The sequence below is a fragment of the Phaethon aethereus genome, assembly GCF_964289735.1.
Source record: "Phaethon aethereus genome assembly, chromosome: 20".
Taxonomy (NCBI): domain Eukaryota; kingdom Metazoa; phylum Chordata; class Aves; order Phaethontiformes; family Phaethontidae; genus Phaethon; species Phaethon aethereus.
Genome location: NC_138596.1, coordinates 10,675,135 through 10,745,019, shown reverse-complemented (window position 1 = coordinate 10,745,019; position 69,885 = coordinate 10,675,135). Strand labels below are relative to the sequence as shown.

The 69,885-nt window shown below is 52.3% G+C and overlaps 4 protein-coding genes across 5 annotated transcripts in view; 2 read left to right on the top strand and 2 right to left on the bottom strand.

Annotated features, from left to right (window-relative positions):
* The window catches only part of MORN5 (MORN repeat containing 5), a gene marked incomplete at both ends in the record, with an annotated part of 13,655 nt that extends 9,604 nt beyond the window's left edge, over positions 1–4,051 (bottom strand). The window contains 4 exons of the mRNA XM_082008887.1: positions 2,274–2,405; positions 3,332–3,443; positions 3,790–3,937; positions 4,005–4,051. Of these exons, the coding sequence (XP_081865013.1) occupies positions 2,274–2,405; positions 3,332–3,443; positions 3,790–3,937; positions 4,005–4,051 (439 nt within the window). The remainder of the gene's footprint in view (positions 1–2,273; positions 2,406–3,331; positions 3,444–3,789; positions 3,938–4,004) is intronic.
* A 186-nt stretch (positions 4,052–4,237) lies between these two features.
* Positions 4,238–6,385, top strand: NDUFA8 (NADH:ubiquinone oxidoreductase subunit A8; the record flags this gene model as incomplete). Of its 2 annotated transcripts, none has more annotated exons than XM_082008827.1 (4): positions 4,238–4,288; positions 4,390–4,532; positions 5,548–5,713; positions 6,190–6,385. In XM_082008827.1, 4 exons carry the CDS (start codon positions 4,238–4,240, stop codon positions 6,325–6,327), a joined length of 498 nt encoding a protein of 165 aa, XP_081864953.1. In that variant the 3' UTR covers positions 6,328–6,385. The 2 variants fall into 2 exon arrangements, with proteins under 2 accessions (XP_081864953.1, XP_081864952.1); XM_082008826.1 differs by having other exon boundaries at positions 4,390–4,553.
* Positions 6,386–24,298: 17,913 nt separating this feature from the next.
* On the bottom strand, positions 24,299–60,594 carry LOC309412219 (carboxyl-terminal PDZ ligand of neuronal nitric oxide synthase protein-like; the record flags this gene model as incomplete). The annotated part of the gene is made up of 11 exons (XM_082009085.1): positions 24,299–24,788; positions 25,236–25,593; positions 25,981–26,146; positions 27,090–27,257; positions 28,904–29,064; positions 29,488–29,629; positions 30,038–30,146; positions 31,553–31,611; positions 32,308–32,400; positions 56,519–56,590; positions 60,490–60,594. 11 exons carry the CDS (start codon positions 60,592–60,594, stop codon positions 24,299–24,301), a joined length of 1,923 nt encoding a protein of 640 aa, XP_081865211.1.
* Positions 60,595–69,745: 9,151 nt separating this feature from the next.
* The window catches only part of TTLL11 (tubulin tyrosine ligase like 11), a gene marked incomplete at both ends in the record, with an annotated part of 51,453 nt that continues 51,313 nt past the window's right edge, over positions 69,746–69,885 (top strand). Inside the window, one exon of the mRNA XM_082009084.1 lies at positions 69,746–69,885. This exon is cut by the window's right edge and continues 223 nt beyond it. Coding sequence (XP_081865210.1) covers positions 69,746–69,885 — 140 coding nt within the window.

Genomic DNA, 69,885 nt, shown 5'->3' with positions numbered 1-69,885 from the left:
GGAGAATCAAGAGAAATTTGAGCATCCCTGAGGAAGCAGAGGTTTAGGGATGGAGTAATAACTGCAAGACTGTAATGAGAATTTGGAAAACTTTGTTAGATAAAACCGTATAACAAAACTGTTGCTGTCATTTCATTCCCTGGGCCTGATTATGTTTTCATGATGGGCCTTTGCACTGCTTTAACAGTAAGAGCTCTTTAAGTAAATGAGTATCAGACCTCCACGCTAGTGAAATGCAAGGCTTGCCAAATTTAACGGGAGTCTCCGCGGTACTCTACATGCGCTCATCTTGACAAAGAAGTGGTGGAAACAAACTCAGTAGTTTCAACCAGTGTCTGTTCTCTTCTGGAATGGTACCTGGATGCTGCCAGTTTGAAGGCAAGTCAGTGCCAAGGCTCTATGCTTCCTTGCTCTCTTTCACAAACAGCCGAGAAACAATCAGAAATTGCTTCATATAGGGCCAGGGTGAAAGGTGAGAACTGGAGCATTCTGAAAGCCTGCTGCCAGACCTGAGGAAGATAGTGTCATTTTGGTAAACCTGTCAAGCTGTTGTAAGAACTTCCTGAAAGCTTCCTACCATCTGCTTTTGATGCTTTCAAGACTTGGCTGGAAGCCTGGAGGTTTTCCTGCTCCTTCCTGCCCAGCCTATAATGGAGTAATTCTGGATCTGTTCCCTGTCATCCCAGCCTCTTCCTCAGTTTCTTTTGCTTACAGCTGGGGTTTTTTATTTTTTTTTTCTTTACTGCAGTGGCCTTGTGCCCTGAATCATCTCTCCTGGGGCGGTAAGAGTTCCTCTGATGTTGAACAAGTGCCGGGTTTTTCAATTGTGTTCATGTTCTTGAGAGGAAGGGTCTGGCCTACATGACACATTCCTTCTTCACACTCACATCAACAAGTTTAACTTTGTGTACAGGGCTCTCAATGGAACGGCCGCACAAAGCACATCTCCAACGACTCCGTCAGACTGCATGCTGCGCTGCTCTGGTTAGTGAATATTGATTGATATAATTTGTAGGGTTTGAGATAAATGTCATAAAGGACAATGAGTTCAAAGAACAGATTAAAAAACAATAAATTGAATTCCAAGGCGTTCCCTCCTGTACTAATCTGTGTAGGTTCCTGTGTTTTTGGAAAGCATGTTGCTTATCTTCCTCATCAGTAGGCCCACTGCATTCCAGTATTTTGGATCAATGCCATTTGTAATAATCTAGATCAGTTTTTATTCAACGTTTATAAAATAGGCCATGTATCATAGGGTATATTTTATAGCAGATGGTATCTCCAATTCATTTAACCCCCCCTTTGCTTCCCCCCTCCAATATCACAGTGCATACTTATAACAGCTCTTGAAAGTAGAGCTGAGCAGATTTTTTTTCAACAAATAGTAAATTTGCTGAAAAATGGAGTTTCCAAGCAACAAAACTGTTAAACTGTGGCACACTGAAAACGAAATGTTCTGTCTTCTAGAAAAACCAGGTCTTGCAATTTGGACATTGGGGGGAAAAAAGTGGGGTGGGTGGTTGCTTTCAGAAATCATTTTAATTTAAAAAAATTCTGCACTAAAAAGACGATAAACGTGAAGGTTAAATAGCCAGAATACAAAGCATTTGTTTCAGGTCAGATTACATTTTTGAGTTATTCCAATGTCAACTGTTTGGGAATCTTCTGTGTGTTTTTAATTTGAAGTTTCTCTTTTGGCTTGATGAGAACTGATTTTCCCCAAGGCTTATTGATTTGGGGACTTACCCACGAGACCCAGTATTTGCCAGACTCTACTCAAAACACAGCTCTCCAAGGTGTCAAGGAAGTTTCCTCTTCAGCAAGGTATTTAAACACAGCCCTAAGACTCATTTCAATAAAACGGACTATTCTAACATGTAGAGATTAAGCACATGCTTAAGCACTTTGCTGGTTCACAACACAGAGTTTATTAGCTTTCAGGATCAATGATGTACACCTTACAACCACTCCCTCGCTTGAGATCATAATGGAAGAGATTGAAGATTTTCCTGAGATTAACATACCAAATGGTAATAAAATATACTTATTCATATCTGCTTGGGAATACTTCATTGTAATTTTGCAAAAGATGATTTATACAACTCTGGGGATACATAAATCGCTGATAAAAATAAATAAGTAACAGATATTTTAACTCAGTGGTAACAGAACCAAATCATGGACTTCTTTATGTTTTAGCTTTAATCACACCTCCGAGAAGATATGACAAACAAACTCATCCTAGTTTACCTTGCAGAAGAAGTTAATCATACCTGCGTTTCTCAGAAACTGGAGTTTGTAGTCAACGATAACTCTGGTTTCAGGATTATAGAATCCATCACCACAGTCGTAACAACCTTCTGGGATTTTTCTGGGAGGATCCAGATTTGTAAGCTGAGAAATGCCTGAAGAAAAAAAACCAAAGGGTTTGTTTTATTTTGCCTTGGTTTTTTTTTTTTGCATTTGTGCCTTTGATCAAGATGACTAAGAAATATTACATTTCCATGGCATTTGCAAGAAAAACAATTGTTACCTTGCAATAAATTTTATAAAACATTTTGCAGATTTTGCAGATGGAGAAAATGAAAATGGAAAAATCCATACACAAAAAGTGTGTGATAAAAAGATATCAAAATAAAAAGATTTCCTCATTCACGGTCCTGTGATTCAGCCCGCTAAGCTAACATTACAAACATGACCCCAAACTCCAAAATGGGGCCGGGAGATTCTTGCTGGCCTCACAGAACAGCTGCATGTCATCCTTAAAATATTCTATATATAAAGAAGGATATTTTATTTATTGCATTACATATTTTACTCACTTCTTCCTTACAAATCTTTTCACCTTTTGACTACAGACAAATAGTAATATTATAAAAGTCTTTAGCAAAAGCATAGACTGGACACAAATGTTTATTTTGGTATCTACTAAAAAGCTACACGGGACAGATTCATTCAAGCTTTATTTGATGTACTGGATGTAAATTAATTGCTTTTGCTCAACTTTTCTATATTAAAAGCACATGGATAATGCAGGAAAGGTGAAATTATGAGAGGGTTAATCAGGATATCAAAAGCTGTAGATAACAAAGCCCCGTCCTGTGGATCATGACTGCAGAAGGGACCACGCTATGGGTGTAACGCTGCGTCCTGCGCTGAGCGGGTGGAAGGTGGTGTCAGCATTCTTCTGGCAGCGTCGGATGATCAGGTCCTGAAATTAGCCAGAGCATTTCTGCTCCATGTTACTCATGTAGCCAAATTAATCTTTCTTAAGCAAAGTTGTTAGTTTAATTCCTTCCAGACTCTAAGGATCGCAAACACAATTCAGTACCTGCTGGTTTAAGACCAGAACAGATTTCTGTATAAAATCTTCTGTCGTAGCCGTCACAGTAATGCCATTTTTTATCTTTGTATTCGAGACCATCTGCAAAAATGTATTTCCCCTGCAAAATACGTTCAAGCGCAGACTTAATAAACATGATGGATGGATGGAGTACGAACAAGGCTGGTGTTCCCACTGCCAAAACCGCGCATTAGCTGAGCTGAGCGAGCGCACGGGTCAGCCCGGGCTTAAACGGCATTGGGCACCGCGTCTGCGGGATGCCCGGCCGCGAGCGGCCTCGCCCTCACGCCTTCGGTTGCGTGGTGCCGCTGAGAGGACGAAAAATTGGCTTGGCTCGTAAATCTGCTTATTTCACCCCAAAACCTTCCCCGCGGCGTGGCCTCCAGGCGGGGGCCACTCCCTGGCGGGGCGGCCCCTCGGGGTGAGGCCCCTCCCGCCCGGGATACCTGCGTGGGCACCCCGCGGTGCCAGACCGCCCGGTATCTGCCGCCGTTGGGGAACAGCAGCTCTCCCTCGCCGTCAAACATCCCGTCCCTCAGCGCTCCCCGGTACTCGGTGCCCGTCGGCAGCGTGTAGGAGCCCTGCCCCTCCAGCCTGGAAGAGACAGCGCTGTTGGGGGGGAGGGGGCGGCCCCGCGCCCCCCGCGCCCCGCCGGGCCCACCTGCCGCGCACGGTGCCCCCGCTGTAACGGCCGCCCGACACCTCCATGGCGGCCCGGCCCGACGGCGCGGCGACGTCGCCATGGCAACGCCGCCGCTGCCGGGGCGCCGCGGGGCCAGGAAGCTCCACCCCCCCGTCGCCGCCGCGCAGGCGCGCTCCCCGCCCCCCGTCGGCGGCGCATGCGCCGTGGCGGGCGGGCGCTGAGGGGAGCTCAAGGAGAGCGGCGCCGCCGCCATGCCCGGCTCCCTGCAGGTGCCCTCCCTGGAGGAGCTCGACGTGCAGGAGGTGAGTGAGCGCCCGCCGTCGCCGGGCCCTTCCCCCGCGGGGCAGCGCGGCGGGCCGGCGCCGAGGCGGGCTGCCCCCATTGCCGCTCTGCCCCGCTGCAGGTGACAGTCAGCTCGGCCGTGCTGAAGGCCGCGGCCCACCACTACGGCGCGCAGTGCGACCGCCCCAACAAGGAGTTCATGCTGTGCCGCTGGGAGGAGAAGGACCCGCGGAAGTGTCTGCGGGAGGGCCGCCAGGTCAACCAGTGCGCCCTCGACTTCTTCAGGTGAGCGGGGCCTCCAGCCAGTCTCCCCCGGCGGCCGCCCGCCTCCCGGCGCCCCGCAGGCGCTCGTCTGCCTGAAGGTGAAGGTGTTTCGGGGCATCTCCCGGTGTAGTGCGCCCTTGACGAGCTTTGTTATTCCAGCGCTGGGAAGTCACTGGCTTTAATTAAAGTAATGTTACCACCACGGCCTTCAGAGTCTTTATTGTTGCTTCTTAAACTTTAACTCTTGAGAATAGAGGCCGTGCCCTTTTTTGTTTTGTTTATTTATTTATACCTTAATTTATCCTTTCATATGAAGTTCAGTGGCCTCTGCTCTAGAGTAGGTGGCTCAGGTTTTTGTTAGCTTAGCAAAGGAATGCTGGGGGGTGGTGAAAGGCCTGCTCCTTCTGCATCTGTAGTATGAAATCCTGGAACCCGACCTCTGCTTTGCATTGTCTCCCCTCCGTGTTTCACAGGTGTACTACTGCCAAAGCTCAAGTAGACACACAATTTACCTCTTGTGACCAAAAATGTAGAACAAGGCATGAGCTGGTGGCATGTTCTTAAGTTGCTAGAAAAAGGCCTAGTTTAATTAGCTCAGAGCATGTCCACTTCCAGTATAGCAGCTAGTAATGAGAAACCTCTGCCTGAAGCATGTCGTCTTGAGCTTGAGATGCCAAATTAACTCGGAAGCATTAGAGCATTGTATAATGTACGCTAACTTACTTGGCAAAACAGGGATCCCATATGGAGGAGCTATGTACATCTACCTAGCAGGAATACCTTCCACGTATTGCTATCCCTACTTGTAGCTACAATGATAGAAACTTTACTGATATTGGTATCAAGTTCTGTTTAATGATGCTTCAAATACTGACTTCTCTGAAGACTTTAAACGTTTCCGAGAACTTAAAACTACAAAACCACTTTATCACAAGTTGAGGTTTGAACGTGTAAGAGAGAAAAACATTACATTTACAACACTTGCTAATGATTTTCTTTCTGTGATCTCTTACAGGAAGATTAAGATGCACTGTGCAGAGCCATTTACTGAGTACTGGACGTGCATTGACTATACCAACTTGCAGGAGCTCCGTCGATGCCGAAAGCAGCAGGCAGTATTTGATAACTGTGTGCTGGAGAAGTTGGGCTGGGTGAGACCTGATCTGGGAGAGCTCTCTAAGGTACCTTCATCCCTTTTTGATCTGATAGCCAGATTATTCTCTCCCTTCTTATGGACGTTTTGTCCAGACCAGGTCTCAAACTCCTCTCCTGGCCGGAAGGTGATTCATGAACTCAAGACTGGAAGCTTGTGGGCTTTACTAGAAGTCAAGGCTCTGTCAGCGTTCTCCAGGGTTGCTTTCCCAGAAAACTTGCACTTTTCTTAGAAAAAGCCACTTACTTCTATGTTTTCGCTTTTCCTAGCGCAGAGGCCTTTCCTTTAGGAGCAAAGCTCACACACATGTGGAACTATCCTGTAGTTATGAGTGAAATGTCCCTTCCTTTTTTTAGAAGTACTCTGGAGATAGGAACTCTCATCAGATCAACAGTGTGTCCTTAGTGTCATTTGTTACTTCTTTGTAGTTCTTTAAGTTCTGACTCAATCTAGCTTTTCTGTTAAATGCTGCGAAAAGTCGTATCATTTCTTCTTTCTTTCCAGGTCACAAAAGTGAAGACAGACCGTCCTATGCCTGAGAATGCCTATCACTCTAGACCTAGACCAGAGCCAAATCCACCCATTGAAGGAGAGCTGAAGCCTTCTCCATTTGGCAGTAGGCTCTTTTTCTGGTCCTGGTAAAGTGGGCAGACTGTGCTGTAACTGAAGCATGAAGATGTATTGCTTGCAAATGTAAATTGTCTGGTATGCGTTGGGTATAACTTCAATGATTAAAGAACCCCAAACTGTTACATGGCTTATAGACTTCTTTAAACATGCTCACACATTGTAGCAACTAAAAAAATGTATTACCCTGTTTTGCAGTCATATAGCTGTTAGGACCATCTTAATACTAGTAGTAACAGTTGCCTGATAGTGGCTACCAGGCTTGTTCAAAATGTGTATAAATGTAGCCTGAGCTTTTGACTACTACTTCAAACAATCAAAAACTGGTGCGAGACTTTATTTACTTATTGAGAACACTCCCACTTGGATCAAGGAAACTTTGAGAACAAACAAGTCATTAATGTCTTCCATTGGTCTTGCAATTGATAATTGTGGATTTTTTTTCCAAGGGACTACTCCACTATAGGTTTAACTTGAAATCTGTCTTGGAGCAAGGATTTAGTCTGAATCTGTGGATGTTGCTAGGTATGAGGTCAGTATTGTTTCTGATGTAAAGATCATTGTTCTACTTACCAGCTGCTCATTCCTTGTGCAGCTAGGGTAGTGGCTTCCTTTTTTTTTTAATTGGGGGACCACAAGCTACTTCATCAGAAAGATCACACTAAGCTTTCAACACCTTTAAGGAAAAATTATCTCCTCCAGGATCTTCCTGTCCCATTAAGTAGTGTAAGGAGGTAGCCTGTCTTCTGTCTCAGGGCCCTGACTTGAGGGGTTTGGGGCAGATTCTTATTATTATTTCACTGTGATACTTTTTGATAGAGGAGTAAGTCAGCTTTCTTTGAGATATTGTAGAAAAAATAAAGTCCTGTGTTTCATAGGAAGTAGACCTAGTCTTTCCTCCACTCCACCCAATAGCAAGAACCTTATTACAAAGGTCAGAAAAAATTAAATGAACTTGTTTTCATGAAGCCACGTGCAGTTGAGCTTGCTCTGGGCCAGATTGTGTAGCCTGAACCATAGCAAAGACTTGAGTAGTGCTTTGCTCCTGGAGTAGCCTAGCCATTATTAGGAGCTGAAGATTTACCATCTCCTTGTTTGGGGTAGAATTAAACTGTAATGGGTCTGTAGCTGCAGCATATGTTTCCGATCCCTGGAGCTGGAGGGAAAATTGTGTAACATTTATCTAAAAATACCTCATGCACTGTGTAGCTTATGGGTTCTTGCTACTTCCTGCTTGGCTGTGTTGACTGAAACTCCAAGCAGGTGCTATGGCATACATGTTTGCATTTTAATGTATGTATTGTGCTGTCTTAGCAGCTCTTTGTCTAAATCTGTGAGATGGTGTGCACCTCTGCAGTTGCTTCCTTCCAAATCACTATCAGTGTTTCAGAGCAGCCACGTATTACTGAAAGAGGATAACCTCTGTTCTGCAGAGACTGAAATTAGGACAAGCTTGAGGTCTAATGACATTCAGCTGAGTGAGTGAAATGAGGTTTGGGCAAGTGGAGGATAAATTGTTCTGGGATGTTAATGTGTCACATCTGATCTTTTGTGCTGACCCACTCCAATAGTTAGGCAACCTTGCAGAAAGACTTTTTAGATATTACTTACTATGTTTTGCTAATAACTTATTATTGTCAGCATAATGTATGAAACATTGCCCTGTGGAACATCTGCTTTTGAATAAACAGGCATGGGCATTCCAGTAGTCAGCCCCTAATCATAATTAAAGAGTATTTTTCCCATTACCTTTTTTCTGAAACGAATGACATGCATAAATAGGGGGGCAGTTACTTTTAAACAGCCTTTTACGAACCCCACCCTTAAGTGAGCTAGTACTGTAAGCAGGAAAAAAATAGTGATTTATGCTGCAGCCTCAAATGTTTAAGATTGCTCATATGTTTCATGACAGCTGAATCTACTACCTCTTGGGTCAGAGGCGGTTGATCGAGTAATGATGCACTGACCACATTTAAAAGTCAGAATCAACTATCTCCTTGCCTAGATTATCACTTCACTTTCAAGCAGGAGTGGGCAGGTGAATGTACGAAAGAACAGCAGGGGAGGACAAAGAAGTGAGAAAGTCAAGTAGAATTCAGCTGTACTGTGAGCACTTCTTTCATTAAGCTTTTTGAGATAATTGCTTCTTGTCTTTATCTCTTGGCTGAATCTCTGTGAAAAGTGTTGCCAGAGGTCTGTTTCTTGGCGCTTCGGACGGCGCCTGTATGTAGCTCTTTCTGTTCAAAATTGTTGTGTGACTTTACTCCAACATAGATGCCCCCTTTGGAGCTGTAATGTTTTCTTGGAAACTTTAGAACAAGTGGATGTCAAGATTGAGTAAAGACCATAAAAATATTTTTGAAGAATGTATCTTGACATTTTTTTGGCAGGTGGAGAGCAGATGCGTACAGATTCAACACCGGTATTTTACTGGCAATATGTGAGAAGTGATATTTGTTATGTCGTAGGCTCTTAGCTCTGCCAGAGCTTCTAATCGCATGTCAAATTAATGAAATGTTAAGCCAGTGTCGTGGTAGCTTGCCATACCATGGGTTAGATTAGGCAGAGCCTGCTCCATTCTTTCTGATTATGGATGGGAAGAGTAAAATCCTAGTGTAATTTCTAATCTCAGTAAGGTAGGGGTGTGTGTTTCTGGTGCAGTGGAGTTGGGTGGCACTAACACAGCAGTATCCTTCTGAAGAGGAAGTCCCCCTCCAGGACACCTGGCAGTATGGCATACCCTGATCTCAAATGGTTCTGCTAAACTGCCAAGGCGAAAGGGTTGGAGAAGGTGTACTGTTAGACAAAAAGGCCAGGAGCCCAACAGGAACTCACACTGCTTACAGCCACCAAATCTGAGCAAGTGGTGGGAAGTAATTGCTTTTATTTAACTCTCTTGCAAGTTTCATAGTTCTGTGGCATGTCATATTACCCATATTAGCATCCCTGCTAAAAAAAGAGACTCCTAGGAATCATTTTGGGTGGAACTAGCCTTGCAAGCAGTTTTAAGCTGAGATTGGTTAGGGCAAAAAACCATTCACGTACTCTTATTCCTCTGCCTTGAATTGCAGTATGGTTCTAGAATGGAAAAAGAAGGTAATTACTCCCACCCCCCTGAAAAGAAAAACCTCCATCTTTATACTAAGGAATCATAATTTTAAAGAACCTTTACCTTCAGAACAAGGGTACTCCTATAAAGCCAGAAAAGAAATCTGGAGCTCAGGATAACTTTGTGAAAGTCTTTCGAAAGCTTGCTGTGTACTCTTGCACTAGAAGCGTTTTGAAACTAAAATCCATCTGGATATTAATAGGAGATTTAAGACTCCCTCTTGTGGCTGCATTAAGCTGATCTTGGGCATCTGTGTGAAGATTTTGCCATCATGCAAGTCCGAAGGCTACTTCAATGTTGCTAATAGAAAGTTGATTAGGTCTTTTGTCTCTGCTACAAAATTGACTTGAACATTGTCTCAACTTGATTTTTCCCTACATACAAAAACTAATTCTGTATGAAAGGAGAAGAGGAAGAAAAATGGTTTGAATATGTGAATATGTTCTGATCACCTCAATAACATTTGATGCAACTTAAGGAAGTTAAAGCAGAGCCAAAGTAGATGAAGGTGGTTGGGAAATCCCAGTATAGGTTATATTTGCTTCTCTGAACCCAGGAAGGGTTTGTCTGGTGCTGCAGAGAACAGGGTGATTCTGAACCTGCACAGCCAGTGCTAGCAGTGTGACAGGCACACATGGGAAGCAGGTTAATCGCAATATTTAACTTCATGCAAAAGCACATTATTTCTTATTATTAGGAATAGACATGGCCTCACTGAATGGTCTCAATAATGCAGCCTTGCCCTTCTGTTAGTAGTTTTATGTTTTTTTGTGTGAGCCCTTCTAGCTGGGGACTTGATCTGAGTCTGTTCTAAGACACCTTTCTGCATGGCTGAGTGTGGTACAAATAGTACTTTGGCAAAGGAGGAGACTGAGAAAATACAGAACAGCAAACTAGAAGCAAAAAGTCTGTAGTGTTATTTTGGATATTAAGGCAGTAAATCAGCCCAGCAAGCAAAAGCAGATGCTGAAAGCGGGGTGGTTCCCAGACCCCAAAGGCAGGTCAGCAGCACAGCTCATCGCTGGTGCAGGGCTTATTCCTGGTTTTGGTTTCTTTCTGCTTCAACGACAAGCTTCTCCGCTCCCTTACACATGTTGCAAAAGCTTTGGCAAGCCTAGCATATGCATGGGTGCATGTTCCTCTTGCGTGTGATCTCTGTGCTTGGTGAGAGCAGGCAGCGAGGAGAGCTGCATTGCCTGTGCGCTCCGGGTCTGCCTGGCTGGTTGGGAGCTGCTCCGGGCTACCACCGGGCTGGGACAGAAGCGGAAGCTGTTGGGACATGAAGAGCTTTGCTCTACCTGACTGGATCCAGGAATAAGGGCTCGAAGGAAAGAAATGAGACCACTTATTAAGGTAAAAGCTCTTCTGTCTTGCCTGCATCCCAAGCATCTCCCCATCGCTGCTGCCCTCACTGCCTGTGAAATAGCTTAGATCATGTTCGTCTGCATTTGTCTGTTGCAGATGCCTGGACAAAAGGATTCCAACCTGCGTGTTCCTGTGCTCTTGGCTGGGCTGGCAAATGCGGATGGTTCAAGTGAGTGTTTCGTTCACGCTGTGTTCTGCAGCACAAAACAGAGAACGGCTTTTGCTGTTTTGATAGGGTTTAAATTAATTTCTCCCTTCTCACCAGGGGAAATGAGGGCTGGGAAGAACGGCCATGCCTGTTGCTTTGTTAAGCTCGGCTTTGGCTCCAATTCTGGCACCAAGAATGGAAATAAAATACAGGGAAGGGGAGCTTTATAAAAGAGCTACGGGTCTGCTCCCAAGTTGATAGGTTAAACCGTACAAAACACTGACTCTGAGGCATTGCTCTAATATTCGTAAAATCAGCATGGCAGCTCTGTTAAGGGCTATGAGTCACCCTGAGGGTGGTTCAGCTCTTTATAAGTAGTAGCACAGCCTTCCGCTTCCACGCAAACGGGAGCGAGAATTTTAATGGAGTCAGAATTACCCCTTTGCTTAGAGCACCGTCTGACCTCTGCTTTGTTCTCGCTGCCTCCCGTGTACAGCTGTGCGGAGAGTGGAACCTGACCCATCTTTGTCCGGGAGAAAAGGGCTGGATGGAGCCCTGACGCGTGAATCACATCAGCTGTAACCGTCTCCCCCGCCGCCTCCCCTCCTGCCCCCGGCCCGCAGCTCTCCCCAGGCTCCGGCGTCGGAGCTCTGCCCGGCTGCTCCTGCGGGACGCGGTCAGGTGTGGCCCGACTTGGCTTTCGTTTTCAGGAAGCCGCTGACAGCGGGCCTGACCCTGGCCATGTGCACGCAGCGGGAGGCTCTGCCTGTCCCCAGGCGCAGCCTCAGGCGCTCGTGGCAAGCCTGCGCTCCAGGCTAAACAGAGGAAGGTGAGGGTCAGCGGCAGAGAGCTCTGCCCAAGACTCAGGAAGCACATTTTGGCAGAGGAAAGAAATACAATACAAGCAGGGAGGGAAACTCAGCTTCCATCCAACCCCCTCCAAGAAGCTTTTGGCTCCCTACAGCTGCTGGAGTCTTTACTGTCAGTTACTGGGCTCTTTATTGTTACAGGCTTTCATGTGTTTGTTTTCTGTCTTTTACACCAGCGTGTTGCAGAGGGGAAGGAACCGAGCAATACGGGAGCAGCACGGACCGGAGGGTAGAGCCCTGCACTGGGGGACAGGCAAACCGGCTTCCCTTTCCTGCCTGTCACTGTCTCATTGTGTGGCCTTGGGGCATGTCACTTCCCTCTCTGCCCTGGCGATGGGGTGGTTCCACCCAACGGAGCACTCGCTGCTTGTTTACTCGTCTTCGTCCTTGTGAAGTGCCTTAGAGGAGTCTCAGGGGAAGCTCTGCGAGGCCACGGTGGGCACAGACCCGTGGCTCGAGGGGGGCCGCAGCCGAGCCCTGTTCTCCTGCCCCAGAGCAAGCAGCGGGAGCCACGCACGGCGAGGGCGTGCGGGTGGGGAGGGAGTGGCGGGCCCGTCGCCCTGCGCTCGTGGCTCAGTCCGGCAGCTGCCTGCTCTTTGAAAGGCTTTCCTCCACGGGCTCTGCCCGTTCCGCCTGCTCTAAGCACGCCGGCAGGCAGACAGCTCTGTCCTCGGGAAGGCAGTTGCGGATCTCGCTGTCTGAGGGATGGAAGATGAGGAGTGTCGCTCTGAGCAGTCTTGGAAGGGTATTTCCCAATTCTGAACGCCTGCCCCTTCGTAGGGGCAACACCTGCTTTCAGCTCCGAGCCGCTCTTTGCGGCGGTGGCAGTGCGATGTGTGGAAATGGCAAGGAGCGAGGGAGGTGGTTACAGGAGGAAAAGCCCCCCAAAACCCATGTAGCACCAGTGCACAGTGCTTGTCCTTGCAAATCCCGCTCTGCTCCCATCATCACTTGCTCAAAGCCTTTGTTTCTCCCAACCATGAGTGAAACCAGTTGTGGGATGTTGTGTTTGGGGTATGACATAATCCGAGCCTGAGACTCCACGGGAGGAATCCTTTTGAAGATTTACTAGTCTGGCTAATTACAACAAAACTAAGAAGGTGCTGCACTCTAAATGATTAACAGGTAATATGTGAAGGTTTCTGCTTTCTTGTGCTTTTTGCTAGGGAAAAAAACCCAGAGCAATTCTGGCTACATCAGTGGCATTTTCTTTTAGGAAGGAGGTCTGTCAGAGGCATGCTAACACATTTTCACAAAGCCACTGTCCATCTCTGTGTTGCTGGTAGAAGATAATTTGATTAAAAATATAAGTCTCTTTCTTGCTCCTTTTGCTGCATGTTGCCTTTCTGCCTGTCTTCAAGCTTGAGCAGTGATGACAGCCTGCAGGATTTATTTGCTGTTTTTTGACATTTTCACTTTCTGATGTGCATCCTTACCTTACCCTGTAGAGTTCAGCTTGTGTCAACCGCAGGGATGGTTTGAAGAAAAGCAGCATTAGTTGGAAACGCCCCTTCCACTCTCGTTCGCCCCCAAAAATGCCCACATTGACAATGCACTTACAAATTCCAAATTTTAATATCTACTTCCGTATATAGTTCCGTTTAGCTGTTACGGTCTTTAAAGTATTTATTTGCTATCCATTCCAGCGTCTTTATCATATTTTTCGGAGGATGTCATCTGTAGTAAAGCCCGCAGGGCCTCATTCTCTGCTGCGTACGGGTCTGCTACGCCTCGGTGTTCCTGCCCGCCTGTGCGCCGCCATCTCGTCTCCTGTTGGTGTGCAAGGGCTCCCTGGAGTCGTAGCCGGGGTCTCGCAGGTTGGTATCACACCAATAGCTTTAGCACCCACCGTTCGCAGGTGTGAAATTCTGCGTGCCTAAAGAGAAGCCGCGAGGGGTGAACGTATAGACGTGGGAAGGTGATGAGGGAGGGTTCTGGGCTAAGCTGAAAGCTGGTGGGTAGAGGTAGCAGCGTGAGACCCTCAAGACTCTGAAGCTGTCGACAACCTCGGTAACTTCAAGCCCTATCTTGGGGTTTCTTTCAGCCGTCGCAGGCCAACTGCCCCATGGATCTGTGCGGGAGAAGGGCCAAGCCCCAGGAGCGCTGCTGGAGCCCCACGTCCACCTGTCTCCGATATTTCCAGAGTACCGGCAGCTCCTGAGGAGCAACCAGAGCTACCGGGTGCTGGCCCTGGGCCGAGCCCGTTGGTGGGATGTGGGTGGCTGGGCCCTGGTGTGGCAGGCAAAGTGCTCTCGGAACAAACCTGAATTGAAGTGATTCTTTTCCTCTCCCTTTGGCCTGCGAGGAAATCTTTTTCCATTTACTATAAAACATGGTCCTTAATAGTGCTGAAGTGTTCTACGTATTTTAAATAAACATGAGTGGATTTGAGCCCAGGAGGACATGAAAGAATGCAGCATTTGCGGGGTACCGGCCCGGCACACATGTCAGCAATTTGGCTGCCTTGTGTACTTTGGCTTTTAAAAAAGCATTTAAAAGTAAACAAATGAAGGAAAATCTGGCAGCTGGATTTCAAAGTAAATTGCTTTCAGCTGATATACCCCGTTTCCAGCTTGCTTGGGTAGTATCAAGCCATACACATCCAGCAAGAAGAGCGAGCGGCCAAGGAGAAGAGCGGGGGTGGGAGGGAGAACAAAAGCAGGGAAGTTCTGTGCATTTAATTCTTCCATTTCCTTCCTTTGCCCCAAACACTCCCTGCCTGTCACTGCCCTCGTGTCAGACAGGCAGGTTAATGCTTCAGACAGCAAACTATGCTCCATCTCCCCTCGGCGCCTCTTCTGCCAGGCTCTGCCTCCCTTCCGTCAGGGATGGGATGGGATGGGATGGGATGGGATGGGGTAGCATCCATGGGACAGCATTAATTGGCGAAGAGCTGAGCCTTACGCTCAGCTGCGACCTGGAGCAGTGCTTGAGCTGCTCCATCAAACCCTCGTCCCTATTCCTGCCCCTCCCAGTGCCCCAAACCCCCCAGACCAGCAGGATGAATCCGTCCCTGGAGGGGTCCGCGCAGGCATGGGCCCGGGCGCTGCTCCGGGGGGACTGCCAGCCCGGGGAGGGCATCACCCCTCCGCCGGCGGAGGGAAGCGGAGCTGGAAACGACAGAGATAACAGAGTCATTAGAGGAGCGCGGGCTTTGGCGAGGCCCCGCTCCTCCGGAAGGGCCTGGTGTGTCCCCCGAAGGAGGAGACTCCGCAAATGCTGACAGATAATAACGAGGTCCCAGGCTGGACAAAGAGGGGAGGTTGCTGAGGTCATGCTTTGGCTCAGCTTTGGGCTCCTTCTGCTTTGACTCATGTTTCCTCAAGTTTATAAAACTTTCTGTGGGTTGGTTCAGTGGAAAGGGCAGAGGAAACTGGTGGGTCTTAAATCCTGGCAGCGTGGGGCCGGGGCAGGGCTGCTCCGAGCCCTCCGGCAGACCCTGCACGCACAGAAAATGTGCCGGGGGCCGCGAGCCCGGGGGGAGGGCTGCAGCGGTCAAATGTCCCTTAGGGGTTTCCAGTGGTGACATGAGTTCCTGCTGCGGCGCGGGAGCGCCCGGGGCGCGATGCTGCAGGCAGGGCCGCGCTGGCCTCGGCCCCCCTGCAGCGCCCGCCGGCCCTCAGCAGAGCAGGGAAAGCCCTGAGGCGGTGTCAGGGCGAGCGCGGTGGCTCGTGGCCCCACGGGCTGGTGCGGGTAGCCGGTGGGACCCGCGTGCCTGCCTGCCCGGGGAGCCGCGGCGTTCGTCGGTTTCTTGGGAACCGAGGCTGCGCTGCAGGCGATGCCACGCTCGCAGCGTGCCGCCGTGCCGCCCCGGTGCTGCGGTGCCCCTCGAGCCCCCGCGAGCCGGGTGCAGCCATGGGACGGCATCAGCCGGCGAAGAGCTGAGGGAGGCGGGAGGCAGCGTCGCTGCGCGGCCCTCGGGTCCCTGTACCTTTCTCCGCTCCCCAGCCATGCTTGCGGCTGCGGACGCGGCTCTGTGCGATGCTCGGTGCAAGGGAGCAACGGAATAGAATGACCCGCTCTAACGGCTTTTCTCCTCCCTGTAACTCAGTACATGATCTCCCGTTCCTGGCCCGGGACTAAACCTCTCGGCTCCTGGCAGCGCAGAGGTGCTGCCAGCTGTACCCTGCGAACCTTCTGGGTGTGCGACGCGGAAGGCAGAAGGCAGCCGGGGCTCAGCCAGCGTCCTCGGCACGTGCTGCCGCGATCAAAGCCAGCGGGGCTGGCTGCGCCCACGCGCCGGCACAGGGCTCATTATCCCTTGGCACAGGAGGCCGCTGGCACTGGCGTCGGGAGCTGGCAGCTCCCGCACGCACCTGCCGGCACCAACAAGCTCACCGGCAATTTCTTGGCTCTCATTAATGTGATGGAAAGTCATTTTTTGGGCCCTTTCCCCTCGGCCACCCACACGAGCTCCAGCACCCTGCCCTGGCTGGTGGGTGTGCTGCGGGAGGCTTCTCCCTTCCAGCAGCAGCCTGGCTCCCCAGCCCCGCAAAGCACGTGCAGGGAAGAGACCGCAGGACATAATGCACAAGAATCTTCCAATTTCTTCTTTTTTTTTTTTTTTTTTAAGAAAGGCAGCTGGCTCCTGGCTGGTCCCTGCGGGTAGCAGACAGGGCAGCTGAGCTTTGCTCCAGGTTGGGAGGCATGTCTGCACCCCCCTCTGGGTCCCACCAGCTTTTAATCACTCCCTGGAGACCGAAGCAGCCGAGCGGGGCCCCCACCCCGTCTCCCATGAGCCCCAGGGTACAGGGTCTCCTCCACACTGGGATCAGCCACCGGGCGGCTGCACGGGCTCTGGGAATCTCGGTGCCCCTGCGGCACGTACTCCCGGGGACCGCTTTTGCCTCCTCCACACGGGGTTTGTGCTCTCCCTGCCTGGCTTTTGCTGCCAGCTCGAGCTGAAGCGAAGCGCGGAGGAAACCACCTTTGCATCCTCCACGCTGGAGGGTTGTGTTTGGTCCCAAAGTGCCGATGGGCACAGACAGCTGTGGGGGTGGATGGAGGAAATTGGGGACTGAAACCCCTGAGGTGGCGCTGGTGTAAGTGTGGGCATCTCCAGTTGATCCGACTGCTCCGGGTCCTTCACTGATGAGAGAGGTCAGACAAACGGCTCCGGAGCAGCTGAGGGTTTGCATTTTCTCCTCCTGAAGGGCTTTTACCCGGGAGCTGGTAGAAGCGTTGGATCTGGCTGAGCTGCCCCACCACTGCCTGAAGGTGCCAGCATGCGGGGGGGAGCGGGACCCCAGGGCCAAACAAGAGGAGCTGCGCCGGGGGGTTCCTGCTGGCTCCCACCGCTGGCCGACCCCAGTGGGGCTGGGGACAGCCCCGCGCCGGCCACGGCGTTTGCGGAAAGCGGCCGCAATGATGGAGGACTCTGGATGCCGGCAGCTGCCCACGGCACCGGGGCGCACGCTGCCTGCGTCGGGCACCTCGTGCGGGCAGGGAGCTGGGGAGGCTGCCGGGGGTTCCGGGGAGCGGGCGACGCAGAGGACTCGCTCCGCATCGGGGAGCGGCTGCAGGTACGAGGTGCGGAACGCTGCAGCCTCCTTTGGCAAAATGGAAACAGCCCCCCGTAAAGACAGTTGCTCTGGATGTCCCTGTGATTAACGGGAAGAATATGTAAATGTATATGGCCGTTGCCATAGCTACGGCAGGAATCGCGGCTGGTGCTGGGGAAGGCAGAGCCCCCGGCCCAGCCTGGGTCGGGATTTGCATTCCCGGCGCAGCGGCACCCCACGAACCCCACGGCGCTGGCGCGGGAGCAGCCGGGCTGTGCCAAGCCCCGTGCCACTGCCGCGTCCCCGGGGGGACGGTGCCCCAGCACACCGTCCCACCACTCACCGTCCTGCAGCCGCTCGCCAAGACGGGTGCACCCCCAGCCTGGTCACGGGGTCCCCAGGGAGAAAACACCCCCACGGGAGGGCTGTCCCTCAGGTCCCATGGTCAAGGTCTTGTCACACAGCAGCAGAAAGCTGGGTGCATCGGGGGTGGGGATGCCCACCGTGCCCATGGACCCCCTGCTCCAGGTGCACCAAACCCCCAGGACCACCCAGCCCACCTCAAGAAGCCCTTCCCAGCAGCTTGTTTCTGGCTGATTCTATAAAGCTGAGAGGGAAAAAGGGCTTCTCCTGCACTCCTCCAGGGTGGAGCCCCTCTGCCTGCCTGCCTGCCTGCCTGCCTGCCTGCCTGCCTGCCTGCCTGCCTGCCTGCCTGCGGCTCCAGTGAGTGCTGCGGGTTCGGGGTGGCAGCGGGATGGGCTGTGCCACTCACCAGTGTGGCTGTCACGAGCCCTGGCACGGGCCCTTGCCTGCCGGCGGGCATCGTGCGTGCTGCTGGCAAGCACTTGTGCCCGTGCACGAGCCCCGTCCCCGGGGACGTGCCCGGTGGCTGCAGCCAGAGGGTGAGGATGAAACCCGCTGGTGTTCAAGCACCCAAACCCCAAAAAATCCTGGTTACCTGTTGTTTGTGCATCTCCTTCCCCCTGAGGGATGAGTGAAGGGGTTTTAAAACTCTGCAGAACAGACCAGTTACTCTATAAACTGAGAAACGTGGGAGGGGTACGGGCTGAGCCTGCACCCCGCGTAACTCGCGCTGCTGACGGCGTTGCCGGACCGCGGCCCTTCTGGTGGCGAGGGGCTGCTGAGGGATGGGTTTCATGCCGAAAGCTTCGTTTTCGTATTTATTCTCAAGCTATTTTGCAAACCTGACTTGAAGCAAGACCGTGGATTGCCGCTCCTGAGCCAGAGCCCCTCCGGACCTGGCGAGGTGGGGCCGGGCAGGGACCCTGTGGTGCCGGCGTAGCCCATGGGTGTCCCCAAACCGGCTGCAGCCCCCCCGGCTCTGGAGGGCCGCGGGGACCCCCAGGGGCGCCGGGACCGCCGGCCCCGGGTTTCTCCGCTGTCCGAGGGCTCGGCCGTTACCAACGGCAGGCGTGCACCGCCGGGCTCTCTGCCTGCTATTTCCGTATAATTTAAGAGCCTTCCTCACATTAGTCTTTTTATTTTTATTTTGACAAATGTATGTTTCCAGGAAGTTGCTGAGGTCAAAGCAGCATCTGTTGCTCATTATTTTGGGGGATGCAGAGGGTCTTTGTGAGAGTTTCCAAAGCAACAAGGAATTAAGTGGTTTGTAAAGCAGAGAGCAAGAATGAGGAGCGGGCTGGGGCTTCCTGAAAGGCGGCTGAAGATGCTGATGAAAATCAGATCGGCTCGCCTCTATTTTCTTGGAAACTTGATCTATTTTTCTTGTATGACTGTCAGCCTGACTCCCGTATTTCAAGTGCTTGGCCACTGCAAGCTCCACGTTTCAGCGCTGGGATTAGCGTGGCCCCGGTCAGACTCGCTTTCCCCAGGCCCGCGCCGGGCCGTGCCGTGCCGGCAGGGAGGACACGGGCTCCGTGGGATGGGAGCGGAGCGAAGCTTTTGGGAGCAGCAGTGCAGGTCCCCTGGTGTGGCTCTGGCTGACGACAGGGGCCAGAGACCCCCGGGACGGGCACCAGCCCCCCTCCCCCTGCCCCAGGGGTGTCCCTCGTGCCCCCAAATCACACCGTGAATTGCCCAGCGCACCCCGCGGGGACCAGCGGCAAAAGCTGCTTTTTCTTTCAAAACAGCCCGAGGAGGGTCTGGTGCCAAGGCGAGGGCTGCGAGGAGCCCGGGAGATTTATCGCTGAGGAAATACTTTCTCCAGCGAGGGCTGACGGCCGCAGCAGGAACAATGGGAGATTCGCAACGTGAACAAAGCTGATTTCGTTCTTCTTTTTATCAATGCGTTTTCCTTGCGGAGCCTCCCTTCCTGGAAGTGGGAGATGCAGCTTCCCCCGCGCGCCGGCCGTGTAATCAGCAGGAATGGCCATATCCTGGCTGGGAAGCGAGCTGTGAAACGCTGTCGCCCGCCGTGATTTATGAGCCTGTGGCAGCGGCCAGCGGCAGGGCTGGCCCAGGGACGAGGTGCCAGGGCGCGTGCAATATCCACGTATTCTTTCTCCTCCTCGCTGGGTCCCCGGGGAGCTGCCAGAGGAAGTTAATGGATTAGACACACACGTTCCACTTGATTTTTATTTTTTTATTGCCGTGTCTCTCCAAACGCCTTTAGCAGACGCGCAAGCACAATGGGGTCGGGCGGCGAGCATCCCGGGCGGGCAGCGGGGCAGCAGCCTGCCTGGAAAGGTCAATACGGAGCGTGTTTGCTCTGGGATGCGGGGACAGCCTGTCCTGAGCGGGCGTCGTCCCTCCCCGCCGGGGAGGGCTCGCAGAGGCCGTGCTCGGCACCGGCTCACGGCCGCCGAGGGGCAGAGTTAAGGTGACTCCGGCTCCTCGGCGGCCGGCGCTGACCAGCGACCTCGGGGCGTCGCAGCCCCTCGCCCAGGGGTTACGGGCGCCCGTCGGGGCAGCCGGCGCCGGACCGGTCTCTCGCTGTGCCCGGAGCCGTAACGTCCTTCCCGGGGGGCTCAAGGGTGTGAGAGCGGCCGGTTTCGCCCCCGGGCCTGCGCTCCTGCCGCACCGCGTTACGCAATCCCCACCCGGTACCGGGAATATGAAATAATTATTCCAAGTGATCAGATTTTAATTATGCAACACAGAGGATGATTATTGTACGCCAAATTGGTGCCGAGTGCTTAGTTATGTATATGCCAAATTTAGTCTATACTATTATACCCAGTGGGTGGCCGTAGACAATCAGGAAGTAATTAGTTTTGCTGGAGGTTGTTCGCCCGCCTGGTTCGCTGCGCTGTCTGGGGAGCGTCTTGCTGCGCTCCGTGAATACCGCGGGCTTTGAGTTCAATACCGTCTTTTTGTGACAAGCTAATAAGCTGTCTGCATGGCGGCCTGTAATTAGCGCTGTCGATATTCATTTGGAAACGGAGACCGCGCTGAGCGGCTCCGCCGACGGCGCTTCCCTTTGTCGAGGCTCTCGGCCGGTCCCACCTCGCCTCCGGGGAGCGGCGCTGGGCACGGAGGGCTGGGGATGAGGACGGGTGCAGGGCGCGGTCACGCGTGTGCGGCACCCTCAGGTCCCCACTGAGGAAAGCACCCGGCCATGAGGGGGTTGAGCCCCTGAGACCGAAACCGGCCCCCCGCCCGCCCCCCGGCCAGCCTGGCCCCGTCCCTCGTGGGGGAGCTGCTGTCGGCCCCGGGCGTGGGGCGTCCCCCGGTGCGCCGTCCTGCGGCGCTGGCCGGGCAGGCTGAGCGGGCGTGGGGCGTGCGGCGGGGGGAGATGGGGATGTGCAGGGGGCTTTGGCTGGGGTGGCCGTCCCCTCCCCAGAGCCATGGGTTGCTCTCCCTGGGGAGCCCCGGACAATGCCGGGGGGTGCCGGGGTGCTGCGGGGTCCCACCTTCCCAAGGCCGCCTGATCCTGCGGGGTCCGGGCTCCTCTGTCGGGGTCTCGCACGTGGAACCGCTGGGGGCCTGGGGCTGCGCGGGCTGGGGGTCACGGGGCATCGCCCCCCGGGACGCCGTTTGCGGCCAGTGTCATGGGGCTCTGGGAACGGCCTGGGTCTGCCGGGAGCGAATTGTCTGAAGTATGGAGCAACTTTTACCTCTGTTACACAAAGGAAACTTTCCTCCTCTTTTTGTTGGAGATGCTCACTCCATTGAGATGATTGGCATACTGGAGAGCTGAGAAACTAAATTGTTTATACACTAATGAATAGAAGCTTGATTGCAAGATCCTGTTTGGAAAATTATAGTGCTGAATTGAAGCCGTACAATTACATCCAAAATGCTGCATATTCATTTCATCTGCTTTGCATAGAGATTAACAAGCGAGCCCTAAAGCAGACTCTGAAATTAAAGCTAACACCAGATTTAGTCACAGGTTACAAACTAAATGGCATTGTTTGATGGATATGAATCTTTACCACCTGCCTGCCTGATGATTGCTAGCAGCTTACCAGACAGCAAAGGAAAAAGTTTCTTCCCATGAAGGAAGCATAATAAGACGCTGGGCTGGAAGTGCCCCCTCCCCGCACGGGCGGCCCCCCCAGGCAGATGTCTGCGGTGGGCCTGGGGAAAGGGCTCCGCCGTGCTGGGGGCTGTACCCCGTCTGTGGAGGGACGGAGAGTGGCCTTGAGACCCCCGCGGAGGTCCCGGCTGCTGGGTCCATCCAACCCCCAGGGCTGGGGCCGCTCTCCGGGGGCTGCATGGGGGGACGGTCTTGCGGGGTCCCCATCCATCCTGGACCCTCCGCGCTGAATCACCCATGGGTTCCTTCCCCTCCTCGGAGGGGCCGGGGTGCTGTGGAGGGCGGGTGGCTCTTGCCCCTCTCAGCCGTGGGCAGCCCCTGTGGGGTCCCGGCATGTGGCTGATCCCGATCCCATCCCACAGCATCGGGCTTTGCTGCCTGCCGGCGATCCGCCCCCCCGGGCTGCGGTGCTCCCCCCCTGCACGCCGGGGCCCGGCTGGCTTTGGGGGCCAGGGTTTATTTCGGGAGCAGAAATGGGGGCAGGAAAGGACGAAGGGGGGGTGTGGGGAGCAGGGTCCTGCCCGGGGACTGCGTGTGCCGGTGGGGGACGTGGTGGGCGGCAGCGCTCAGTGCCATGCAGCACGGTGCGGGGGGTGCTTTGGAAATGGGCCCCGTCCCTGACCGAGGAACCTGTCCCCCGCATGGCAGCTTGCGTGGGGACACAGGACCGCCTGCTGTCACTGGCCCTGCGAGGGGGAGCAGACGGGGCTGTGGCCGGGCGAGCGCGGGCTGGCGGCCCAAGGGCAGCCTTGGCTCCCAGCAGGGATCTGGCTGCTTTGGCAATACCCGGGGGGTCCCCAACCCACACCTGGGCACAGCGGCTCAGGGCTCCCTGCGCGCGGGCCCCGGCGGCACAGAGACCACAGCACTTGCTCTGCAAATTAGACACCTTTATTTTTTTTTTCCTTTAAAAGTCAGTTACCAAACTGCACTGTACTTTATTCCTACGGATGGGCTGGTCTGTCTCTACGGTGCTACGGGACAGCCCAGCCGCAGCTTTACAAGCCCCCAGGCTCAGCCACCAGCGGTGATGCTGCCAGCCCCCACCCGCCTCTGCCCGGCAGCTCCGGCACCGCCGCGGCTGCTCTGGGGTGCACGTCCCGTCACATCCCGTCTCCCCGTGGGAGCAGTGCCGTGCCAGCAACAGGCAGCGGCGGCTGCTCGAGTCTCCATTTCTGCTGACACTTCCTCATCTTGGCCCTCCAACACTTTCCCAACGCCCTCTCGCAAACAGCCAAGGCAGACGAGCATCTCCTCGGGTCCCTCCCCAAACCTGCCCGGGCTGAAGGGGGGTGCGTGGCACCCACGGCGCCTCGGCCCTTCACCCGGGGCTGGGCTTCTTCCTTCAACATTAACTCATCCCAGGACACTCACACTTCCGAGACCAAACCCAATCCACACCATTACACCCTAAAATCAGCGTTGATGGAGCAGCCGCCTGCCTGCAGCCACCAGCTGCTCGGAGAGGCACGGGAGGGCTCTCCCTCCCTGACCCCGAGACGTGGGGTGCACCCTCCCTCTGTGGGGGCACCCACCACAGCAAGTGGGTTCCCGGGGCCAGCCCTGCACACGATTAGTGGCCCCAGCCCGTGAGGGCAGCGGGTGCTGGGGCGCAGGAAAAGGCACCTGTGGGGGGAGGCAGTGGTGGCTTCGCCGCATGGGGACGGTGGTGGGGCTGCTGTCCCCAGAAACTGGGCTGGGCTGGGGGTAGCGTGGTGCTGGTGGGCGCAGGCTGCCCTGGAGAGACCCAGCCCCTGGCAGCGCCGTGGCAGCCTGGCACCCACCTCGGGGAGCCGGGCAGGGGAGCAGCACCGCAGCCGGGCCGCGCAGCCCCGCTTGCACCGCTCACATGACGGACCAGGCTGGTGACAGCAGCCTCGTGTCTGGCTGTTCCCAGTCCTGCACCATGCCCCAGCCTGGGGGCTCCCATCACTCTGCTCCCAGGGACATTTCTGCCATGGAGCATCCCATGGGGAATGCTGGCTGAGTGGGAACTTCCCTGGAGTGCCATCCCTGTCCAGCATGCCCCGGCCTTTCGCAGTGCTGTCTGCTGGCTCCTGGCCCTCCCAAGCTGCCTGGCAGGCAACGGCACACACCTTGCCAGGGGCTGGCGATGGCACCCATCCACTGCGGGAAGGCCGGGGGTGGTGCGGGGCTGCCTGCAGCCGCCCGGCCAGCGAAGGATGTAGGGATGAACGTGAAATGTGCCTCTGCCAAGCAGCAGCTGCAAGAGCTGCCTGGAGGCAGTGACCCCGTGCAGCCCCCCGGCTGTGTGAGCAGGGACAGGACAGGCAGCAGGCAGGAGGACGGGGCAGCGGGAAGGCAGTGTGAGCTGGTGTAGACCGAGGGCAGGGGCTGGCCAGGTCACATCCTGCATGGAAGCCCTGTGCGTGGTGGGAGGAGCTGCTGCATGGGACAGAGATGGGAAAGGGACCTGCCTGCCAGTCCGGGCACAAGAGCCCCCAACCCCGGCGCGGGCTGGCGGAGCTGCTGGGACTGCCTGCCAGCCAGCTGCCACCTACTGCAGTCCTACTAAGAGGGGACCCTGCTGTGCCCCATGGCAGCGTCCAGCTCTGGTTCAAGCAGCTCATCTTCTGAGAAGCTGATGTGCAAGCAGGTGTCGTCTGCAGGGGAGAAGGGCAGCGTGCTGTCCGTGGGGCTGGCCAGGGCGGCCAAGTCCTTGGCCAGGGCCTCGCTGGCTGCAGGGTCGCGGATGCTGGCCAGCGGGGACGTCTGCCCGCTCTCTCCAGTCCTGTCCCTGCCCAGAGCACGCTGGCAGGTCCCAGCAGGGATGGGCTCCGTGCCAGAGGCAGCACTCCGCGCAGGAGTCCTTGCCTCGGGGTCCAAGAGAGTGAGTGAGCTGGCAGCGATGCTGGTGAGGCTGCAGATGCTGGGGCTGGGCAGGCTCACGTGGGCGGCACTCTCGGGCTTCACCTCCACCTCCAGGCTTGGGGAGGTCTTGCTTGACCTTTTGCGTAGGATGGGCGGTGGCGGGTTGAGCTTGGGAATGGGCTGCTGCCGCCTGGGAAGCAAAAGCAGAGAGAGGAGGTGACGGGCGAGTACTTACCTGCACGGGGGGCTTAGGCTGGCTGCCCCAGGCTCTCCAAAAGACCTTTGCTGGGTCCCATCGGTGCAAATGATTGCCTACAAACATTGGCGTGGGATGTGGCAAGGACCATCTTGTGGCAGTGGGACAGAAGCAGCGCAGGCAGCGACCCCACAGGGGGGGACGTAGTGGGTTTCTCACCCTGGCTTTGCCCTCCTGGGATTCACTGCACCTGGGCAGAGCCCCTGAGCTGCCTTTCACAGCCCTTCCTCCCCTGCCCTGCTGCAGGCTCTGCTGCCACGAGCCCTCCAAAACGTGGCCTGTGCTGCGGGAGCCCTGCTGGGGCAGCGATGGGGAGCAGGGGGGGGGCTGCTCGGGGTGTTCCTGCTCCTGCGAGCGGGAGATGGAGGTGGCACATCCTACCTGTCCTCATCCCCTCTGTCCATGTCGTCTGCCTTCTGCCGGCTGCTCCCGTTGAGCAGAGCGAACTCGCTGACCTCGGAGCCCTCCACGCGCCGGCTGAGCCCGTCCTGCCCATCCAGCACGGCCAGGCACTCGTCCCCCCTCTTGCTGCCATAGCGGTGGCCGCCCCTCTCCAGGCTGACGAGGTTGAGGTAGGAGTCCCCGGGGCCCAGGGCTGGCAGCGAGCCGGGGGCCACGGGGCTGCCCAGGATGCTGGCGGGGGTGGAGGTGGACGGCAGGTGGAGGTCCAGGCTGTAGTGGTTCTTCAGGTTCAGGGAGAGGGACTGAGCCAGGGACAGGTTTTGCAAGGAGCGGTCAACTGGTGAGAGAGGGACAAAGGGGCACGTGAAGAGCTAGGGACCTCCAAGCCAGCTGCTCCCCAGGACCATGAGGGGTGCAGAGATGTTCCGAAGGGATGACGCTGGGAGCACCCCAGCTGCACCCCATGATTGTGAGGGGTGCAGAGATGCTCCAGAAACTCCCGGTGCCTGCTGGGCTCCTACTGGGAGCACCCCAGCTGCTCCCCAGGACCATGAGGGGTGCAGGGATGCTCTGAAGTCCCCCAGAGCCTGCTGGGCTCGAACCGGGAGCGCCCCAACTGCTCCCTGGGACCACGAGGGATCCAGTGACGCTCCGAAGGGATGGTGCTGGGAGCACCCCAGCACCCAGACAACCCCCACCCCGGTGCGGGGGCCACGGCGCTCACCCGGCTGCCGGTGCTGCTCCCGGGCTTCCAGCGCCGTCAGCTGCCGCACCAGCACGGAGACGTGCTGCAGCAGGTCGCGGTTGGTCAACAGCAGCTGCCGCACCCGGGCCTGCGCCTCGATCCGCGCCGCCGTCTCGGCCGCCAGTTGGTCCTTCAGCAGCTGCACCTGCGGGGCGGGCGGTGCGGGGACGGGCCCGGCGCCCCGCGGCCCCCGCCAGCGGCCGCGCCGCGGCCCTCGCGCGCCCCCTGCCGGCCCCGCCGCGGCACCCCCGCCGTGTCCGCGCGCCCCCGCCCCGCGCTGGTCCCGCTGCGCGCGGGGCCATGCGGCTGCATCCCGGGCCGGGGGGGCCCGCTGCCCCCCCCCGGTGACGTGAAACGAGCTGGGGAAGTGCCCAGCCGCGGGGCACCGGGCTCCCCGCTCTGATGCCGGTTGGGGGGAAGAGGCCCGGGGGCGGGGGAGGGGCGGCTTCCAAAAATGAGATGAAACGGGAGCTGGTGGCTCCGGGGCGGCCCCATGACCCTGCTAGAGCGGCCTGGGCTTATGCGAGCAGCCAGCTCCGTGCCTGGGGGAGCTGAGCCATGCTGCGCGCTGTGCTGCGAGCTACGCCGCGAGCAATGCTGCGAGCTACGCCGCGCGCTGTGCTGCGAGCTACGCCGCGAGCAATGCTGCGAGCTACGCTGCGCGCTGTGCTGCGAGCTACGCCGCGAGCAATGCTGCGAGCTACGCCACGCGCTGTGCTGCGAGCTACGCCGCGAGCAATGCTGCGAGCTACGCCGCGCGCTGTGCTGCGAGCTACGCCGCGAGAAATGCTGCGAGCTACGCTGCGAGCCACGCTGCGAGCTACGCCGTGAGCAATGCTGCAAGCTGTGCTGTGAGCTGTGCTGTAAGCATTGCTGCAAGCTACACTGTGAGCTACGCTGCAAGCTACGCTGTGAGCAATGCTGCGAGCTATGCTGTGAGCCATGCTGTAAGCGATGCTGCAAGCTGCCCATATTGCTCCCACCCCAGCACAGGGCGCTCACCCCCGCTGCCAGCCCAGCCTGGCTGGAGGCTGGAGCAGGGCGAGGAGAAGGGCCGGTGCAGCGTGAGGGGAGGGCAGGACGCGTACCTGGGCCACGGCCACCTGCGTCTGCTGCTGCTGCTGCAGGAGCTGCTGCTGGAGCAGCTGGAGGCAGTGCTGGGAGGCCAGCGGGGTGATGGAGGCCGAGGAGCAGGGGCTGCTTGGGCTGAGCAGCTGCTGGGAGCCGGCCAGGTGGAGGGAGCAGTTCTCGGCATCCTGGGCACAAAGAAACGGGCAGGGTGAGCCGACCGCCCAGCTCAGGCTGGGCTTTGGATCGTGGTTCCCCACAGCACCGACCCCTGCACAGCAGAGCAGCCCCCACACCCCCGGCACCGAGGGACTGTTGAGGGCGGCAGCCCTGGAGTCGGTGTCAGGCGCTGCACGTCTGCAGGACAGCACGTTTTGGCACGACTCGTGCTCCCTGAGAGCTGGCAGGGCTGCACCGCCTGCGCCTCGTCGTAGCCCCAGACGGGGAGACGGGGAGCGCAGATCTCCAGGGAGGAGACGTCAGGGAGCAACCTGAGTACCTCACCACCTTCCCCACGATGCGGCTGCCCAGGCTGGGCGGTTTCTTGCTGCTTGAAGCACTTGCCAGTGGCACCAGCACTCCAGTGTCAGGGCCATCAGCGTGCTAAAAGACTGCAAGTGGGCAGCGTGGATGCTGAAGCACGGCGGTCCCAGCCCTTGGACACACCCCACGTGAGAAAGGCAGTGTGAACACTGACCGATTTCAGAGCAACTCCTGACCCAGCCACGAGCCCCTTGCGCTCTGGCGTGGCGCTCAGAGCCCAGGGTCTGCCGGTTCAGCCCAGGGTGGGCGAGCTTGCAGCCACCTTGCATGCCCTGGGGACAGTGCGGTGGCCTTGTGCGTGGCTCACCTGGCCTTCCGTAGCACTGGGGGTCTCGGCACGCAGCCCAGAGCCGGGCAGCACGCCCCCCCCAGCAGGGGGTTGTTTTAGGACGGTTGCCCTCCCAGCGTGCCCGGCCGGGAGCTGGCCCGCGGCTGCTGCCTTTCCTGCCCTGCCCGTTTGGGCAGCTCCAGCACGCAGAAGGAAAAGCGCAGGGAAGCCCTGCCTTTCCAGCCACGGAAATGAACCCCACCGAGTGCCTTTCGCCGCAGCTGTTTTCGGCCAGGCCCTGCAAGCGTTATAATTGTGTGAGATGAAGCGATGCCGTTCAGGCCGCCGGGAAGCGCTCACGGAGAAGCTCTGCAGAGCAGCTATTCATTACGGCGAAACCACCGCTCACACTCAATGTGCCCTGGGTGCCCGCGCTGCTGGGGCTGGGCCCCCTCGGGGACGCTGCTCCCTGGGCCTGGGGGGCGAGGGGAGCTGGGGGTCGCTGCCGGGGCAGTCGGATGAGCAACCGCCACAGAGCAGCGCTGGGGGCACAGAAATGCACCCCGCATGGCGCAGAAACCGCTGCCTCGCCAGGGACACCTCCTCTTAGTTTCTGCCTGTTACCTGGATGCTGCTGCGGGACGGGGGTCCTGCCTCGCTTTGCCTTTCTAGCGCCGGGCCATCGCCCCAGCAGAGCCCCTCAGCGCCCTGCCCTGCCCGCACCGGTGGGCTCTGCGTGAAGCCCGCGCAGCCATGCGCCGCGGCCCCAGTCCCAGCTCTCGCCTCTCACCCGCCCCAGCGCTGGCACACGGCTTAGCTGCGAGTAAACCGGGTGCTGAACACCCCGACCTGCCCCGGGGGCTGCGAGAGCAGGGAGCCAGGAGGGGGGTCTGCAACGGGGTCTCCACAAAAGCCCCTCCTCATCAAGCTGTGCTACAGTGACCCTGAGCAGAGGGACCCCGAGCAGAGGGACCCCAGCAGTGGCAGAGTGTGCGGACGGTCCCGCAGCCCACCCCCCATTACCTGGCAGTTCTTATCCTTTGGGGCTTGCCTGGGTTTCAGCACCCCAAGGTCCCCCCTGGCAGCGGGCAGCTCTCCAGGTCGCCTCTCGGACACACAGATGCCGTCAGAGTCGATGCCAACCTCATCTGCATCTGTGACCTTGGAGCCCTTTATCTGGTGAACTTCAAACGAGAGGGATAAGTAAGCCCAAGCCCCCCGCCGCAGGATCGCAGCAGGGGGCTGGGGCCCCGAGCCGCGCGGGCAGCCTGGGTGACAGCTCAGGGACAACGGCCAGGACTTGCTCCAGGTCTCGGCACACTGCGAAGGGGCCGGAGGAAGGGAGTGGGCCAGCCGAGGGGCTGGTGCCTGCAGGCCCTCAGCCTGCTGGGCAAGGGGGCTTAGCCTCTGCCTTCCGGCTGCCCAGGACGAGCGGGCAGACAGGGTGGATTCCCCCTGCCCCCCATCCGAAGGGGCCCGAAGCTCTCGCCGTGGCTAGAGCTGGCCCACGAAGGACATGCCGCTTTGCCGTTCCCCACCCCAAAGCATCCCCGCTGCCGCTGCTGAGGGAGGGGTCTGCCCGCGCCCCACGAGGAGCCACGCGTCACCTTCCAGCGGCTGCTCCTCGGCTGACTTGTCGCTGGCACCGTCCGCCTGCCCGTCGGCGTTCTGCAGGGCGTGCTGCAGGCTCAGCTTGTGGCACACCTCGAAGGCCTGCCCCACTGTGCGCACCACCCGCATCGCCTGGCTCTGCGGAGCAAACCCATGCCGCTCAGCCCCACGGCGGCCACGCTGCCGCCGCCGCCCCGCTGCCGATGGGAAAACTGGGAGCCTTCCGCCCTGCTTCCCGCCCCGGGGCTGCCCCGCGGTGCCGGGTCTCTTCCTGTGCTGGGGGGCTCCAGCACTGCCCACCGCTGGACCCGACACACGGCACCCGCCCGGTCCCCCGCTCTTGTCTCCGTGTGGGCTGGGGCAGACGGGCTGCGCCGCTGCCTGGGCGGCTGGGCCGCGAGGGGACAGGCACCGGGCTCGTTTTTTCGGGGACACCCAGCACTGGCGCTGCCCCGGTCCCTCCCCAGGGATCTCCACCCTTTGGCTCCTGCGCGGGAAGGCGCGAGGACCTGGGAGGACTCGGCCGTAGCCCCAGGAGCATCCTACCTTCTTCTTCGATTTGAAGACGTTGCACCTGAAGGAGTTGTTAGTGCCGTCCCTTGCGATGTAACTAAATATTTTCAGGTCTTGCGAGTCGTGAGACACGTAGAAGATTCTAGATGGGAGAGAGACAAAGGCAATTAAACACCCAGAGGAGCCTCTGCCCCCCCGACAACCTCGGAGGCTCCCGTGTGTCGCCAGCACAGGCTGGCTCACAGCACCCGGGGCCGGAGGAACGAGGCGGTGCCGGCGCGCGGCCCCTCCTGTGATTTTCAAGGCAGGAGGCGACGGATTTAGAGGGTAAAATTTTCTGGCTTGATGGAAAACCTCCTGGTTTCTGAAGTAGGCAAAAGCTTTTTAAAGACGCTGTGGGAAAGCTAAAAAAATCTATAGTATTGGAAAGCGTGTGGCTATCTTTAGCCCCAGCAATTAATCCCTGCCTGGGCTGCAGGGTGGCACAACCGCCTGTACAGCGCGTGTCCTGCCCGCCTCGGTGCGGCCAGCCTGGGGACCCGGCATGGGTCTGCTCTCCGTGGCAGGCAGGGACAAAAGCCTCTCCCAGGGATGCTGAGTGTACTGGGAGGATATTTCTCACTCCTGTTCAGGCTGACTCTCCTCTCCGTGCTGCAAAACCATTTTTAAAGACTTTTTTATATACTTGATTTAATTAGGTAAAACTGTGACAAGTGAGTTCAGCTCTGAATAGAGAAGAAACCAAACGGATTCTTGAGATGTTTTTCTTTTATTCTGCTGCCATTGGAATTTTTGTTGTGTTGAACTTGCAATCGGAGCAATTATTGCCCATGTAGCACATCTTGTAATATTCTGTAAAAAATGCCAGAGGGGGAGGTAGGCTCGGCTAATGCCTCGGCATGTCCTCTGCTCCTTATCCTCTCACCAAGGGCTCTGGCCCAGAAAGCTGGCGTTGGTGATCCCAGCCCTTGGGGCCGTGGGCTCTGCACTCATGGTGCAATTATTCACGTGGCAGATCTAACAGCCTGGTGCAACCTGTGCTCTTAACTGTGTCCACAGGCTACGCACCATTGCTGGGATTGCTGAGGCATCAGGTTTACGTGCAGTGTGGTCTCCAAAATAGTTTGAGATCCCATGGCAGGAGCTATGGAAAGTCAGTGCTATGTTACCACGTCCTCTACGGGTTAATTCCCTGTAAGCACTTAGAGGTTAGAGTAAGGCCCTTCTTCAGAAGCAGACAGCGAGCCATGCTCTGAAGGAAAACCGCGGGAAGCCTGTCTTCAGAGCCAGAATCAGAGAGTAATTCGGGTTGAAGGCATCTCTGGGGGTCATCTAGTCTAACTCCAGTTCAAAGCAGGGCCAGCTTCAAAGCTGGATCAGTCCGTCTCACTCTCAAAAATATATGAAGAGGATTCCCCAGCGGCAGTAATCTTGCAACCTCGTTTATTTTTCATGGTCCTTTGGAAAGCCAGCCTTGGTGGAGGTAACTCAGCAAGAGGGAGGATGGATGCGCATCGCTCAGGGCTGGTGTAAATCCCTGCTGCGTACCTGTACACAGGATCGTGCATCACCACCATCTTACTCTCGTCCCAGGTCCACTCCTTTCTCTGTAAGCAGAGGGCAGAAGCAAAATCACACCGAGTCAAGTCAAATGGCAGCTTCACCAGGCTGATGGGCAGGAACCCGTGGAAAATGGTGCATTTGTCCCAAGCCAAATCCAGGCTACAGTTTGACTGTATGAGCAATGGCTGTTTCATCGGTATCTTGGATAAAAATAGATTTCTTTGATCATTTATCATATCTGGTCATCTGATCACAGCCTCCAGGGCTGAAAATGGTCCCTAAAATTAATTTATAGCATCAAATATGCAGAAGAGTAACTCGTTTCGGGGAACAAGGGGCTGAGCTGGGGCTTAGGAGATCTGGGTCCAGCTGCTGGCTCAGCTGGGTGGGAAGCACAGCCTGGGCGAAGAGCTGAGGGGAGCCCAGCCCAGGCAGCACGGAAAAGGTCTACTGGTATTCACAAGAAAAAGAAACCGTATTTCCTGAAAGCTTTACATTTCTTGATATAAAAAAAAACCCAAACAACACCTCCCATGGTGTAATTTTTCCAGCAACTTTTTATTAGATGGATGTGAAAAATGGAGTGTTTTCTTGTGAAAATTCTGGGTGGTTTTCAAGAAAAGGCCATTTTTGGTTAGAAGTGTGACTGTCCTGAGCAGCAATAATACTCAGATGTGGTCAAAGCCAACACCCCGGGTGCTCTGGCCCCCAGTGCCCCAGCAGGACTGGAGAATTCTCACCTTCTGCTTCTTGCGCAGAATCACCTTCACCCCGTCCACGGACACAATGATGCTCACTTTCTTCTTCTTAATGTTCTTGGCTTTGAATTCGTACTGATGGGAAGAAAAAACCATGTTAGAAGAGATGTAGGACTGGGGGGCTTCCTGGCGCAGTGTGCGGTATTAGTGTTTTACGTGAAAAGTTTTGTGTTTAATCCCAACTGTTGAGGGAAGTGGGACTTTGTTTTATCCTGCTAAGAAGATCCATGTTGGGAAGGACTTGCTGCTGTAGCTGGGATGCCAGGCAGGATCCTGGCTTCATCAGGAGTGTCTCTTGGGAGAGGACAAGCAGAGCTCGATCCTCTGGACCACATTTGGATCTGGGAAGAACGTTCCCGATGCGTTGGCCATGCCTAGTCCAGCGGGACTCTGCACCAGAGGCTGAACGGGGAGGTGGCACTTGCCGCAAACACCAGGCAGTGATTTACGGCATCTCCAGTGCCCTTGCATGTCACCGCTGCAGGGCATGGGAAATAGAAAATCACTTATGAATTGCAGGGAGGGCCAGATGGGTGGCAATAACGCAATTATACCTCAGCCATTTACATAATCACATTAACCTCCGTGAGCTCAGGATCTCTGGAGAAAAACCCAGCTCCTCACCTGCAGGTGTCTGCGGTCTGAACTCACCTCCGTTTGCGTTAAGAATTAAACCACTAGCTTTTAAATGTTGCTTTTGCTGACAGCTAGAAGCGTAGCAGAGCCCCTCCACTCTGGAGACCTGTATTTACAGCACTGATCCTCAGTGGCCCCGTTTTAAGCACTAATTTCAGCTTCCAAATACAGCATTTCGATACCCCATCTTTTTCACAGTCCCTATCCGAAATCCAGCTTTCCTGGGCCAGATCCTCAGTTCATCTAAACCAGCGCATCCGTTACTGCCAGTGCAGCTACAGTAACAGCCACCACGTACCTATTAAAAAATAAATCCTTTGGATTAACTCGACGTACAGTTACCATAGCGGGAAAGCAGAGGTTACAAATCCCGTTTCAGCAGTCTAATACTAATGTGGTCTGTGTTGCAGTGGAGTTGGCACTCGGCACAGGGGACATCACGGGGACACCGCTGCCTGCTGGCTCTGCCCGTGAGAGCGGCTGCAGCGCGGCGACGGACGTGAGCGAGTGCGGCCGAGCCTCCCCTGCGCCCGCTCTGCCCTCGCTCCCCGCCGGCTCCCGGCTCTCTCCGCGCGCTGCTCGCTACGGCCCACCGGCAAGCAGCCGGCAGGCAGGTTCTGGCTGTATCCTCCATCCGCCCGTCAAACTGGAAGCACGGTGCCGCGGTGCCGCGGCGATGCAGCCCCCTCCGCGGCCTCCCGTGCCCCCGAGGACAGCCAGCCGCCTCGATGGCGAGCGCCGTGGCACCGAGCCTTGCCGGGGAGCGCCGTGCCGGCCCGACGGGCTCGCGGGGACGGGGGGTGCCTCCGCTCCCTCGCTCTCTCCCGGGGTGCCTCTGCCGCGTCGCTTTGGAGAGCCAGCGCAGCCCGCGCGATCCGCAGACACGCACAAGGCGATGCCGAGCGGCGGAGCGCAGCCTGAAGCTTACCGACACGGTGTCATTAGACATCTAATTGGAAATCTTATCCCCTTATACAGCCCGTGGAGCTGCAGGTAGCAACTGGGATGTTGAGGGAGTCCAGGCACTTCTTTCAGGAGCCCGCAGCTGAAGGACTCTGCGTGTGGCACTCAGGCGCCGCAGAGAAGATACGCGTCTTCCCAGCCTCTCAGCACCCACTGTAAGCCACGCCAGCCTTATAGGCAGAAAATTGGGTGACTCTCATGTTTATCAGGCTTTTGATGCTGCTTATTGAATTCTTAGCACTTTGCAAGGTTTATGGTATCAGACAGACCCTGGATTAAACCACAGCCTTTTGATCTCCCCGTGAATTATTACTCTGAGACAAGCTCTTTAAAAATCTATCTATAGCACCGCTGCGTGTGAAGCCAGAGCTAAATTTGCTGTACACGATTTTTATTTATAGGGAGGAGTGGAATGATGGGTGAGGGGGTGAGTGCACCCCGCACCCCGCTGCGGGCCGGGGAGCACCCGCAGGACATGCACACATCTGCGGGGCCGAGGCCAGGCGGCTGGGCTCACCGGCCTCAGCACCCGAGGCGGCTTTTCCCACCCTCCACCCAAGCAGCCCCTCAGTGCCCGGCACCCCCAGCCCAGCCTCGCCGGCTGCTCCGGCTCTGCCGGGCTGGAGCTTCCCCCTCCCCGACGCTCAGCACCACCAAACTGTTTCTCCTTGTCTGCTTGCATGAATGTCAATAAAACCGGGGTAGATTGTTCTGCTTGCTGAAGAGCTATTTATCTTTCTTTATACACAAATGGCTGGGAAAATACTAGCCGAGCTTTCCAAGAAAGAGCGAGCAATACAGTGTATTTTCCCCTTGTAGCAACAGGGGTGCAATTACATTCAAACGAGGTTCTTTACTCAAAGGCTTTAAACAAAGTCCAAGTCTGGATTTCGCAGAGATGCTTTTTCTTTCTCTCTTGGACAGAAAGGAACAGCCGGGAGAAGCGGCAGCGCACCTCTGGGTGCTGCCAGGAGTGATGGCAAGTCTCTGGAAGCGCAGGGAAGCCCAGGCAGCCGCCGTCCCGCGCCGCCCCAGCCTGACTCCGGCACAGGCAGGGGCTTCAGCGCTGAGCAGAGCCGCGCAGCCGGCGGGAGCTGCAGGGCTGCGCCGGGGCGGCCGGGGAGGCACTCGGGGCGGGCAGGAGCAGAGCTCAGAGCTCCTCTCCCGCCCCGGCGACACGCATGCCCCACACACGGCATCTGAAGCAGTTTTGACCCTTGTGGTCTGCGGGCAGCACCCTCAGGCGCTGCTCCGGATGCGGCCCTTTGCCACAGCATCGTCAGCGAGGAAGGAGGCCGATGAGTTTGAGGGTCCTGCTCGCTCCGCGCGGCTCGCGGGCAGAATTGGCGTGGCCTGAGAACCGTCAAAACCCACTGGGCCCCAAAATCCTCTCTGAAGTGTGAAAACCCTCAAGCCGCAGGAGCCGCAGCACGGCCCGGCCGCTGCCGGCTGCGCAGCGGAGCAGTAACGCCGGCCGGGGGAGAGCGCCGTGATCCCGGGGGCAGGGCCGGGAGAAAGCCCCGCCAGCCCGCGCCGCACCAGCTCGGGTCGGACTCCCTCTCCACCTCTCCACACGAGAGGCAGATGGGATACAGCTTCAGTCATTTAATTGCTTCCTATCAAGCAGGAATCAGTATTTTAATTAACTGTGATTGGTATAAACACAAAAAAGCACATGGAAAAATGCACTGCAAGATAGCACTCTATCTCCTATAAAAATGCATAAACCAACATACAGCAGAGCACGGCACTCCTGGCTAACCCGGCACAGTCGTCAGGCAGCAAAGCCTAGTCACTGAATTTTTTTCTTACTATTGAATTGGTATGATTTTTCCCCCCAAATTTGTCAAGGTTACCGACAAATCCAAACCCACACAGCAATGTTCATCTTCTCTGCTGCCTTCTGGTATGCAATCGTCATCCTCTTGCTGCTTGTGCTATCCTATGGGGGAAAGCCTTCCAGATGCTAAAGGATCTGGAGTTGCCCTTACAAGTGGCGATTCGGCAGGCAAGCCTGGGAGCTTTCTTAGCTATGGAGACAAGACGGGACGTTTTGGAAAAAATGCAGGTCAAAAAAGGGCAATGCATCTCATTTAATTTAGCAGCTTCATTAATTCTATTTCTGATGTGTCTGACCTGGAATATTTTCCATTTCTGTTTTTAAATCCCCATGTTCGAGTCCTTGCCTTTCATACGGTCCCACACACTGTTGTCATGTAATATTAACTTACCCAAGAGCTAAAGACTGTATGACTAGAAATGTTAACGGCGCCGTGTAATGCATATTTCATCTGATAATTCCACCCAAGCAGATATAAATTACACATGCAGTTACCAGCTTCCATCTGCTGATGAAAGAGATGGGCTAATGCACACTGGAAATCATATGCAGTTTCCAGCACTAAGAACAACTTGCATGAATAGTTATTCAAGGAAGCAATTCTTAATGTGATTAATTACTGAAGGTATCAGGGCCTTCATTATGCAAATTAAAACTGTCATAAAATAGAGAGTTTGCAAGTCTTAGAGGCAGCCTCTGTTTCCAAAAAATGCATCTTCCTCATTAACAAAGAGCAGAAGGGCCAGACTCGAGAGAGCCAGCAGAGCCAGGGCACGCTCCCCGCCGCGGTTCAAACGGCGTTTGCTGCTGGGCAGCCCAAGCTGTACGAAGGGAAACCGAGGCAGCGGCTCTCGAAGCTTTCGAAAGAGGAGAGGACACCGGTGCTCCCAGTCGCTGCTTGTTTGCGTGCCCAAGGGAAGATGCCACAGGCTTGGAAATGGACGACTTCTTCCTGCGGCCGTGAATTCCCCAGCCTCCCCTCACCGGCCCGCAGCCCGGCCGGCTGCGGGAGGTACGTGTCCACAAACAGCCCCACAACAAGAAGCAGGCCCAGCCCCTTCCCCAGCCCTGCCCGCCAGATGGGCGCAGGCAGCACGGCAACGAGGAGGAGGAAACCTGCCTGGTTCTGCCCGCCGACAGGCTGGCTCCAGGCAGCATCACCCCGGCAGGACCCGCCAGTCCCCGTGGCCGGTGCCGGGCTGGCGCACAGCCGCAGCGCAGCCGCGCATGAGGCACCCTGCCCTCCCGCTGCCGTTTGCAACCTCCAGTGCCATATGAGCGCCATTTTAGGAATTAAAGCCGTGATGAATCAAAGTATTTCAAGTTCAGGAATGTTACTAATTTCAAACGAAACTGACCCGCACAGCATGAGGACACGGCGTTCTCTCGGCTGCTGCTCAAATTACTGATGCTCGGAGTGCTGCTGCTTGGAACTGATGCTACAGAAAACTCCCAAGCTCTTCTCGCGGCCAGCGCAGCCTGGCTGGGCGCTGCAGGCCGCCGCCGAGCTGACAAATGAGCAGTGTCAGTTCCCATACCCTTTGGACCGCAGGCTGCGGTCCAGCCCCCAATCCTCCCCGAGTCAGCGCGGCCCCTTCTGCATCACATCACACCTTCCCGCGACAGCCCCGCCAGGCAGCGGCGTTTGCACCGGTCAGCGCAGCCCGCTCCCTCGTGGCCTCTGGCTGGAAACTGCTGGGTTATGGCCTTTCCTTTGTTCCTCCTGGGAAGCATGTGCCTGTCTGAATCCTATGAACTCCCAGTGCCCGGTGGCGGGGCGCACGCTCCCAGGGACATGGCCAGTGTGAATGCGGCCGGGCATAGTCTGCATCTGTGCTGCAGTAACTGGGCAACACAGACACAAAAGCGATGCAGGAAGCGGTGGAGTCCAGGAGTGCACCTCCTGCCCAGTGGAAAAATGAGAATTTATGATCCTTGGAAACATAAAACCGTTCAGCGGAAAGCAGAAACCAAAGGGGGAGTACAATAGGCAAGGAGAATGCTGGCAACATACCCAAAGTCTTTTTTTCTCATTTAAATTAGCTCCTTCCACCATCCAACAAATTCTCTGTAGATACCGCAGCCTGCGCCCCACGCAGCGAACCGAAGGGGGCTGAGGAGCTATCAGGGCCCCGCTGGGTTTCTGGGAGTCCCTGGAAGGGCAGCAAGGAAATGTGACCACAGTTCATTACACAGGATTTATTTGTTTATTCCTGGTTCTGCGCTTTGGCAGCAGTGCTCACTGCGCCCGGTGGGACTCAGCCTTCTCAGATGATGCAGGACAGTGTGTGCAGGTTTGTGCTCCAGTCCGGGAGCTGGGGCTGGGGAGCCGGGACGTGGCTTCAGCTCATGCCGGGGGAGCAGCTGTCTGTGCATGCTTCTGCGCCAGACCTCACTCAGGGCCCACCTGTGGCTGCAGGCTTCGGCTGGCCCACAGCCCCCTTCTCTCCAACGCTCCTCGGGAGCCGGCCCGTCAAAGGCCGAGTTGCACATCTGAGTGTCACCCTCTCTGTCCCCTTCCTAATCTGAGTGCAACCTCTGGTGACTGGCATCGTGCCCTCACCCCTCTTGGCGTCATCTGTGGGGTTCAGGACCCCGGTGATCACCCACCAGAAGGTCCCACCACACTCTCCTCCCCAGGACTCCTGTGCATTGGTCCCTTCGCGCCCAGCAGTTCATGCAGATAACCCCTCAGGAGATGTGGGCAGCAGGAGCAGGGTCCCTGGTGCAGCGCGCTGTCCCCGGGGACCTCCACACACTCCTTCCCGCGCACTCCACCTAAACCACAGGCTCAGTCTCCACACAACCCACACGGCGATGCCGACATCCCTGGCCACAGCCTGAGCTGCAGGGACCTGCTTACAGACTGAGCTTGGATTAGTCTTGGCAAGCAAAGCACCATGGGACAGACTAGACACAGATGATTTATTCATAGGATTACGGTGGCCAGCCCGGAGCCAGTGCCCTGTGCATGGCAGATCTGTGGATGCTGCTCAGGTGCAGGACAACTTGTCACATAGCTGTGAGGAAAGGTTTAATGGGAAAATCCAGTCTATGAGCTCAAAATCTCCCCAGCAGACCACATCTAAGGTACACAATATCATCTGCTTCCGAACACTGGCTTGGTCAGGCAGGTGGGTAACTGCTCCTTGAGAGCTGGGAAGGGGAAGCAGAGGTACTCATAGGTTGGCCCCAAGGGCAGGGGATGGACTCCAGGATGATGGAGTCCCAGCACTTGGCTCTAGCTGGAGGACAGCCCTCCTGCTCCAAAGCCTCCCACCGAGCCCAGCTGCCTTGCCGGGACTATCTCTTGGTGAGCTGTGCTGACACCTCTGGCTCTTGGCACTTTGGCCACTCCACAGGGGCCAGCTGTAAAGAAGTGTTAACGGTCCTGACCAGTCTCACCTGGGGCCTCCACCCACCTCCCCACCCATGGGCACAGTGGCTCTATTTAAGCTCAGCTCTGGGCATTCAGCCCCTTCCTGGGCTCCAGTCTAGGAGTGTTGGTCTCCAGCTCATGCCTGGCTACAGGCCTGCCGATCCCAACCTGAAGACTGACTTCCCAGCTTGGCCTCAGATTGGTCTCATCAGCATGGACCTGCTTGATGATTTGGACTCTTGGCTGAACCTGGCTACTACCCAGGTCTGCCCTGCTCACCTTGCCCAGGTATGATGGGATGGGGTGCTGGCTGGTGAGGCCCCTGCCCTGCCAGCCACATTGTCGTGGTTGGCTTCCAGTCCCTCCTCACTGAGGGAGCAAAGCCACCCTTGCTGTGCCCCGGCCCCAGGGTGGTGTGTGGCCCCTTGCACAGCTGCCTTGGTGCATGGTGATGCATGAGCACCTCTCTGAGGGGTCTGTTGGCCAAACCCCTCACTAATGCCCAAACTTGGCGGTCAGCCCCTCACTGCAGCTAAAGCTGAGCTGTGCTGTGGACTGAGGGGGAAGGAGGGTAAGGGGCAGTACAGGAATGTGCAAAAAATGGAATTAAGCTAAGAAAATATTTGCATTTCTGGAGTCTCCTGTTTGGCATTGTCAGCACTATTTTAACTGGTCTAATCTGCAGGTCTTCTTGGACCTGTGCCCCACAACCCCTCAGCCAGCATGAAGGCACTTCAGCTGTGTTTAGCCAGCCCCTGGCGTAGCTCACAACTGCAGCTCCAAAAGCAGCTTCTTGAAAGTTGCCTGTAAACAGAAAAGGCTGTGAGAGCTCAGCCCAGTGCTCTTAGCCCTGGTTCTGCCCACATTTCAGCTTGCTGCAGAGGCGCATGTGTTTTCTGTCCCTTTAGGATGCTCTTCAGGGGACAGAGGTTTCCAGAAGAGGCAACACCAGGAGTGCTGGGCAAGCCTGGCCTGGCTGCCTCCTGCTAACGCCTGGTTTGGCTTTGGAGGTGCCAAAGCCACACTCTGGGGTGATGTGTGAGTGAAACCACAACAGTGCTAATGGTCTAAGGAGGGGAAAAAAATAATCCCTTAGGAAGCAGTACCAAGTACCACCCTCCTGCCAGGGCTTTGAAAGCTGCAGAGAAGCAGTTTGTGCATAACAGAAGAGTAACCTGTGGATCCAGGCTCCCTGGATGCTCCTTCCCAACAACAGCTTTAGGGCTCTGATCGTGCTGAAATAAAGCAGACAGGTTGCTTCAGCCCAAACAGCTTGCTTGCCCTTTGTGTCCCCTTGCGGACACCCTGCCTGCTATCATCCCAGCCTCCTCCTGCCTGTCACCTTAGTGGGGTGAGGGTTCATGGAGAGATTGAGGTAAACAAGCCTCCAAACACTGTTCCTTTCAGGAAAGGAGCTGTACAGCTCAGAAAAACATGCCTGACAATTTTCTGCTTTCATAAATATTCAAAACCAGCCACTCTGGGAGCTGATAAATCTGAAGACCTTCCCTGAATAGAGCTTTCCACCCTTCAAATTCTTTTGCAGATGTGAATCCTCAGCTGTAGCTTCTCCCTGAGGTGGGCAGATGTTAGCCAGAGTCCCAACATGGGAAACTGAGGCTGGCTTATTCATCAAGAGTTCATCTGGCAAGTCAAGGCAGAGATGAGACCTGAAACCAGGAGTTTCCGTCACCCACTCGCAATGGGGATTACACATCCCCACTGCACGGCATGTACGAACCCGTGATCCCCAGCAGAGCTGCAGTCCCCTTGGCCACGCAGCAACTGCCTATGGAGCAGCACAGGACCCTGTTGCACCCTGTAGTCTTGAGCCATGTGCTCTCTGACTTTGAGAGCCTACTTACAGTGTAGATGGGTTTCGAGAGAAACACTAAACTACTCCTTAGTGTGAGGATGGAGAAATGCATCAGGCACCCACTTACATCAGTTGGAACTGAGGTCTGCTCCTCTGCAGCAAGGTGCAGGTGAAGATCTGCTTGGGAGGGCTGGGATCCAGCAGCTGTATTGGATGGCCTGAGAAACAGGTTTCTGGGAGGACTGCCCTAACTGCCAAGAGAGGGCTGCTGTGGGTTGTGCTTCAGTTTGGTCATTTGGGAACTGCCTCCCACCCCTCTGGGAGGGAAGCTGCTGGCTTGGATGGGGTGGCCAGTGGTGCTGCCTGGCCTGCAGGCACAGAGCAAGCAGGGGGCTGTGAGGATGCTGCCGCAGCTGGAGGTTGCTCTGATGAGGGGGAGGCATGAGGAAGAACTGCCTGTTGTCCAGGTCTGCTTTGCCTTCTGAGAGAATCCTGCTTTCTGAGGCCCTGCAAAGCATTCACATGGGTATGTTAATACAGGCCTTCCTCTTCATACCCCTTCTCCCCATCTTCAACAGATCTTACCCGTGGGAGGTCTCAGACTGTTGGAGTATCAGGCAGCCTTTAAGGATAGCTCAATCTTCCCACTTAATGGTGAGGTGGTGAAGGCAAAGGACATGGCTGGAGTTGAGATGTTCCTCTGAGCCAGTCAAAAATGTGGAGCAAAGAGTGGTCTGAGCTACACCCATGGGGGAGAGCAGAGCTCCTGCAGGTGATGGGAGCTGGTGGGGAGACCAGCACTGGCAGTGGCTCTTTAATTAGTATTTTAGAACCTCTGAAAATAAGACTGTTCTGGAACAAAGCTTCTTTGCCTGCTTTTAAAAAAGGGTGGGATAAAAGCAGCCTTTTCATGGCTTCCTCCCTGCTAAAGAGATACTGTGGTACTGCTGAGCTCCATCCTGAGAGGCACAAGCAGCCTTGCAGCCCGGCACAAGGTGACATCATCTGGCCTTTGGTGCCTCTCTGACAAAAGCACCATTGTGTGACTGTCACTTCCAGGAACCCCCTGCTGTCCCCAGGTTTAATAGGGAGCTTTCCCACACACAGCCCTTCAGTCCTTGTTTCACCAGGGCAGGCCAACCCCTGCTCACAGGGAAGCTGGGTTTTATTTTCCTCCCTACCTCTATTCACTTTGCAGGAGAAAACAAATTACCTTTTCCGTCCACAGTGCTTTGGATGATTAATTAGTTTCAGTAATGAAGTAGTGTCTTGGGACCCCACCCCAATGGATTCTCATGTACGAGGCACTGATTGCACACAAACATGAAAATGGTCCCTACCTCAAAGAGCTGCTAGGTTACTGCAGATAAAAAGTACTAATTTCATTAGAAGCAGGTCAGATTCACCTGAAATAACCCTTAGAAGTGAAACCGCAATTATATACTGTGATACCTTCAAGTAATTCTGTATTTCCCTATAAACATCAGTGTCAAGAGGCCCTGCAGAGAAGGTCCTGTTTTTGTACACGTGATGTTTTATATCCTTGTTGCCCTCCAGTCTGGTATGTGGGACAAGAGGCAAGTTAGGAGATTGAATTGTTTTCAACCTTGTTCACCAAAGAACACTGCTCAGAAAGAAGAGCGGGAGCCAGGGCTCTGTGGCAGGCTCAGAGCTCCATGAAAAAGCCTCAGACCCCCTGTGTGGCTGTGGGAAGGTAACAGTATTTTGTGTGTTGGCTTCTCATCCACAAAGCAAAGATGTTCATTTTCCACTTCATTCATCCGGTTGTTCTGGTTACAGCCAGTCCCTTGCTAAGTGACAGCAACCCAGCACCAGCCAGCAGGGTCAGGCCACCAGGTACTGCTCGTACAGACACGGACAGGGAGAGACTGAGGGTTTCTGCTGCTTGCTCCAAAACCCTTATTGCACATTTGGTCCCTTCCCACCCCTCCCCGTGAGCCTGGCAGGCCACTAACGCAGTGGCACGTCAGCGAGCTGTCTGAGCCTGGCAGCCGTGGAGATGCTCCTCGCTTGCTGCTTGGTCTTACAGCTTAGCTGTGCAGAGAGGGAAAAGAGGAGCTGATGCCCTCACAGAAGCAGGAGGGAGAGATGGGACAGGTGATACCAGGACGGCTTCGCGCGCTCTCTGGGAGCTGGTATTTATTGCTTGTTTGGAATAAAAATTGAAAGCCAATTCTTAGTTCTTCTGCAGCTCTTCACAGGAGCGTTTGTGACAGCTGTTCTTCACAGAGCAGAGCACCCGTTCAGACCGTGAGCAGTCCACAGCCATGGGAGCCAGGCAGGACCCACCGCGGTGTGGCTGTGCGGGTGGAGGAGCCACAGCCTGTGGGGTGGGGGCTTGCACTGGCACAGCACAGAGCTGATCCTGCTGCCGTGCTGAGGCTCTGGCAAAGGCAGGTGCCAGGATTTCAAGCCTCTAAATAATGCAACGCTTCCCTCTGCATTTATGTAATGATGCTATTCTAGTGTAGGTAGTCCAAGCGAAGGAGGATGGCAAACCAGAGGTGATGGCAGCTAGAGAGGCAGGCTGGGCAAGCTGTGCTCTGCATGCGGGGATGGAGAGGAAGCATCGGTGCTCCTGAGGCTCAGTACAAGCAGGTGAGGTTAAGATAGAGAAGGCTCATGTGGTCAAACCAGTAACTAAGTCAACCCAGGCCCTGCTCCCAAGAGGGCCAGATGTGATCTCCTGTGGTTCTCCACTTCCAGCACCCATGCTGCCTGCAGCCAGCAGAAACCACATGGCTGCAGCCCCCTCCTTAAAGCCTCTTGACTTGAGGATGCGGGGGAGAGTGATGCTGAGCATGTCCACCCGGGGCAGATACTTATCTGAAGAAGGAGGAAGAATCTAGTTTGCTTTTGAGAATCGGAAGAAGCTACATCTGCATGACTAACACCTACTTTGGCAAACGTGGCAGGGATCAGCAGCCATCTCCTGGCTTCTAACTTGCTATCACACACCATATGCATCTTGGGTGCTGTCCTACAGCTCTGCGTCTTGTGGTTTCTCCTAGCCACCTACTAGGAAAATTAGCATTTTCTTTGCGTATCTACAGCAGAGGTAGGAAGCTGGACTTGGTACCTCTTTGAGCAAGCAGAATTCAAGCTAGAATGAAGACTTGATCTCCATTTGCATTCAGAAACAGCACTTGATTACAAACTAGACCAGAATGAAAATGGGAGGGATGTTGAGCTGCCCAGCATGCTGCTATGTGCAGACCATGTTTCATGCCTCGTTTGCTAGGTGCAATCAGGTGTTGTTCTCTTTCACAGCAGAGAGCTCTTTGCTAGCTCAAGCCCTGGGTGCAGCTGAACCCTTCTACTTCTCAATGCCAGTGACCCTCATGAACAGCCTTGCCTATGTACTGGTCTGAGACAGTCAGGGACTGAAATAATCTGCTTTATTCCCAGGCAAGGAGACTTTTCTATGTAACTGTTAATACTATTGATCTTCAACAATTCCACTTGAGAAAACATTTTTTACAGAAAGCCTGGTGACTTACAGTTGGCCTCCAAGCACTGCACAGAAAGGATGCGTCTGAGAGCACCAACAATACAGCAATTCCAGCCAGGAACAGGTCATTGAGCTTAGAGGGGGTCAGTCACCGTAGGGCCATAGGGACTGTGCATGTAAGGTGTATTAGTAAAGACTTGGTGTGTAGTACTGAAAGATCCTGCCTCGGAGTCAGATCCAATGTTTAGATGCAGCTATTAAGAGGCATTTTTCTAAAGCACACAGTTCCTAATTCCCATTGACTTTAGAAGTAATCTTGGCTGTTCTGAACAACAGACAGGGCACAAATGTCTTTTGAAATCTGCCCAAGAGCTCTTGTATCATGCCCATTGCTGGAATACGGCAAAAGCAATGACAGAAGGGAGCTCACCCCTCTCCCGCCAGGCTGCCCCTGGGCACATGTTGGTCGCACACAGGTACTGCCCAGATGTGAAGACCTGAGCAGAGCCAGGCACAGCACGGCTGCCATGCTGCTTCTCACCAAGTGGTCCTTGGTTAGAAATTATTGGATGTTAATAAAATTGACAATCTATGGTAACCCTCTCCTGTGGCAATCCTTAAATCTAAAGGAAGGTCTCTGGGTTCTCCTCAAATTGACCACAAAATCTTACTCAAATTTGGAAATAAGACTGTTACTATAAGAGAAAGGAAACTCAACACTAATTGTGTCATTTCCAAAACTCCGGAACATTAAGCAGTTCAAGGACTCTGTTAGCCTCAGGGGAGCTACTGAGATTAGTGAATCATGATGACAGAAACAGCTTGGGCTTAGCTAGTGGGAATTATGGATAAAGAGAGTTCTATGGTATCAGTATCTATTGTCACAGAGGTCTTGTCATCAAAACTGTACCAGAGCATCACAGCTGAGTGCCAAGGCAGAGGCAAGCAGCCTGGGCTGGGCTTTCAGGCTCTTGAACAAGAGGCTACTGGATGATTTGTTTGTCAGCAGTTTGCAGGTTTGTGGTGCTGGGCAATGTATGTGCCCAGGTCTCCTGGAGGCACGCCAGGGTCCTCAGCTGGGTACACAGCTACTTCACAGACAGGTAAGTAAAGATGAAAGACTTGTTACAGCCAGCCACAACAGCAGCTACCAGGAGTGGGAACCCACCTGGGTTCCCACTGCAAATGCAACTATGACTTGCTGTTGCCCCCCTGCTCAGCAGTGACCAGCAGCCACCCTTGGGGCCGATGCTTGTTTCTGCTTTCTTGCTGCTTGCTCTGCTCCCCAGTGCCATTCCCAGTGTCCCTGGGCTAGCAGTGGAAGCTGTGGACATGGACATGTCCTGTGCTGCTCGCCTACAGGTCAGTGATTAACCACAGTGTTCCCTGCCTCCAGCTCACAGCTTTTCCTGCCCTCGGCTTGGATGCGAGGAAGCAAGACAAGTGGGAGACCAGCATTGCCTTGAGGGTCAACAATATGAAAAGAAGAAAATGTGCCTGGGCTGGAAGTTTAGGCCCTGTAATCATTAACATAATCATTAATGGCAGGAGCACAGGCTGCAGCAGGACTGAACTGGTCCATGATGTCTTGGGATCACTGAAGCTTAGTGTTTTGTACACCACATATGGCTCTGCAGGATGTACAGGGCACTTAGAGAGGCAGCAGGTATTGATGGCAGACACCAGCATTTGGGCCAGTTCTACCAAAGGACCACGTGCCTGAAGAGTAACTGTGTGTGTGCCTTACGCCCTCCTGGAGCCAGCTGTAAATGCCTAGTCCTCCATCACACTGCAGCTACTCTTAACATGTCTCGCTGCTCTTCTTACCATGACAAAAGTAATTTGTTTTTGGAAAGAAAACCCTGGAGCACAGAGGGTTTGGTGGGATTCCTGGGGGTACACTGAATCTGGCCGCGCAGGCAGCGGGGCGATGCGGGGCCCTGGCCTGCGATGATCTCTGCAATGCAAGGGCCCATGTCCTCTCCTCCAGCAGACCCACCGTGTGGCAGTATCTCTGCAGCAGCAGAGGGACAGAAGGATGGAGGAAGGGAAAAGTGACTCAGGTGTCCTGAAAACAGCCAGGCAGTTGCCAATTAGTCCAAACAACCCATCTGGCCCAGGGAAAGGCCATTTAGAGAATGTCAAATCACTGCTGCAGGAAAGAAAACCGTCATGCGATGGCTTTGAAAAATCCCTGCTCCCCCATCAAAGTACCCTTCCCTCCAGGGACCATTCAAGATTTTTATTCTGTAGATTTATTATAGAGTTATTTGGTCAAAACATTAAGTAGCTTGTCAGAGTATTATGTTAAGTAGCACCAATTCTGTTTGCCTTTGGGCCTCATTTAATACAGAACAAAAGCAGAATGAAGAAAGCAACTGTAGAACCAAGCTCTTGTTAGCAAATCTTATTTTGCAAAGCAGAATTTTGCATTGTGGTCATGGTCCCTCGGGGCCCCCTCTCCTCAGAACACCGATCCATAAAGTACAAAGGGCCTTTCACTGGACAGAATCAAGACAGCATGTACAAAAGCACCCACCATTGTGGCACTAGGTCTCGCCGCCTTCTGTGTCCAATGCAGACACTCTTAACCTAAGAACCAGAAAGGCTGAGGTCAAAGCATGAGGTTACACCATAGCTACAAGCTGATTTTTAAAAATTTTTCCCTGCATTTAGATAGCTTCACCCATGGGGCAGGTTTAAGTGTTTGTATTTTCGTGGACCATTATGTTTTGTTCCTGTTCCTGCAACGTGTCAACCTGCTCTAGTGGAAATCAATGCATGCACTTTTTTATTAGTCGCCCAAGTAGGGTCTCTGTTTCACCAGCATAGCAGAGGCACTCCACACCACGGGCAACCCCAGCTTCTGTGTCTTTGCTCATGCAGTTGTCACTCAGATTAAGGCACCTCCTCATTAACAAGCTAATCCAATGTGCCTGTTACCACTCTGGTTGCCATCTCAATTACATTTTTTCAGAAACCAAGAAAGAAGCAGCTTTGAGTAGTGGCTGATTGTTCTACACCAGAATGTAATTTGAAAGCCGTTATATTTCATCTCTGTAATACTCTACAACCAGTAATATAATTGTTGAAAAAGCTACTTTATTTCAAACTAGATAAAAGCTTTGCAGAGATCTCATATACTGATATTTTAGCTAGTGAAATCAAATGCTTCACTAATATAATGATAATACTGTTAAAGCCACTCTATTTTACGATTAAAAGGTACCTGCCTCATTGCCAAGATTTAGCATCAGACAAAAAGCTCCGTCTTGTTGTATTTAGTACTAACATTTTCATTTAGCTTTTATCTGTTTAACTGCTGCTTTTATTAGCCTTCAACTAAACTCCAATCCATCATGACTCTTACGCAAAACAATATTAATATGCCTCACCAGTTCCACCCCCTTGTTGGAGAAGCCATCCAGTTTTCAGCACTCTAAGGCAGGCATTAAAAGGTTGCTGTTGCTTAGAGATGACACATTTCACTGACTGATCCCTCCATCCATCTGTTATCAATCATACATAGCACACTCTCTGAACAGGGTATGAGAACTGAAGCATCTATAATCACCAGTCACTTCTCAAAAACTGGGTCGTAGCGTGTGGCTACTGAAAAAGCTCTGAGGTGTCTTCTGTTACAGTGGCCTGTATTCACAGCTAGACCAGTCCCCGCTCATTTCAGCTCAGAAGTTAAGTGGCAGAAGATAACTAATCATTATTCTGTGGCAAGAAGTCCAGAGGTGATTTAGGGTTGGAGATGAGCAGGGTGCAAACCTGCAAGAGATTATAAGTCAGTGGTGTGGCTCTATGGCATGGTGAGACATCTCCAAGTAGTGAGCAGAAGGCTGGATTCTCATGTAATCTCAAAGGTGTTTAATGCTCTCCTCCCACTCAAGATGTATGAGCAGAGTGTAGTCAGTTCTCCACCACAGCCACACAAGGCTGCCTTGAAACACTGTGCATGATGCCACTGAAAAAACATCTCGTTAAGAGCTTCTTCCCCTTGCATTACGATAATACAAAGAGCAGAAACTGGATAAAACAAGCTTGGGTTAGTCTGAGACATGGCAGACTCAATTCTTCTAGAAAAGCAGCTTCCACACTTTTAAAGCCACTTCTTCAGTTTATGAAAATTAAATTTTCTGTCAGGCTAGTAAAGCAGCATATGCATGAAACACACTTGAGCCTGCCAAGGTGACCATGGAGTGGAGAACTCATCTAGAGAGGCCTAAGGAGCTGCACCTGCATCACCCATCCTTCCCCCTTCCTTGGGCCATCATGGCACGGGACTTCTGGGAGATATAGTCCCACCTGGCACTTTGGCTGATTCGGGCTGCAGGGTATACTGAGAAAGGGAGAAGCTATAAAACTCGGCAGCAGGATAGGAAGCCCTTCCTGGAGATGGGGTGGGAGGCTGCAGCTCTGCCTGTTGTGAGAGGAGGCTCTGCAGTCTCAGCTGAGGCCACTTGTTTTGCCTGCAGAAATGGATTCTTGCCAGACCTTCTGCCAGAGGGCTTGCTTCCTTCCTCAGCATCCTGGCAGCGCCTGTGCGGTAGAAAGGTAAGACCCATAAAATGCCTGTCATCTCCTAATGTAAGGTGGCTTCCTCTCCCAAGGGCATCTCTGTCAACTCTGTTACCTTCTTAAAAATCAGCAAACAGACTTTTGGGAACGAAACTCAGGCACTGTTTGCAGTGTGGAACAGTAAAAGGCTTTTCAGTAGAGCAGGGCACTGAGTAGTAGTAGCTTCAGTACTGCCTGCCCTTGTTAAACCCACTAACTAGTCCTCTGGCATAGGTGAGGTCAAAGAACTTGCTAAGAGGGATGAGGCAGTGAAGGTTCGCGCAGAGGAGTAAGAGAAAGGGATGCAAAATCCACTGTATCATGAAAATGGGCTAATGCCTGTGTCTGGGTACACCAGAGACCTTTGGGGAGCTGCTGCCTAGGTGGCAATTAGAGAGTTCTGGTCAAAAGGCCTCTATCTCCACACCCAGATCTCCTCCTCTCGGGTAAGAGGAGGCAAGAGGCTTCCTGGCATGGCTCAGGTAGGACCCTCAGAGCATGCTGCTGGACGACTCTGCCTCCTGGGAAGCCCAGCCTGATCCCCAGCCCTGTGCAGGAGATTCTGCTATAGCTGCAACAAACAGAGGAAAACAAACTAATGAGGCATTAGGGCTAAACTTAGCTGCAATTAACACTTAATTACCATCCTGAAAACACTTGCTGTATTTTGCCAAGGCCTGGAAAGGTAAAACCAATTAGCTTAATCTTGTGTGGTAGAAACCTTAAACTGCCTCAGATGCCTGTCATGGATGGGACCCTGGGAGTAACTGGTGTTTTTGAGACTGCAGTGCCCAGCACTGAGCAGTCCCGCAGGCGGGTTGGATAATGGGACACAGCCCTGCTCAGGGCCCCAGGTGCCTGGGCAGGAGAAGGGCCCTATGGCAGGGATGTCTTGAGCCAAGTCATCCCTTCTGCTCTTCATGCCCTCCTGCCAGTCTCAGCTTCCTTAGCCTGCTCTGGAAGACTCCTCTGTGCCTGTAGCTTTGTTGTATTGCCTGGTATCCTCCCTTAATAAAGCAGATAGCAGGTAAGGTTGCAAACAAAGGTGTGTGGGCTGCTGGACAGAGAGACAGAAATACAGGGGGATGCAGAGAGTAGGCAGAGGACACAAAGCCATGCATGACAGCCTGTAAATCTCCTTCCAAGTCACTAGTGCAAGCTTCTCGGGCTTTTTGTTTTGTGGTGGACTTGAGGCTGTGTTGAGGGCTGACTATAGTCTGATCGTGTACTGCCTGTGTGAAGCTGCATGAGCCTTTTCGTAGGCCTCTGCTTTGGAGAAGAGCCAAAACTGACACCAGACTTTATGCAAAAGGTAGCAGAGCAAGTTTGTACACACTCATGTATACCTGGTTTGGATACCTAAAACCACCGCTCCCTCCTGGAGGCTATAGACTCTGTCTAACATGTATCAATGTAAGCAACCCTTGCATGGAAGCAGGGAAGGTATCCTAGAAAAAGGTGCTCTCTTGGAGCATACTTTGGGGTGAAGACATTGCCCTTTTGGTATGGGGGAGAAGGAGGAAGAGAAACGTACAGGCTTGTCTCTCTGAAGTCCTCCTCTCAACTTCCCATAAGGTCTGCAGTCTGCCTGTACAATTCTCAGTATAAATGTTGATCAGATCCATGACCACCACATGGGACTATCTTCTACAGTCCTCACATGATCCAGCAAATGTCACTATGTGATGACAACATGTAAAGGCCTTGGGTGAACTGACACGGCCCATCTGTACTGTCTGTAAAGCATCTAGTAAATGGGACTTGGTTACCAACATGGAGCATTCCCATAGTACCATCTCATGTACTATCAGCTGTGCCTTTAACTGGCTCGGGGTGCACTAGCAGTTTGGAGCAGACACACAAGATGCTTGTTTTACACTCTAACCATGTCAGAGCTGTTACCTGTTTTTCCTGCACCTTCCTATGAATGAAAGGAAGGTGCACGGCTTTCTGAGAACTAAAGAAAGGTCCATCCCAGCAGTCTGAAGACGGCTGAAATATTTTAAGATGTTTTCTTTCACAGCCCAGGGCTGTCACTAGCTGAGCATTTGGATACTCTTCCAAAGAGGCTGAAAGGAAAATCCCTCCAGGAACTGCAGCAGAACAAACTCCCATCCAACAACAACAGATCCTGGCATGCAGCTACAGAGGTCTATACCAGGGCAAGCGCTCCAATAGTTTGCACAGGGGAACTTCCACACTTGAGTCTGTGCTTCAGCTGCAGTGGACCAAATAACTTCATTATAGTGGGAGAGGCTGCAAAGACTAACCAAGGAACCCAGCAACTGGGAGTTCAGCTCCTGTGTCTTTTTTTAGTACGGATCACAACTCCAGCTCAGATTAACATGAAGCTGGCAGGAAAGCTTAGCTCCAAGCATAACGCAGGAAGGGCTTACAGGCAGAATATTTCAGAGGAATCTATGCGGTGGTAATCTTGGTGAACTTCTCTTCTGTAGTGAGAAGGCTGTCTGCCCAGAAAAACTGAAGGAATTGTTCTAGAAGAATCTCATGAACAAGTCTATTAAACATCTCTACCTCTGAAGTCTGCCACACAGTGATAAACGAAACTGAGATGGCTGAAGGCTGTCACCTTGCCCTCTGCCAGCTGTCTACCTGGTGGCTCTTCTGTAGTAAGAGCAGATAAATGACATCCATATTTGATTCTGAACTATTGCAATTTACTGCCTGCACGGCTTTGACTGCGAGCTGCTGTATGAAGCCAGCCCAGTTATCAGACTGGGAGCTGCTGGGGTGCAGGAGAGGCAGGTTCTGTATTGCTGTCCCTGCCACCTCTGCTTCACGAGGTTGCACTGTAGGATTGTAACTTTTACTTATCCTGATTTAAACTGATGTCATGTCACACTTCAACGCTACCAGTTGATATCTGGCAGTGAATGTGACTTAAGTGTGGCTAGATTGAACTTCCTCACTAGGATATCATGTGGAGATTGCAAAATGTTAAGACTCTGCTTAAGAGCATGGATGTAGCAAGAACGATCAGGCTAAGAGGGAGGCTGTAGTGAGAAACCAATTCTCATGCCAAGGAGCACTCAGGCATTTCTGATGTATCCTGCGTCAAGATTTATAAACGTTTCTGCTTCTCTGGCACACTGGCCTCTGGGGAAGAAAGACCTCTCTCTTAAATTAAGCCTCGAAATGTGGAGGTAACAGAAGAAACACATTTGTCTGGATGCCTGCCTCCTGTTTGTTCATCCTGGTGCTTGGATGGGCACAGCACCAGTTGGTTGTTCCCTTATGAAATGATTAAAGAATCCAACATCTGAATCACAGAATCACTAAGGTTGGAAAGGACCTTCAAGATGATCAAGTCCAACCATTAATCCAGCGCCACCGTGTACCCTAAACCATGTCCTGAAGTGCCACATCCACACGTTTTTTGAACACTTCCAGAGATGGCGACTCCACCACCTCCCTGGGCAGCCTGTTCCAATGCCTGACCACCCTCTCGGTGAAGAAATTTTTCCTAATATCCAATCTAAACCTCCCCTGGTGCAACTTGAGGCCATTTCCTCTCGTCCTATCACTAGTTACTTGGGAGAAGAGACCAACACCCTTGTTGCCACAACCCCCTTTCAGGTAGTTCTGGCTCATTTCTGAGTGTTAATACCGGCTTGGATCCAAGATAGACCTTCCAAACAGCCCTGAAATTTCTAGGCTTTGTAAAATGTTAAGTGCAAATTCCAGGGAAACTGATTCTGTGCCTTAAAGATGATTAAATGGAGTGACTTGGGGAATTGCTGGCAGCAGGCTGTCTGTGGGGATGACAGGCTTTGACACTACTCCTACCATGTCCTTGTACAACTTGCCACTCAAAATAGCAGCACTTCACTAGGGCTGCTTGGCTGGCTGTGAAGCGCTGGACTGAGGGTAGCCTTGCTCTAGGAAGGCAACAGCTGACTGTTTCTCATCTGGTCAGTGTTAGCTCTGGAAGCTGGGGAACAGATGCAGGACATGTTTTGACATTAACCCTTCACATAAAGCCATCCATTCCCTGGTCTCCCAGGGCAAGATTTCCCAAGCAACCTCAGGAAATATTTTGTGTTTTATGAAATTCACCTTTACCCCTAGGCCTGTACCCATAGGCATCTTTAGCAAAGCTTTGCTGTTACTGTTTCAATGGTGTGTGGGCTCCACAACATCTTTCCTCTCAACTTCAGTGAGAGCAAAGGGAGAATTTGGCTATTTAGCTGGTCATTAACAGGCAGTAATGTGTCTAGGGAAGGGGTGATCCTGCTGAATCGTGGAGCTTTTTGGGCCCTCGAGAAGGACTTTCACATTCTTCACATTAGCTGCCACTTGACTTCTGCAGGAATAAAAATCCTGTATTGTACATAAGCTCCCTAGAGTGCTGAGAAGGCTCATATATCTGCAGATGAATCCACTTCAGCAGAAAGCCAGCTCCACCAGAACGCTGACTCCGAACGCAGGAGCTTGAGTGGGTGCTGCCAGACACCCAGACCTGGCTGGCCTCAGGCAGCAGGAGACAGCAGATGCGGCATGCTGCTTCTCCCTGGGAAGTGGAGGAACGCCTGCCCGCACTGGGTGCTTGGAGCTGCGCAATGAATTGGACTCTCATAAACAGCAACTTGACATGCTAGTCAGAGCACAGCGTACTTATTCAAGTAGAAAACTAATTTCATCACCTCCCTTGCCAGGGTAAGAGGAGGTAGAGGGATTAGTTTGAACTTTGACGATCATATAATAACATGGCAGCTGTATGCAGCTAATAATCCACTGGGAGGATTAGCAAACTTAGAGTTGTCTAGCTCTGCATAATGGGAGGCTAAGAACAGCAGCTTCCCTGTTCTACTTAGTGCATTTGCATTCCTTCCAGTGGAAGCATAGAACAGGATGAGACAAGGTTCTCCAGTCTGTTATGAAATGGGAATTTAATGTGTGACTAATGGAGCATTGCTAGCAATTCTACAAGCATCCATTCAGTCAGGAATATGGGTTTAAGCTTTACTAGGAGAGTGCATCTTAAATACCTACTGCAAAAGCGTAGATTGCCATTTCAGAAAATTCATGTTAAAACATGTCATTTTAGGCTCTCTGGGAGTAATGCCCCACAGCCTGTGCGCTCTGCATGTCCTGAAGTCTGCAAGCAGACCACTCTGCTAACGCATGGAGAATACCACTTAGCTCCTCCCAGGTTCCCTGGCATAATTCATATGCAACTAGCAAGAGTCCAGTACGAAACACAGGACAGTAAGATGCCAAGGAGTAGACTTAGCAACTGGAGTTGCTACTTTTCTTACCGCCCTGTCCCCACACTCCGAGGACAACTTTGTGCTAGGTAGCTCAAGGTTTTTCCCTGGGGCAAGTGCTTTTAATTGCAGACTGGAGACCAGAATCAGACATAGTAGTAGGAAAGCAGTTTCAGAGCTTGTATTAATTTACTAATGAATAACTAGAATAACCAGCTCTCTCAAAGCCTGGAAAAATACAGGGCTGGGACTCCTCATCCTCCTCCCTGGTCCCTTTCTGGAGTGGCAGAAGCAACGAGTAACAGCCTGCCTGTGCTTTGGGCTGGCTCTGCCACTGACTGCTCCAGCGGTGGCTTGCGCTGCCTCCTCCCATGTCACACGGCATCGAGAGCAGCCTAGGACTATGCAACTTTTTTTCTTTTGCTCCAGCAGAGAATTCCAGTGGAACACTGGAGTGCACAAAGGATGAAAGCTTCTGCACAATATGCCCCTGCCAACACTTGGCAGGGCTGCAGGATCTTTCTTGCTCTTGCAGTGCAAACAGGCACTACCACTCACAATAAGATGGCAGCAAAATACTAGTTTCCACCAATAGCTTCTTCCAGTGTTTCCTCCCAGTTGCAACTGGTGCTGCTGAGAGCCCATGGGAAAAAACTCTAGTACAGACAAGGCCCCTGCATGCAAATGAATGCTACATAAATAACCCCCATCTTCCCTCAGTTCCTAGGTTGTGTACTCTATGCACTAGAATTCTCTTCAAAGACCTCCCAGTTCATTCTTTATGCTCTAATTAAGGATCAGTGCCAATTAACTATCTTCAATAGAGGAGCATCTTCCGCTCAGCAGCCAGGAAGTGTCTGAATAAGACTCCGCTGTACAATACACACATGAAAAGGGAAGCCCTCCCTTTTTGGAAAGTGCTTCCAAGATTAAAAACCCAGTATAGAACACAGGATGCCTACTTTAAAAATATCGTGTGATAAGATTAACTGATGGCATCCATGAATGCAGAGTGGTTTTTTATATGCTTCATATAGCACCCAAGCATGTTATTGCAGTGCCATGACTCTGAGCTAGATACCATCAAGGCAATAACAGGTGTGAAAACAGAATGCAACACTTGTAGAAACTGATATTAAAGTACATCTGCTTTTTCTTGCAAGGGTGTTATCCAGTCAAAGATCAGCAGAAGTGTCAAATCCGATATTGATTCAGATCAAAAATTGCCTATAGTTATGCCAGCCTCTAAACCGCCCGGTAGTCCTCATCTATTGCCTTGGCTTCCTGTAGATGTTTACCTGTTCCATAAATAAGCAGGCAATTTAGATTGCACGGTGTTCCGAGCAAGAGCTGTGCTAATAGCCGGAGCAGGCAAAGGCAGGGGAATGTCATTTCTGAGCCTGGCTGGAGATGAATACATCATCTCCCCAGTCAGTTACAGGCTAAGTTTAAAAAGCACTATTCTAAATGAAAATTAGATGGTTAAACACTGCAGGGGAGGGGGGAAATAGGATAATCCCTTCAAAGCTTTAAATGGAAGATTCTCAAACCTGCTTCAGCTGATTGAGAGACATATGAACAGCCTCAGAATTAAGGCCCCTGCAAAACTTTAGCCGGGCACAACAGCTGCACTGCCTTTTGGGGTAGATAACTTGAACTGGTTATACATGAAGCAGATGTAAGCTAGCCACCCTGCTAATCGTAGCTAAATCTGGTGACCATTCACAGGCTGTTCTGAAGAATGAAGGGCTAAAGGAGGAAGAGCAGAGACTTGATGATGAGAAACAGGAACTGTAAAACTGTATTGGAGGATGGGGGAAAGCAGCAAATTATTCCACGAGCAGAATCCACAAAGTCTAGTCTGATGGGATTTACATCCATAACATCTGCCAGGCCACTGATATTTCAATATATAATAACATAATATATTTGGAACTGTCAATGAATTCAAGTGCTTTTGTGCAGGGGATTGTGTACATCTCATTTTTCACACACAAAAAAACCCCAAACAGGCTAAATCAATCTCTTATGTTCAAGGAGAATTCCTGTACCTGCTCAGCAGACTAGGGTTTTATGTTTGGGTTTTGCTATCTGATCCCTTTGGAAAGGGCAGGGAGTGGGTCTATCCTAATACGCCTTGGGAATTTTTGGAGAAGCATGCTACAATCCTGATTGTGCTGAGGTTTGAGCTCCAGACAGGAAGGGTAGGGGGGAAATGCAGAACAGTGCACTGCAACCAAGTCATTCCAGTGAATGCAACCTTTTATTCCACGTGGGCTGCTTTTGAACTTACCCGAATCCTTCTCATGGCTGCCACAATCTCCACGCGACTGTTGGGCCTGGGTACATCCAAGCTACCGATGTACTGAAAGACAGAACAGTGAGATGTCTGTAAAGTAACGTACAAATTAATGGTGTGGGCTTCTTCAAAACAAACAGCATATCTCATTAATTTAGTCCCTGCTTGGTTAGACTCTCTTGACCCAGGACATGACAGGAATATCTGTTGTGGATAACATTATCAAAGTCAGGGAGAAGTTCATGGATTTCTAACATCGGGTGTGGGCTGCTGACCTCATTCAGATTCTGGATGCGCCTTTAGCAGTGCTTTGCAGAGCAGTGTCTGTTGCTAATCAAGTCACGATCCTGTGGGTCTGAAAATGGGACTGTCCATTCTTTGTCATTCCTCACTATACCTGTTTTTAAAAGACTCGTAGCTAAAAGCACATAAGAGTTGGAAAGTTGCCAGGATGTGCAGCAACTAGCCTTCCTGGAAAAGGCTCATGATTCTGGCCCTACTTTTTGGTCTGGACTATGCTCCCTCTGGACACCATTGTCCCTGCTTGGTTGGAGCAGCTCAGCTATCTGCAGAATCCTGGTAAACCCACTCAAATCTTGTGTCCTACAGCAGCTGTTTTTAACTATGCTTACAGGAGCTGCAGTCCTGAACAAGTTGCCTGGCTGAGCTTACACCAATGCTCTTGGCATCCAGTGTCTGCATGTAAGTGTAAGCACCCGCCACAGCACCCGTGACTTGGGGGCTGCAACACAGGCAGGTGGCGGGTTCCCAGCACCTCTGCCTCTACTGCTTCACCACACCCACAGCTTTCGGCAAGTGGGTTGCCTGTTCTCTCGCGTGCAGTGTCAGTACGCTGCTTATGCTGTGCAGGTTGTTAGGGAAGACCTGCAGCCAGACAGCTTCCTGCTGCTGGTGTCTCTCCCTCCTGTGTGCTGTTCCCTGTGCTGCCTGTACTCTCCCCTTATGCTGGGTTGTAACACTTGAGTGCCAAAGCAGACTCTGGTCATGTACCTGCTGCTGCAGCGTGGTGGTACCTGTGACAGCACACAAGGCATAGATGCACAGGAGTGCTGCCTGCACCTCTGCCAAGCTAGGGAGGCACAAAGCTGCCAGCTCAGCCCTGGGAATGAGGAAAACATCCCACGTGTGGAGCAAAAGGCCATTAATGTTTTAAAGCAGCATGGCTCACAGCTGTGAGGAAAGACTTGCATGTCAACAGCATGTTGGTGAGAGCAAGAAAAATGCCATCTGAGTGAGAAGGTGAGCAGCCTGATGAGAAATGCCAGCATCCTGCCAGCATGGGCTGGTGTCACATCCAGTCCCGTGGCTCTGTCAGCTGAGGGCAGGGTGCTGGACTCGGCGCTGGCAGGTTCCCAGCGGGGTCTGTTGGCTCACTCACTGTAACATGGCCCATCTCCGCACGGCTGTCAGGCAGGTTAGAGGGCAGCTTGCAAAGCTTAGTCCCCCTCTCAAGAGCATGTGGTTCATGAATCGTGTCTGGTTTTTGAGTGTGTGGTTTCAAAGTGGTGGGTTTTTTTAGAAGTTGTTCCCCTGTGGAAAGGAGAGGAGAAGGGGCAGCTAATCAGGAGGCCCCTGCAAACATTCAGGGTAATAATATACATATGAACAGAGAAAAAATACTTCCCCGAGAGCAGCCCCATAGCTATCACAGTTACTGACATAGTTCTGGTTTTATTTCTTTGCTGTTATGCTTGCAGCTTGCAAAGGGTTTTATCTTGAAAAACTTCTACTTAATGGGGCTTTCAGAGATGAGTTCTTCTGGCTCAGTATTTACTGCTCTTTTGTCTGCCTTGAAATAAACACCGCAAGCAATCTGAAAGGTCATCTGGCTTTTCTGATGCTCCTGTAAATGCCTTTGCAAAATAGCATTTTTAAGAGCAGTAAGTTCAGCCTTTGGCAAACCACAGGAGTCAAACAGCTCAGACCACAAGAGCCTGAGGGCAGCAGGGAAGGGAGTGACAGAGCCAGGATTACCCTCTGCCCTGGCAGAGAGGGCATATCCGTATGGCTCCCGATCCATGGTGTCTCTCGTTTGCAGGCATCTCCTTCCCCGCTCCGCGGTGGCTGTCAGTACAGTCACAGGTAATCCAGATCAATTCAGCGCAGCCAGCTGGCCTTTTGTCTGCAAGCAACGGAGCTGCCATGGGGAACAGGCCATGCTGCCAAAGATAAATTAATAGATAGGGGCAGGAGGAGAGCTGGTGACTGCTGAGCCAGAAGAGATTCTCCCAAACTCCCTGCTTTGGCCTTGCTGCAGAGTTTGGGTACTTGTGCTCCCATGCAGAGCCCTGCCAGCTCACAAAGCTCTGCACAAACAGCCACCTTTCCATGGGCAGCTCCCAGTCCTGAAGTTTGTCCCTGAAGATTATAGGGCAAGTAAGACAGTTTGGTATGTAGAGATTACAGACTAAACGTGGTCAGTAAGATTGCCAGCTGCAAGACACCTCGCAGCCAGTTACAGCCTTGTCATTGTCAGAGTTGCCCACAATGAGTGTCCTAATTGGAAAAGACAGACTTGAGAGCAGAACTGAGCAAGCATGTTACTAAGGTAATGCAAACCCCATCTCAGACCCACACATCTTAACTGTGTGTTACACACTCTCTGAATAGCTCTGGATGCTTGAAGCTCCCAACCTGAAGAAGCCCATTACACTCAGTTAAAGGTACAGCTGCTTCACATCTTTTAAAAGTCAAAATACAGAATTCTTCTTCTCCTCAGCACAGTCTGTGGCATAGTTAGTGTTAATTTAATGTTAATTTAAAAGAAAAAAAATTGTTTTTCTCCCCTATAGAAGAGACAGATTTTTAAAATACATGATTAACTGTCTGTTTGGATTCATCCTATACCCTGCTTAAATCCTACAGGTCTTTTAGCAGGAAAAACAAAGTGCACAAAACCCACATTTTGAAGCTTTCAGTATATATGCCACCTCTTTACAGCTCAGGAGACAGCAGGCATGAATTCCATTTCTAATCTGTGTTAGGCCACCTGCAAAGAGGGGAAGGGAACCCAGAGTTGCTCCAGCAAAATGCAATTCTTCTTGTCAGCTGAATCATAAACCCAGTCCCCCCGCTGTCTACAGAATGTCAATTCCAATGGAGTCACTTTCCCAGAGTGATGGTGCACTGCCAGACTGTTCCTCATGATCAATATGAAATTCCTGACAATATCAGTATTTCCTTCTCATACCTGAAGACTGCATGCATTCAAACGAAGACCTTGGCTGCCCAGCTTTTCATGCAGGAACAGGTCATATGGAACTAGGCACTAATACGGCTCTAAGCAGCACAGAAGTCTGCTGGTTTCCAGGGGAATGCAGAGCTGTTACCTCACGCAGCAGGAACAGGGTCCTGCACGATGGGGGACGGGGCAGGCACCAGAGAGAGCAAGGACATGCACGTGCGCCTGGCACAGGTAGTACCTACTGCACTGTCAAGAAGGGTCTTCCCAGCTCAGTTCTCAAATGAAGCGCACAAGGCAGCTTCTAAGGATTAAACAACTGAAAAAATAGTAGGGAAAGAGCAAGAACCTGTTTGTTTGTGACAACTAAATGTAAAGCTTTCATCATTTTTTGGTGTTTTCTTTAGACTTCCTTAGATCGGGCACACAACTGCATGGGCTGGGGGCACTCCCATGAAATACACCCTGGGCAGGGCTGGAAGGGGCATGGCAAGCCTCGGCCTCGAGCCTGCGGTGCCATCGGCCCCGTGGCCAGCACATGCCCCATCACAGCCTGCCCAGGGTTGGTCTGCAACAGGCGAGGGCATAGCGGGCCCAGCGCTGCGGGGGAACCTGCCCGGGGACGCCTCGGCCAAAACCCCCCGGAGCCTGGAAGGGGCTAGAGGCGCCGACGGCGGGGGGGGCGGCCCTGCTGCGCCCCCCGACCGAGGGCCCCGCTGGGCCCGCCGCCGCCCGGCGCTGGGGGAGCGCGGCCGGGGCTCACCTTGGCCTGGAAGTGGATGCCGTGCTGGAAGGCCTCCTCGTTGTGCAGCGGGACGCGGGAGTCGCAGCCATCGTCCACCAGGTTGTACCGGTTCTTCACCGGCATGGCGGCGGGCGGGCGAGCGCCTCAGGCCGCGGCCCCGCCAGGCATCCTCGCCGGCGGCGCCCGGCGCCGCGAGCCCTGGGGCGGGCGGCGCGGAGCGGGGGCAGGGGTACGGGGCTGCCGGCGCCCGAGCCCGGCCGCGTTTTGAATGAGCGTCCGCGGGTGCGAGCGGGGCCCCGGCCCTCGCCGCGGCGCCATTGGCCCGAAGTTCCCTCATGTGATGCGGGGGGCGGTAGGAGCCCGCCCCGCCCGCGGCCGCCCCGCCTCGGCCGGCCCCGCCGGGAGCCGCGGCCGGGCGGGTGCAGGGAGGGGCACCGCCTTAACGGGCTGTGCCCGGCTGCAGGGGCCCGGGGGCTTCTCGAACCGACCGACATGAGCTCAGCCACACGCCGCGGCATCGGCTGCCGAAGAGCTGCTACGCCGAGCCAGCGCTCCGGGCCTTGCGGCGCCTTCGTTCTGCTAATGCCGGTTTCGGCATCGGCCTGGGCACCCGGCGAGAACCGGCCCCGGCGCGCTGGGAGGAGCAGAGCTCCGTGAATCTACAGGGGAGCTTTCTCCTTGCCAAGGCTTTGCTGTAGGCTTGACAATAAAGACCTGAAGCCTCTTGTTGAAGTTTGGCTTATGGAGGTTTTGTCCTGCGTGTCTGGGGCTATCCTGGTCTGCTGGTGCCGTTTTAATACAGACGAGCAATACCATGTCGTAACCTCCGAGGGCACAAAAATCCCACACCCCAGCTCACAGGTGTGAATGTATAGTGAGGAAGTGTCGCGAGCACGCCTCGGAGCAGGTGGTGGTGCCTTGGTGGTGAGCTGCAGCACTGTGCTCCTGATGGCTGGGATGATGGATGGACATCAAATTGTTTGCTTTTTTGGACAGTGTAAGTCACACTGTATCATGGCAGCAGCACCTGCTCCATTTCCCATGTTAGAAATTCTAAAAAGACGGTGTACACCATAATCGTGGATCTCACCGCAGCTCCTGCACAAGAGTGGTCGACTGAAACCATTACGTATGTCCAATGCTAACGCGACTTAAGGCTCTGTTAGTAATCACCACGTGCCTATGGCACAGTTGACGTCCACTGACTGGCTCAATATACTGTCAGGATTTTTGGTGCCCTGTGCACTCAGTGTTCTTTCCTTCCAGCTTTGTCTTGGTGGCGAGGCACTGCCGGCGCGCAGGTGAGCCCTTGCGGATGCTGCTCTGGGATGCCCGATGTGCCTGAGCATGCCATTCCTCTCAGCGAGCACCAGCACAGGTAAGGGATGAGGCATGTGCACAGCTGTGATGGCAAGACCCAAGACTTGTCTCCTGACTGTTAGTACAGCCACACTCTTTGCCATTTACAGGAGTGATCACAAATGTGAATTGTGTAGAATCCAAGGGGCGGAGGCTTGTATGTGCTCCAGCTGATCTCATCTGTGTTCCCCAGAATTCATTTGTGAGTGATCAGTTGTAACTTCTTGTCATACAAATAACTCCCCATCTGGATGCTTGAATACTGTTGGACACCACCTTTTATGTGGCTTTCACATTAGCAAGAGAGAAAATTTTGGCCACAGGCGGACAGTACACAACTGCCCGTCTCCATCTCAGGAGCGTAATTGTTTTGAGCTTCTTGGCATCTCTGAGTACTTGTAAGTCAGTGGGAGATGGGCAAGAGCCAAAAATCTAGAAACTTATAATTAAGAGAGGGAGAAAAAGCCCAAGGAATTAATATTGGTTCACTGACTGTGAGCCTACATGATCAAGTGTTTTGTTGTATTAGCAGCTCATTCTGGCACTTGTGGTGGGATGGGTCCTGTGGTCAGCCTCCTGTCTTTGCTAAGTTTTTCTGTTCTCAGGCTTCTTTTTTTCTTGCAAGTTATAACGTTGCATTACCCTCTAATTTAAATATTCACGTTTATGCTAATCCCTCTTTCATACACCATAACTCAAAATGGGTTTTGTTTCAGGTATGTAAATAAATAAATTGGTTTCTGTCCAATATGCTACTCTAGACACACATCTCACCTGCAGATTCATCAGTTTAGTTCTTTGTTGGTGATTTTTTGTGTGATCTTTTATGCTGTGGCTCGTGTGAACTTCGAACATTTCATGGCACATTTCGTATCTTGTACGAATCTTGATTTAAAAACTATCTGTTGACCTGAATGAATAACCTAGATTTTGTGTGCAAATGTCCTTGGACTGATTGAGCAAGATTCAGGCCTTTGGTTCTCCTAAGCCCAAAGAGGAGGAGATCCAATGCAGTCAGCCTATGCTTGTGCTTCCTTTGATGCTAACGCCAGCAAAGCTCAACTAGTAAGGGAAAAAAAACCTAACACAGGCACTACTGGTGAGTCTCTACATTGATTCTGCAATACTGCATTTTAACTGAGGCATGCATGAACCTGTCATGGTGCTGAGCTGCTGAAAGTTCCTCCTCATTACCCTCCCATTGCCACAAGAGCATTCCTATGTAAGTGGGAGCATATGGACTTCGCTTGGGATAGTATATTTTTTAATCTGATAGAGCAGGATGAAATAACAGGAATGGTCTTTTTATTTCTGTTCTGGTGCTCTCTAGTATCCCGTAGATTATAAAATCCTTTGGCCAGGGGGAAAGAAACATATCATGGAAATCCTGAGAAAAATAAGGTAATTATGATTTAATAAAGCTTGCAGTGCCAGGCTGTGTTATATCACAATTGAATGGATGTGTTTAATATTTCAAGTTCATTAACTATGAAAAGTTTCATAGGGTTTAGCTCTTCTAAGGTTAATGGTTTGGATCTGTGTTTGAGAACTGAGTTTGAAGGCTGCTAAACTTAAAAAGCTGCTAACTTTCTCATTTGTTTGTTGGGAAAAGAAAATTCTTTCATTCCATTGCAAGTAAGAAAGCTATATGCCTTTTCTTCTGGATAGTAAAACTGGGCAAATACGTAGAATTAAACAGTTACACAGTACATCGTCACAGATTTAGTATAAACAAACCCCTACTAGCATTACCCCTTCTTGATGCGAACAGTTAGCCAAACTTCATGGTGGGTGTTTGCATCAGATGGAGGTACTGAGCTACTTATTCCTTTGATGTGCAAAGCACACAGAGAAAGTCCCATTTCTCTGAACACAGTAGGAGTGAAGCACCAAAGACAGCTTCTTGGCTCATAGCTTCGTGTTTTTGCAGTGATCAGGTTTATACCAGCTTTCTTTTTCAGGCACAAGCTACCAAGGATTCTTTCCTTCTCTCTCTCACATGGATGCACACTTCTCTCTGCATTGACATTTACTCTGCATGGCAGTCCCTCTTCCTATATAGCTTAATTGTTTGAAGAGACCACAAATGTGATGTAAATCAGGTAGTGGGTATTACACGCAGGTTGTTCTTTAATTGTTTCGTCAGTTGTTTGGAGGGAAGGTAGCTGTTGCTCCTGTCTGATCCTGTCAGGTTTCTTCCAAACCCACCTTCACAACGCAGATAAAGGAGTTGCAGAGGCGCTGCATGCTTTCCAAAGGAGACCTGGTCTTGATGCCAAAGAATTTTCCTCCCTTCTGCTAACCACTGTAAGCACTTACTTCTGCACAGCAGAGCTGCAAAGATTTTAAATGATAAATAAGATGTGACATAGCAAGAACAACCAGACAGACATCCAGTAATGGCAGACAAAACCTCCATTACAGGAAATCACTTCCATATTATACTTGTAAGATCTGAGAGATATGTGCAGATCTTACAAGTATCTTAGCAGATCTGTTTTTGTCATGCAACTTTATCAATATTATTAACACTTATTTGTGCCGGTGCAGTTTTTAGAGCAAAGTCTCCAGTGTACTACCGTGCTAGCAGACTTGTAGTGTGCCAGTGGACATCCCTTTGAGATTTAGCAGCTGAATTCGCTTGCCATTCTTCAGGAGATGAGTATTTGCTCGAAAGCAGCATTCTTCTGCATACATTTAATAAAGTGGCAGAATGAAGCAAAGTATGCCCAATTCATAGTTACTGAGAAACAGCAGTTACTGCCATAAAGTTTCATCAGTTAAGCCCAAAGCGACTTAACTGACTTACTGATGGGTTGATAGGACAGAAAGATGAGTGCAGGTGAATCATCTGGGGTGTGCATCAAAGCAATAAAACCTTTCACTAATTTCAATGACTTTGGATTTTATCGCAGTCATCCACAATAGGCATTTAAGAATTTGGGAGTTGTTTTTATGCATAATACTAACAACCAGCTTGTGTCCCCTCCTCCTACAGAGCTGGATGAGCTGATGTTGGGGAAGGGGAGGACATCATATTATGGGAATAATATGCTCTGTTAGCAGAGGCAAAAAATTGTATATTGCAGTTGGATTTCCAAAAAATTTCAGACACATTCTACTTCCCTTACAATTGCTTGCTTTACTCAAGGAAGCAAAATTAAGCAGTATTACTACTGTTAGCTTTTCTTGATATCTTAAGACAGTCAGCAATCAAAAGTTAAGACACAGATTAACATGTCAGGAGTTGTCCACAACCATGAAGCATTGTCATACAGAGCTACTGCAAGGTCAGAGGGTTATGTATGTGTTTTTCCTTCTGTTGTTCTAGGAAGCTGTGCTCTCCCCTAGTGAAAAAAATATCTGGAAGCAAAGGGAGGTAAAGATTTATATTCCCCGCTATGTAACTGCCCAACCTTTATTTAAATTAATTGATCTTGAGCTTCAGTTTAACAGAAAAAATGGGAACAAATCAGAAACCCCAACCATTGCCAAATCTGAACTTTTCTGTATAGGTAAATTATCAAAATAAAGATGGATGAGGTAGTTCAGAAATGTGTTTTGACCTGCAGTTCCTCTTGTTTGCTTTACATCAGATAACTCTCTATCACTTATAATCACTAGGTGATAAACTAAAATCTTTGTTTAACCAGGTAAGCCTGGGGGCACCCACCATGTCCTGTATGCTGCTGTGTGATGAAATATGGAGGCACGAATAGATAAATTAGGTATTGTTGACTGAAATTGTGTTATGTTACCCTCTGTTGCATTGAGGATTTGAAGAAAACAGAGAAAATTTGCGAGCAAAATCTTTAAATGAGTCTCTAAAGCTGCCTAGTGATACAAACTCAGATGTGACATGTGGAACTGTCATTGTTTCAGCCCCCTCAGTGTCACATATGTCCTCTGCAAGTACAGGGTCTGCATCATTAGATGATTATACCAGATTTTTGTTGCTCAAGAAGAAACAGAAGCTTAATGTCTTGAAGGTTCAGCTTAGCAGCGCAGCCAGGCAATCTGCCCATTAGAATTGCAAGCCTCTTTCATGCATGGCCAGTTCCAAAGTTCTGTGCAGCAGGACTCAGGAATTAAAAATGTCATCTACAATTATGCATATTTTCATCATCTTCTATCATGCAAATCCCCCCCCAAGTATGCAGCAAATGTTTTGTTTGCATATGTAGGTCAACCACAAATCTTCAGTGGTCTAACATAAACATTGGAAGCATAGGCTCATGTATACAGATTTAAACCCAGTCTGAAGCATAACACCACCACTGACATCTACCAAGTGGAGTCTGTTTACTAGATATGTTTTCTTCTGACTTTTAATTTTCTAAAGCATTGCTTTCTTACTGATTTGCAAAAGTACAGCTGGCAGAAGATACTCACCATCATTGCAAAAGGAACTATTAACTTCAGACATGGATGGATAGTTCTTAATGAGTAACTTTTTTTTAACAATAGTTTGAGGAATATGTTCTTTTTCAAAATGGTACATTAAAGTATTTCTGCAGATAATTCTTATTTTGCCACTGGCAGGAGTCCCATTTTAGATGATATTTTAAAAAGATTGTAGGTTAATTTTTGCAAATTATATGCTACTTAATGTTTTCCCTGTCTTGGCTATCCTTTCAAAAATATAGAAAAAATACATTTATTGTCCTTACAATTCTAGATAAAAGCTAGCAATTTTGATCCAGACTCAGTAACCAAAACGCTTACTAGGAGAAGTCAAATTTATTATTTAAGAAAAATGTTACTTACTAAACTCACAAGTTTGATGTGTTCACATATGTCTGACTCATGAATTCTGTATACCACGAGTTGGCAGCACAGTTCACCTTCAGTATGAGTTGCTTGGATTAGCACATTATCATGATGTGAAACTCCTACTGTTCAGTTTCCTGTCTGGGAATGTGTAACTCTTAGAACTAGGTTTTCAGCGACAATATTCCTGCAGATACATGCAGAGTACCTGCTAGCACAGTTCAGGGAAACAGGCCGATCTCTGGAGTGATACTGCAGCATGTTACTCATCAGTGGTCTGCATCTGTAAAATTGCTTTATTACCACTCATCCTTGGATCTGACGGCTACCTATGCACAGCATGAGAATGCGTGTATTTGCACACACAAACATCAGGTTAACCATGTCATAGTATAACGACCCAGTAAGTTACGATTTAGGGTAAATGAGAGTGAAGTTGTTGGCCTAAGAGATGAGTAAAATACTGTATAATCAGTGTCCTTCTCCATTCTCATAAAATTAGACTAGCACCTCTATTCAATATCCTGAATTTAACTAATAAAAATACAGGGACATTACATTAAGAGTCAGATCAGGGCTCTTACAAAAGGCCAAAATACTGCGAGGTTGGAATTGAAATATCTCTTGAAGATACGTGATACTGTGCTGATAAATATACATGTATACCAATACTCTGCCAAATTCCCTTCTGTGTAGGAGGGCACACTTTATTCTGTCCTGCCTACAAATACCATCGCCACTGTGACACTGGAAGATGATTCAGAAAAAAAATTCATTGATATTTTTCCCAGCACAGTCTAACAGATGTACAGTTCTCCTAGACAGAATACACATTCTTGTTCACTTGTTATCACAAGACAGTAACAATTTGTTCTTCTCAACAGCTCCCTCTGAGCAAGGGTCTCAGGAAATAAGCTTGTGTTTAAGAGCACACAGTAACTTCAAATTTCTTCTCTCCTCACAGGGGACAGATGATCTAAAGTTTCATTTATTTTCCCTCCTGCTCCTAGATCCAGCTTGCAGTATTCAGCGGGATACACTCTCCTTCTGCATTACCTTGCTACTTTATTACTACTCAACCTATACTTTACTCCCCTACCTTGCAGTACCTGAATACCATGTACAGTCTGACTCCATGCTGCACACAACAGACCATCTCTATTTATCTCAACATGAAATCAAGGTTTTATCCATACAATACAGTGCAAACCAGGTATCTGATGTATTACTGCTTCTTTGGTAGAGAAACAACTAGTACATTATTAGCCTGTAAGAAATATGGATATATAATAATTAGATATAAAAATATTTCTCTTTTGCAATCATTTTGTTTGGTATTTCCCATGCTCCAAAGCCTCTTAATGCCTTGGCCCATCTTAACTATCTCCCTGGCTTTCCTTCAGCACTGCTGACATTGCTGAGGATAAATCTCTTAATATATGTTGAAAATGGTCACTTCATTGTAAGACACAAGGCTGTAATTAATTAATTAGTTTCTTCATTGCCTGCAAGGGTAAATGACAGAAGATGGGTAATGCACCAAAAAAAATATGGGTAGTATTAGGATTGCAGGTGAAGCTCTAGTTTGCTGTTGAAATAAGACAGTATCTGGGTGATAAACTGTCTTTTTTATAAACTGCTACTGACTTGTAGAAAAGGGTCCACATGTACGGAATCACAGTTAATGGCACATTGTGTCTCATGTCTTGGTTTCTGTAAAATACCAGGGACCATGTGAGGTGAGGATGAGAGATTAATCCACATGTTCCTAAAACCTGATCTAGCAGGGCAAAAGATACATTCCAATCTCCTCCCCGTCTGAGGGGTTCCACAGTCAGGAGCTTAGTCTTGACATGACCTTTTTATTTTAACTCACAGCTAACTGGAACCCCCAACTTTGTGATGCATTTATTTAAATCTTGCTTTCATTTAAATGATTGCTTCTGACGTCCTGTTTCAGGCCTGTCCCTGCTCCGTATCAGGAGCACAACTCTAGTGACAGCTCACACAGAAACCTGATTATTCCTGCCTTTTTTTTCTCTTCCCAGGTTTGCATCTAAATCCGGAATCCCTTGGAGCCAGGCTGGATTTCCCAGGGTGCAGCGCCACCGCCTGCCCGCGCTGCTGCTGGTCCCCGGCACCTTCTAAATCTCTATTTTTGCTACTCTTTAGACAATGCCCAGTTCACTCACATGTTCTCAATTTCATCACCTCTTAACTAATATTGTGAGGGATGTAACTGCTGGTAAGGCTATTCATTCCATTATCAACGTTGTAAAAGCGGTTTTTGTATTTTCTTCCTGTGCTTTTGCCTCACTCGGGCACCCTAGGAGTGTGTTTAAAATCCAGAGATTAAAGTGACTGTAGCAGCATGGTATTCACCTGAAACTGTGCAACCCTGAACAGATCACAGAAACACCCATCTTGGCAGACGTTTTCAGCCCAGAGGGTTTAGGGCCGAAGGGCCCTTCAGTCAACGTGCTCCCCACACCCCCCGCCTTGGAGCGAGGGGCCCAGCACCACTCTGCCGGCCGCACGCCCCGACATGGGCTTTCCTGGTGGCTTTTGGTTAAAAATAATTCAAGAAAATACAGAAACTAATCAAGCCATACAGTGGAAATCAGTCCAGGACTGCAAACTGGTCATCACTGGACAATGGGTGAGGAAACTCAAGAGCTGAGCCGTGGTGCTGGTCCCAGGCAGAGAAGCCTTTGTCTTGGAGTAACGGCACCTGACCCCCCTGCCTCACGTAGAAAATCACTCCACCACACGATAAGGGATGGATTTAAATTCTAAGCCACGCGGGCAGGGGTTTCGGGGGCAGTGGTTGGCAAGCGGCTGCCAGTTCCACACGACCGACATGAGGCACTGACCGCCGCGATCTCGCCCCCAGCACCGCCCGCTTCCAAGATGGCCGCCCCGACTCCGCGCCTTTCCGAAATGGCCTCCCCAGAAGAGTCCGACGGCCCTTGCCCGCTTCCAAAATGGCCGGAGCGGCCACAGGACGTCATTGCCGGCGGGGAGGAGCGAGCGGGGTCATCGCTTCACGGGGATTGGCCCCTCGCGCGCCCCATCCGCCGCTCCGCTTTCATGGCAACGGGCAGGGAGCGGGGGCGGCAGCGGGGCCGAGGCAGGACGCTGCGGGATGGAGCTGGTCGGGGTCCCGCCGCAGGGCTGCGCCCCGGCCCGGGAGGCGGAGGAGCCTCCGGGGTCCCCGGCCCTCCCCGCCGAGGAGCCGCCGGGCGGCCAGCCCGCCGGGGCGCCGCTGGTGGAAGGGGCGCTGCG